Source organism: Lepisma saccharinum, chromosome 4 (assembly GCF_977018435.1).
Source record: "Lepisma saccharinum chromosome 4, izLepSacc3.1, whole genome shotgun sequence".
Lineage (NCBI taxonomy): Eukaryota > Metazoa > Arthropoda > Insecta > Zygentoma > Lepismatidae > Lepisma > Lepisma saccharinum.
Window position 1 is genome coordinate 112,409,890 of NC_139232.1, and position 51,411 is coordinate 112,461,300.

At 38.1% G+C, this 51,411-nt stretch overlaps 1 protein-coding gene across 7 annotated transcripts; it reads right to left on the minus strand.

Moving 5' to 3' along the window:
• Window positions 1-1,419: 1,419 nt before the first annotated feature.
• Window positions 1,420-29,506, minus strand: LOC145986773 (lysosomal proton-coupled steroid conjugate and bile acid symporter SLC46A3). Of its 7 annotated transcripts, none has more exons than XM_083121174.1 (8): window positions 29,428-29,506; window positions 28,844-28,953; window positions 24,397-25,294; window positions 20,983-21,084; window positions 18,841-18,978; window positions 16,438-16,521; window positions 10,732-10,888; window positions 1,420-1,766 (listed from the first exon to the last, which is right to left on the minus strand). In XM_083121174.1, the coding sequence occupies exons 2-8, from the start codon at window positions 28,853-28,855 to the stop codon at window positions 1,646-1,648; spliced, it is 1,512 nt and encodes a 503-aa protein (XP_082977300.1). In that variant the 5' UTR covers window positions 28,856-28,953; window positions 29,428-29,506; the 3' UTR covers window positions 1,420-1,645. The 7 variants fall into 7 exon arrangements, with proteins under 7 accessions (XP_082977300.1, XP_082977297.1, XP_082977298.1 ...); XM_083121171.1 differs by having other exon boundaries at window positions 28,802-28,953; XM_083121172.1 differs by lacking the exon at window positions 29,428-29,506 and adding an exon at window positions 29,246-29,411.
• Between the last annotated feature and the right edge of the window lie 21,905 nt (window positions 29,507-51,411).

The following is a 51,411-nucleotide window of genomic DNA, read 5'->3' on the forward strand; positions in this document are numbered from 1 at the left end:
AGACTGACAAACACGGTCTTTCACATTTTTAAAATTCATGTGAAAAGGTTTTGTTTCAGGTCCAGTACATATATGCTCCAGGCCCCACTCCCACTTAGGGTCATGTCTTCATGTGTTGTTGGGAGTAATCTGTTGCAAAAAGCATTCCTATTCATATAAAGAAATAATAAATATGGTTACTGTTAAAACATGGGTTCATGTTTTCCTTGAATTTATTTGATGTAAACAGATGTTAATGTATTTGTTTAGGTATAAATATTTATGTTGAGAGCCAAAGGTAGGCCAACAGTGTTTTTTTTTTTTTTTTTAATCATTTTGAGCAACATGATGTCATGACTGACTGGAAGTCTTAATGGACCCTGAAGATATACTAAAAGATGGTAGATGTGGAAGTAGGGCATATGGTGGGCCATGAAAACATTCCAGAGAAAGAAACCACCACATAAAACCATATACCTCCTCAGACAAAAGTTTATTGCAATGGGTTCCATAGCAAATGTTCCCGACTCTGGATCCCTTTACGCATCTGGCACTGATGATAAGGTAATGAAGTAAAAAATCGTGGGATTTCATGCCACGTGTCATCAACATATTAAAACTGATAAAGTTACGAAACAGATCTTCTTGTGTCATCCAAATTTTTGGATCGATCTCATTCTTTTGTCAGGGATGGAAAGGTTAAAATATGGCGAAAATAGTTTAAAATGGGTTGGAAGGTACAAAAACTTGATCTCCTGATCATGTCACTTGTGAAACTGGTTGTTTCTTGTGGCTAGCTTGGAATGATGACAGCTTCAACAATCAGGTGGCATCATCACCTTCTTTTTCAGAGTAGTCTGCATCTGTTGTCTCACTGATGTTCACTTTCAGGTAAAAATATGTATTTTTTTTACAAGGGAACAGATGTCATTTGCCATATTGTGTGGGTGTTTTTTTCATGAAGTGTTCTTGGTGTGCACTATAGCAGAAGATCTATGAAAGGTGAAGCTTCTTTACCCTCCTACAGCATCAAGCAGTACAGTCACCATAAGTCCCACCAGTTGTGTGCTCACAGCATATGCAATGCAGAAGCTCACAGTGAGGACTCATAGGTGAGGACTTCCCAACGCTGCAGCTCTGTCAATTTTGAGAAGTAACACTATTACTTCTTAATCGTTCAAAGAGAAGCCTAGACAAGGTACTTCTGATGCTACTGTTGAACTTTATACCAACTTCCCCAATTGGTAACAATTTCCACATAGGCCTGGCTTGAAGTATTTGTCGACTAATTGGCCATTCAACTTTACCTCTGCAATGGAAGGTTTATTTCAAACACATGCATTCTAAGGTGAATAATTTTCATGTAATTGCAAACAAGGTAACATTCAGTGTCTTGCACATGAAGAAAACACCACTGAGTTTGTTCATAAGGTCATTTTCATTATAATATTGTACAAAAATATATCAACATTTGCAATTCATTTTCATGATTGCTTATTGATTTGGTTTATTTCACTTCACTTTTCTGCCACTTCTGGCTAATTGCGAAGATGAGGATGAGTGAAGACATGATAAAATTTATGAAGGGACTCTCACAAAGAACACCCATTCCTGGGCGTCGCAGCACTATGTGCTAACCACTCAGCCACAGACGTCACCTTCATTTTCATGAACTTTCAATAACTGCTTCATTCCCCGTTTCTGTAGTGTTTGTGGAATTCTCCTCTTGCACTGTTCTATCTTCTTCCATTTCCAAGTCTTGGCCCCTGAGGCTCATATGGATGAGTCTGTGAAATGAAAGAAGTCTCAAGATGTGCATTTCACTAGTGGAATGGTGAGGAAGGGAACACACACAATTTAACACTCCTTTCTCTTCAGAAAAGTTGGAGACAAATGGAAACTGATATATCAAAGAACACTGCAGAAAATATGAATATTTCAGGCACTTCAATCTTGGCATGACATTCAAACAGAAATAACTCTAGACAAACTCTTTGCCATGGTGAAACATTACACACTTATGTTTTCTTTTATCAATATAGTTCTCATGTATGAACTTCTGTTGTCCTCTGAGAAGCATGTTGTTGGTCACTGTTGGTCAAAAAATTTCTTCTTGAGGCGGCATCCTTAAATACTTCATTCAGACCCAGACAAGCAATGAAGAAACATTTATGAATTTTACAGTAGATGGAGCAGCACCTCCTCCCTTCTTGTTACCATTATCCATAAAGAGAAGCAAACATGATTACGCATTGTCCAGGCAAGGCTAATATAAATCCTGCAATTTTCAGTGAGAAGTTTTGTATAACTGTCTACAATGATTATTTTTCAATGTAAAGTAAGTATTTCCAGATTATTGGCAGCAATTTCCCTTTCCTTTAACTACTAAGCATTATAGTTTACCAACTTTCACATTTTTTTTTTAAGGCTGGATCAATGGGACGATATAACACCAGAACCGCCACAAGAGATTCATTTTTGATCTTCAAGTAGATCTACATTGTTTAGACTTTTCAGCCAATACTTTTCCATGAATTTTTACTGAAGAGATTTTGGAATAGCAAAATGCTTGGAAAGATACAACAATTAAAGTGTGTGTGTTCAATGATGTTATGCAGATCATATTTGTTGTATCACCAGTTCCAACTATTATGGCAACTAGGAAAATGTATGAGAAATTCAGCAAGAAGGATACATCTGCAGTTAACTTTTGTCAATTGACTGAATGACTGATTTGCCACTTTTGGCTGATCATGACGATGAGGACGAGTGATGATGTGATAAAATTGATAAAGGGACTCTCACAAAGAGAACACATGTCTATGCTGGGATTCGAACCTAGGACCCCTGGCATTTCAAACTTTTGTCAACATTATAATGTATAAGACGTAAGCGAGTTACTAAAGATATATCCACGAAACTTACTTGTAAAGGTTCTATTAATTTCGGTGGCCTCTGCCGCCATCTACTTGGGAACTCGATGAGTTTTGCAGATATATTGTTTGTAACTCGCTTACGTCTTACATTATCAACCACGTTGTTTATTCCCCTCAACATGAATATAATGTAAATAACATATATAGTGGTTACCTATTTCAGATAGTTAAAAAATGTTTCTTTGATACACTACAAGTAAACAAGACTGCTTAATGGTTTACCAAAAGGAATGGAATTAAGAGCAATATTCCAAAAATATCAAATTCACAACACAGTTGTAAGAACATGGAAATTTTCAATATCAGTACTTGTACCCTTTAAATGAAGGTGAGCTAGAGAAGCAATTCCCAAAGTGAACGATACCACCCAAGTGGAATGGTGAAGTAACTTAAGGGGCATCAGGATGGCAGGCATGGAGTTACTCATTGTATGACATTTGTATATTCGCAGTGTGAAATTAATTCTGAGGAATGCTTATCAAAATTGAAGAAATGTTTGAACATGGTATCTTCCCCTATGATTAGTATGGAAAACATGTATACACCAAGCTAAGGTACACATTACCAGTCTATAACGTATTGTTTGACTTTTGATCTTCCCACTGAAGTTCCTAGGTTTGAGTTGGGTATGGTTGTTCATTATGAGTGTCTCTTCATCAATTTAATGTAATCATCACTCATCCTCATTGTTGCAATTAACCCAAAAATGGCATAAAAGCCATTTGTAAAAAATACAAATAAAACAAATAATACGTAGTTCACAATCAATCACCATTTTTTCATTGATTCTATCTAACCATATTTCATAGAAATTCTCCAATTAGACATATTGAAATTATTCAGTATACTATTATGAAACTTTACATGAAAATGGATCACGTTGAATCCCTCTAAGAGTGATGAAAGGTGGCAAATAGCATTGCCAAGGTTGCCACTGTCTTATGCTTGTTAAAGAGATTGATTATATGTGACATGGCTGACAGCATGTGTTGTTGCTCATTTGAGTGAGAGAGTGAGAGTGATATATATATATATATATATATATATATATATATATATATATATATATATATATATATATATATATATATCCATTCATATATATATATATATATACACTAATGATGAAGGAGACAGTAAACACTTTCCACACCAAGAGAAATTATTCTATATTGCGCGATCTATGTCGCATTTTCAAGTTGAAGAAAAAAGATCTGTTACTAGGCGAAGAGGCACAGAATACTGACCGTAGCGTCTCTACGATCAGTGTTGCCAGAAACAGTTGATAGATGACGAGAAGTACTTTCACCAGTGTTTACTGTAAGGTGGGTGGGTAATTTTGGGGAGGAGAGGAAAGGGTTACTGGTTGGCTAGGTTGAGTCTGGGGGGGTATAGTGGCGTGCGTGCCTGTTATGTAGGCCCTTTCCCAGCACCTGCGGAAAGATGTGTCAGAGCGGGGGGGGGGGGGGGTTAAAAGATGGATGATGGCAACACGGAAGCAGTTATTGAAGGTGGTGTTATGGCTGTTGGTGTGGATGGCAACAGTGAAATCGGAGTTTTGGGTGGAGGAACGGTGATTATTAATCCTTAGGTTCAAGGGGGTGGAGGTTTCGCCTATGTAGAAGTTGCCGCAGATTTGGCAGATGAGGGTGTAAATTAGGTTGGATGAGTGGCAGGTGCCCTTAGGGTGAAGGGTGAACTCGCCTGCCGCTGTGGGGATCAGGAGGGTGGGGGAGGTGATGAGCCCCATGCAGGTCTTGCATCTGGGTATGTTGCACCTGTGAGCTGGGGGGAGTGGTGTGGATGGGGTGGGAGTGTTTCGGACCAAGATGTTTTGGAGGTTGGGGGGGGGGGCGACGGAAGACGACCCTGGGTTTATCCCGAAAGATGTCCCTGGTATCAGGATCACTGTGCAGGATGGGGAGGTGGGAGTGGAGGGTATGTCTGATTTTCGTAATATGGGGGTGGTATTGGGTGATCAGGGTTGGAGGGTTGGTTTTAGGTTGTTTGGTGCGGTTGTGGGAGTTGGCTCTGGTGATTTGTTTGTTGATGAGGGTGGAGGGATAGCCACGGTTGGTTAGGGCTTGGTGCAGGCGTAGGTTGTAGTTTTGGCGGGATGAGGGGGATGAGTTGAGGTGCTGGCCTCTGAGGGCAAGGGAGAATGGGATGGCTTTTTTGGTGTGGTACACTCTGGAACCTTTCCCAGTCCATAGCCCACAACCTCAACCAGAAACACCTGCAAAAACTTTCCATTCTCTGCCCACAAGCCCTGAATGCAGGATGCACCCTCCCCCTCCCACCACAACACCACCACAAAACTGAATGTCCCTTACTTCCAGATCCACCCTTACCTCTACCCACTCCACCCCAACCTACCATCTCTAACCATGCCCCCCCCTCCCACCACATCACAGAAGAGCACCAGTCCTCGGACAAAAGATGCCCCCATCACACTGACATTCCTCACCCCCCTCCACCCACTGACTGCACCTCAGTCTTGAACCTTTCCAACCACAACCTCACAACCACCAAAATTGACGTTCTTTCCAAAGGTCTTACCTTCTCCCCAGCCGCCACCCCTAACAATTTCCGGCTACTATTTGACATACAAACCTTCGCCCGCAGACTCAGGTGGACGATTTTTGGGCCAAGAATCCCCCCTCCAATGCTAATCCCTCAGACATACATCCCAGTCTCCTCCAATTCTGCCCCCCCTATCCCCATGATCCCCCCTCCCTTCCCAACAACCACCCTCTTGAAAGATACATCACCTCTGTTGTCAACAATGTTTCTGACAGTACATACCTCCAAAACTCCTCTTCCCACCACAACCTAACCCCAGCCCAGCACCAAGCCCTTCGGTCCCTCCGCAACAACCCGGACATCAAAATCCTCCCTGCCGATAAAGGGTCCACCACAGTAGTCATGAACTCCTCTGACTACGTGGCAGAAGCCTCCCGTCAACTCTCTGATTCATCAACCTACAAGCCCACCACGGTTGATTCATCTACCACACACCTTGACAAAATTCGGGATTTTGTCCTCTCCCGAGGACCCCCTGAAGGCCTATCCAATTCCACCATCTCCTCACTCATACCTGACAACCCCCGCACCCCCACTTTCTACCTCCTCCCGAAAATTCACCAACCGAACAACCCCGGGAGACCCATTGTGTCCAGCTACAATTCACCCACTGAACGCATTTCAGCCTTTCTAGACTCTCACCTCCAACCCCTCGTCCAAGCCCTGCCCTCCTACCTCCGTGACACCAACCACTTCCTGAACATCATCCAAAACTTACCACCCCTACCACCTAACACCATCCTCACAACTGTTGACATCACATCCCTCTACACTAATATTCCCCATGCCCATGGCCTCCATGCCACAGAATCATTCCTTAACTGCCGACCTAAACCCCACAATCCCAGCACTCACTTCCTGATACAACTAGCCAACCTTGTACTTACCTGCAACAACTTCTGCTTCGGTGATCAACATTACCTGCAGATACGTGGCACAGCCATGGGTACCCGCATGGCCCCCTCTTATGCCAACCTGTTCATGGGCAGGCTGGAACAGGAATTCCTTGACTCCCAGCAACTGAAACCACTCCTCTGGCTCAGATTCATAGATGACATTTTTCTCCTCTGGACACATGGCGAACCCTCCCTCACTACATTCCTAAACCAACTTAACGACTTCACCACCCTCAAATTCACCTGGTTCCATTCAAAAGACCAAGTGACCTTCCTAGAGTAGTTTTCACGTTCAGAAGACACAATGGGCTCTTATGGGCAATGCTTTTCTTATGGGAAATACGAGCGCGCTGTTGTGAAATTTCTGGACTTACAAATTTAGCTTAAGTAAAATCGGTACCTGCAGTTTTGCAGGAAATTTTGTAGAGAATACGATGGTGAACACAAAAAACTGGTAACCTGCTTACATAATTTTAGATAAATTAAAAATGCAAATTTTCCGTGAAAACACAATTTTTACATTGTTTTCATTCCTAACGTTGAAACATGCCATAAAATTGAAGCATTCATTATTAAAAAAATTGACACTGTTTTTTAATTGTCATAGGAGATGGTGGTACTCAGAATTTATCAATACTTTAAAGCATATTCGCATTAAAAAATATTCAAATAAAGTATGTGGAGATTTTTTATATTCGTGCAGTAGAAAATGTCGTCGCTGGCCATTTTTTGTTCTGTAATTCCCAGTAAAAACTTCCAGCGACAAAGTTGTGGAGAAAATAATGACATTATTTTTTATAACCACTCAAAGGTTCCCAGAAATATTACTTCCATGCATTTGGAGTTTCTTTTTAACCCGAACCGCGCGCGAAGTAAGGAGACGTTGTCTGGCCATCTTGAGCCGACTCACCGCAGCATTCCGGCTATCACCACCAAGTTTTCGAGTTGTTACTTTATTTCCATTCAGTAAAAATATTAACTTCATTCAGGTTGTTATAATAGAATTGAAATTACTTAAATTTAATAATTGACAATTATTTCCAATGCTGCTGTTGTGAGCAACATTAAAAAAAATGAAGATCACCTTTCAGTTTCCAACGTACACATAAATTCATAGACACCATATTAACCTTTGAAAGGCTTTCAAACACGTGACAAAATATGGGACTTCAAGATAGAAATATGACATGCCTTGCTTGAGTCATTCACGTCTTATCAGTTCACGTGGGCCATAACTCATTTGTTTGTTTGGGTTGCAACGTAAATTTAACCCATGTGCCAGGTTCCCCTTACTTGAGTGAGAGATCTACTTTGGTCTGTTTAGACTTTTTCCCTCTCCCGAAAAAGTGTTTTCAGTTGTGTGAGCTCTCAGTGATTTTTACTTTTTTAAGTGATTTCTGAAGTGTCATATTCGTGCATTACACTCGCGCGTGTAGTGATCGCAATGGATCATAGTAAAAATGGTAACTGTAATGTTCACAGTATAATATTAATATTAATAATTACATATAATTATCATTATATATACAAAATATGTAACACCTTCATTGTGAAGGAAGGTCATGATTTCCCGGCGACATGAGCTAGCGCTGTATTGGCAACACTGTGCGGTTTCTCCATAAGCGCCGTTGTGTCTTCTGAACGTGAAAACGACTCTAGATGTGGACATCCACATTGCGGGAGACCACTTGGAAACCTCCATACATATTAAACCGACCAACCACCTCCAGTATCTCCACTACTCCAGCTCACACCCCTACCACACCAAAAAAGCCATCCCATTCTCCCTTGCCCTCAGAGGCCAGCACCTCAACTCATCCCCCTCATCCCGCCAAAACTACAACCTACGCCTGCACCAAGCCCTAACCAACCGTGGCTATCCCTCCACCCTCATCAACAAACAAATCACCAGAGCCAACTCCCACAACCGCACCAAACAACCTAAAACCAACCCTCCAACCCTGATCACCCAATACCACCCCCATATTACGAAAATCAGACATACCCTCCACTCCCACCTCCCCATCCTGCACAGTGATCCTGATACCAGGGACATCTTTCGGGATAAACCCAGGGTCGTCTTCCGTCGCCCCCCCCCCAACCTCCAAAACATCTTGGTCCGAAACACTCCCACCCCATCCACACCACTCCCCCCAGCTCACAGGTGCAACATACCCAGATGCAAGACCTGCATGGGGCTCATCACCTCCCCCACCCTCCTGATCCCCACAGCGGCAGGCGAGTTCACCCTTCACCCTAAGGGCACCTGCCACTCATCCAACCTAATTTACACCCTCATCTGCCAAATCTGCGGCAACTTCTACATAGGCGAAACCTCCACCCCCTTGAACCTAAGGATTAATAATCACCGTTCCTCCACCCAAAACTCCGATTTCACTGTTGCCATCCACACCAACAGCCATAACACCACCTTCAATAACTGCTTCCGTGTTGCCATCATCCATCTTTTAACCCCCCCCCCCCCCCCCCGCTTTGACACATCTTTCCGCAGGCGCTGGGAAAGGGCCTACATAACAGGCACGCACGCCACTATACCCCCCGGACTCAACCTAGCCAACCAGTAACCCTTTCCTCTCCTCCCCAAAATTACCCACCCACCTTACAGTAAACACTGGTGAAAGTACTTCTCGTCATCTATCAACTGTTTCTGGCAACACTGATCGTAGAGACGCTACGGTCAGTATTCTGTGCCTCTTCGCTTAGTAACGCCGATCTTTTTTCTTCAACTTGAAAATGCGACATAGATCGCGAAATATAGAATAATTTCACTTGGTGTGGAAAGTGTTTACTGTCTCCTTCATCATTAGTGTTTATCCGCCCTACTGGCACCTTTTCTGATCCTATTCCTGTGTTTATATATATATATATATATATATATATATATATATATATATATATATATATATATATATATATATATATATATATAAATATAGATATAGATATATAGATGTATGCAAAAATATTATCAATGTTTACTGCAAAGATTCGCTCACTTTATCTAATAAAATTCTTAGATCTTTTTCCAGTTCTTTTTTTTTTTAAAAAATTCCATCCATATCGTAGGGTGTGTTATTAAGTAAATTTTTCTATTTTGCAAGTACAAACATTAAAGTACTGGCTGCAGTTGCAAGAGACAATATTTAAAAGTATTTCTCTTTACATAGGAACACCCAGTGTAACAACTTACAAATATGTAAATAAAAAATCATATTTGTGGCATGTGCATCACCCATATTTAATAGTCCCTGACTTTCGAAGCTGGAAGTTGATTTCCCAGACCTTTCCTGTTTTGCTTTTTTTTCAAGTCAATGCAAACCCTGTCAGGAAAATACAGTCCCAGGAATTATCAGCGATTATACTTCAACAAAATGCCTTTACAACCCACGTCTCAGACACCTAAGATGATAAAGTCAACGAGCTTTGAAAATTAACAATTCAAAGAAGCAATACTGCTAGAGAGCTTTTGTGTGATTTTTAATAATATTTTCTGCACATCATGAGAACTTTACATGTCTTACTGCATGCCTGAGACTCATCTCAACAAATTTTTGTTGCATGTAGCATTTTTTTCATTGTTCCCAAAGAATTTTCAGACAACATATTTTCACTGTTCCAATATCCATTTACTACGACAGTTTTCAGTTTTCCCAAACAAAACAGGGTTACATATTACTCTTGGCAGCAAAACAAAAACATTCTTTATTAGGCAACCAACCTGAAATGTATAACATCAAGTTATTGCTGAAAACTGGAAATTGACTAAGTACTCTTAGTTGATGGATACATTGAAGCAGGTAATGTATATTCTCTGAAATGTTTTCCTAAGTCAAAAAAAAGACACACTTTCTCCTATATATTAGGCTGGTGTAAGCAGAAAGAGAGCAAGAAGATGATATATTATGCTTTTAATGCAATTATTTTAGCAGAACCTTTTATATTCATACGTTGTTGGTGTTGTGAAAATTGTATCAGTTCATTCTTTTATGATATATTCCACAAAGGTACTAGAAAAAGCATAACCGCAAAGTTTACATCAAATCCTTGGTCTTGTCCATACTGAAGATGGTGTGATCAGCACCATATTCCAAGTACCTTTATTCCCAAGGAACACATTGATCAGAAACTGGATGACCCCAAAGACTGGGAGCTTTCCAGAAAAATTCCTACCTGAGATTTCCCACCCTAGGAATTGAATCTTCATCTCTGGTAAATGCCATAATCAGAAGCACACATAGATATGCATCAGGTAATAGGATAAAGAGAACAATGAAAACAAGTGACTTACAGAATGTTAAATGTCAAAATGTACTTACGTGATGAACACCAGGACAATCAGCTGCCCGCCTAAAGTTACAAAAAAAATTGCCGCAGGAAATGTTGAAATGGATGCATTGTAAACTTGACTGTATATGGCTCCAGAAAACAAAGGCACAGCATTATCTGCTGAGGCTAAGATGGCAAACACTTTGCCTGCAAAAGACAAAAATTAAAATCTTCATTGCATCTATTTCATAATTTTAAAAAAATGTATGTTGTTATCATAAATACTACTAAAATGTATAGTGACAAAAACAAATAATTATTTTATCTCTATTTCTACATAAATGTTAGTTAATTACAGTAAAATCTTTACGTTACGTTTCCAAGCTAAAAAGAACTTAAAATGCGGGAACATTTTATAACATTTTGCTATGTTGTCACCACCAAGATTGAATATATAATACGGAAAAATGTAAAATCTGGGAACGTAAAAATGAAGATTCCATTGCATATGTTTGCACAACCAAATTGTGATTCACTCTAGTGTTTCAAGAATTTCAAATTGATCAAGTATTGAGAGCTCTTGTACATCATAATAGTTTACAAGACATCATACAATCTCCTCAAACCTTCACGTTGTTACAGTTCTCGCCTTGTAATCAAGGGATCCCAGGATCAATACTTAGTAGAGGAGCAGTTCACAGTGGTTCAGATCCCACTTTAAACTGTACCTCCAGTCCCAATTAGCCTATCTGAGCATTAAGTGGGTTCAAAACAATGACACTATCCCACAAAGGTTCACACTGCAGAATATTAAACATCATCTAACAAAGTTAATATCAACTTCTGGATATTATAAGAGAACCATTTTACTTTATGGATAAATGTGTATAAAAAGGATAATAATCATAGACTGAGAAGTCCAGAGGGATGGCAGGGGAGGTGCATGACCCCTTGCTCAAACTGTCCATCTCCTTATGGCCCCAGTGGCATAGTGGTAACGCTATCACCTTGTAATCAAGGGGTTCCAGGTTCAATACCCAGTGGAGGCACATCATTTTTCAGAACACACTTTAAACTGTAGGTCCAGTCTCGCTTAGCCTACCTGTGCATACAATGGACTTAAAGAAACTCCTTACAGCCCCCTGCCACTGCCTCCCCCAGCAAGCACGAAAAGATTGATAAATAAATGCTCTTTTAGCCTAAATACGTATTTACGCATGTATAATGCACGTGCTGTTTTTTGATAGGGAAAAGTGACAAACAATTATATCTCGTACATAATGCGCAGTACAATCCAGGTCCAAGAAATTGGTATCTTAGTTGTAGGTCATGAAGCTGTTGCTATGCCGATCAACAGTGAATGACATCATTGGTATTCAATGAGTCAACTTTTCTCTGTGGACCTAGAGGACAATATCCTCTTGTTTAAACAATAAGTCACCAACCCATGCCACTCCTGCCCTCTCACTCCACTGTGTTTAGCATCCCAAAGCTTTCACTCTTTAACCACCTTATTTATTCTGTAATAGTAGAAAACAAGATCAAAATTATGTTATGGTTTTGCAGTGCTCAGGAAGTTACTTTCCGTTATTTTTCGTCCAACAAATATCACCGATACGCATCCCATGTGACGGGAGGTGCATGCTCAAAATCCACCAGAACTTCTTTATTTATTTCATCTATTACGGGGAGAGAGGTACGTACATTCCAGAAATATCAAATCAAGATTCAAACGACACTTCAGAGAATCAGATTTTTGAGAAGATGCAAGTTAAACAATATAGTGCCAAATTTTTTGAAGTGGAAAGTTCGAACTCGTAATACCTACACCAGTGATTTTAAAGGAAAGCTACAAATGTTAATGATAGGACGCCTAATCAGGGACTCGTACTCAGAATTGGACAGCCTTTCTCGAAAGACATATGATCTCCACATAACATTGTCAAATTCTTTGCACCCACTCATATGGGATAAAGTAAACAGAGCTACAGAACAAGTTGTAGAACACTACAGCAAGCTTTCAGAAAGGAGACTTGATAGGAAATTCTACCAGCTAATTCAAGAAGAACAAGTTATATACAACAACAATGAAAGAAGGGAAGCAGTTAATGTCACTGGTAAAATAGAAACTAAGAACATTGACAACAGATTATTTATAAATCTTACGGATATTGAGGTACCTGATGAGTATATAGAAATTTTTCAATTCGGAATGAAATTTTCAGTTGGTAGTGCTTATATACACAAGGAAGATTTCGTGATTTCAATAGAGAAAGCACTGAATTTCTTAGATGATGAGGAGGAAAAAAGAAAATTACGAAGTCTCACACATGATGCTCTTGATGAACGTTTAAGTTTTGAATACAACAGAAGAACTAACAGAGGTCCAAAATACACAGAACGGGAGAAAGAGCATATAAGGTTGGGAAAAAAAGTTCATGGTTTCAAGATCTGGTTGAAAGAAAACGACATTTTCTTAATAAAATCGGACAAGGAAAATAAACCTGTCCTTATACGAATTAAGGACTATAAAGAAAAAATGGAAGAATGTTTCAAATTAAACAATTTCACAGAAACCTCTCGAAACCCTATAACTAAAATAATAAATGAGGTAAAGAAAGTAATTGAAAGCAGTATCACGATACCAAGAGAAATGAAGAAAAAACTCATTGTCAAAAATTCAACCCTGCCGATTGCCTTTGGACTACCAAAAACTCACAAACCGGGAACTCCAATACGACCCATCATTGCAACTTTCACACATCCTGCATACAAACTATCCAAATATTTAGTTGAAAGACTTGCTATAATTAAACAACAAACACCATTCAGTGTTAAAAATGCATATGAAGTGAAACAGAAACTAAAAAATATTGTTTGGAATAGTGAGTATCGTATTGCAAGTTTTGATGTAGAAAATTTATATCCTAGTGTCCCAATAGAAGGTGCCACAGATGCATTACACAGATGGCTTATTGAGATGAAGGTTAACCCAGTAGAATCATGGGAAATGGTTCGATGGTTTACTGTATGTGCAAATTACAATTACTTTATATTTGATGGCAAAATCTATCAGCAAAATAATGGTCTATCAATGGGAAACCCAGTATCCGGAATCATCTCCAGCATTTTCCTTCATTACATAGAATCTCCAATTGTTAATGCGATAGGTGCGGATATCAAACTCTACATCAGATATGTAGATGATGTGCTAATTATTGCTAAAAATGAGAACACCATCATGGACGTATTTAAATCGTTAAATGAATCACATCGTCGCATAAAATTCACTTGCGAACCCATGAATAACAATGTAATTTCTTTCCTTGATCTGCAAATTAAGACAACTGACTCAATAATTCAAACATCAGTCCATAGAAAAAAATTAGCGGGGGAAAAATACATCCATGCCAAATCAGAACATTCGCGTATAACAATGGATAACATATTTTTAAATTTTTTCCTGAGAGCACAAAGACTATGTTCTAATAATGAGGATATCAAAAATGAAGAAGAAAGGCTCTTTAATATAGCAAAAGAAAATGGCTTTCACACTAACAGAATAAACCAAATCAAAAAACAAGTTGCAAGAAAACTAAAGGAAAAGAGAAATACAGACAAAGATGAAAAATCTGTTGAAAAGAAATTTGTGTGCATTCCATTCCACAAGGGATTCTCACATAAAATTGCAAAAATTTTTAGAAGTTTTAATTTCAAAATTGTTTTTAAATCACCAAGAAGTTTGGAATGTACATTTAATGAATTCAAAATGAGAAACTCGCTACCAGATGTGGAAACCACAGGAATATATAATATAAGTTGTTCATGTTCAAAAGATTATGTGGGACAAACAGCAAGGAAAATGGCAATAAGATGGCACGAACATGATTTGGACATTATAAATCTAAACCCAAGAACAGGTTTGTCAACTCATATCATCGAAGAGAAGCATTTGATTAAAAAGAGAAGGGTTTTAAAAAGATTAACGGGAAACACAGAGTTGCATGTCTGGGAAGCCTCGTTCATTGCAGAAGAACACTGGAATAAATTAAATAATGAAAATGGTAACATAGATCCAGTGTGGAGTTTTCTTTTTCACAAATGGAGTAAGCCACCATCTTTAAAATTTAATGTAACAGAAAACATCAACACTGCTTTTTTCACAGTTAAGTTGCTATATTACAACAATGTAACATTGACAACATCCATTATATAACAGATTCTTTTTGTTTAAAAATTACTAACCATTGTTATAACTGTATCTTTAGTCAAAATGAAAATAAATGTCTGATGAAAGGAGCGTGTGTTCTCCTGAAACGTCACAAAGAAAAAACTGTTTTCTTATGCTTGTAATAACCGTAAACTACAGGAAAATAATCCACCAGAACGGTACTGATTTTCTTGATGTCCCAGAACATTACATTACAAAGTGAAAAATTGTGGGACATGACCTTTAGACTTTTATATGCAGTTTTGCTCATTGCCTCTTTAATTTTTCTAAAAAAAACTTCAAAATATATACTTTTACCATGACTAACGTAACATTTATAGGAGACACATTCAGGATCCTAAAACTAGCAGTTAGTAGCACAAGATTTCTTCCATTATGGCATTTACATATCCATATGTGTCATATTATTTGGCCAGTAATACATTTTAATTATTATTTCCTTTTTCCTCATCTTTTCTTTCATTAGTACCATAAAAATCAGAACGTTCCTTCAATTTGTGATAGCTTATTTCAACCGCATTGCACATTGAATGGAATACTGTTGCCATATTCAGAAACTACAGAATTCAAGCCTTACAACAATATATAACGGTTCCATAACATGAAAAATCAATGCAAGTGTCACAAAATCGTTTAATGACCTTGTACGGTTTCATGTTGGCTGTCTGAATTATTCCGTGCATAATACACACCACATTTTTTGGGGGCAAAAATTTTGGAAAAAAGTGTGCATTATACATGAGTAAATACGGTATGTATTTATTATAAACTAATCATGACTACCCTCTGCCTCCTGACTTATTTTTTTCGGATGCTGTCAGTGGAGAAGTCTGAACACTAAACCATAGGACTGGACATTGGTGTCACAGTTTTACCCCTCAAAAAAGTGTGACAAAAGTTGTTTCTTTGTTGTCAAGTCCACATTTTGATCAGATGAGCTAATTGGGACTGAGCCTACAGTTTAAAGTGAGATCTGAATCACTGTGCAATGTGACTTCACTGGAAAATGAATCCACGATTCCTTCTTTACAATGTGATGTTATCCACTACGCTATCACAGAGGTCCTCAAAATATGTGAATAAATCTACACTGTAGCAACCACCTCTTTCTCAATAGGTGTAATTGCATTTGTCATATTTGGCATTGCTTTTCTGACACTTCAGGTTAACCATGATGAAGATGAATGATGATTAGGTGAAATTGACGAACAGACACCCATGCCCAGGCCAGTATTCTAATCCCGAACTTTTGGCGGCGGAACTGAGTGAACACTCTCAAGGTGCTTTGGCCACTGAGGCAACTTCTTCTCACTTGACTTTTTTGCAGGATACTACAAGTGCACGTTCAACTTCACAGGCAAACACTTTGGCAGAAATATTGAATGAAACTGACACATCCCATCCTTGTCACCACTAAACATATCTTTCCTTTGCTGCTGTATTACATGCACAATTTATGCTATTTAAATCAAGTATTTGGAGACATCCACATGCAATAAAATCAACAACAGCAAGCTACACTTACCTCTCTCAGCAGTTGGGACAATTTTGGACACCATTGACCGTATAACAGGTGCTATCACAGGTCCTACAGAAGCAATTGTAGCACCTAAAAAGAAAAATGCAAAAGTTCAAATAGAAAGAAGAGAAAAACATGCTGAAGAATATGATTGATAATGAATAAACTCAAATAAACTACAATCTGTAACAAATCATAAAAAAATAACTTCAATCAAACTTATATTTTGCTTAGTTAATGTCACAGAGTAACAGTGATGTGCAACAAGTTTAGTAAAAAAGTAAAGTAAAGTGTTCCCCTGTGCTTAGCACCATGCCATGAAGGCGTATAGGGGGTGTGGGGGTAATGCCCCACACTTTCCATATCCGGTCGTGAGTGAGGGTGACGTGATCAGCATCATGCCCCTGACCGCCTTTACCCCCCAGGGTTTCCCCCAGGTACCCATGTTATTCGACTGTTATGCAACAAGTTTAGAACTTCCAATTTATATTATTAATGAAGACAATACAATAATGAAAACTGAAACTTTAGCAATACTCATTATTGAGTTCAAAGTTGGTCTGCATTGCTAATTAGCATAAAGCTCAGTAATCTTCAATGAAGTTAATAAGTATATCCCATCAAATAATGAATAATTTGAAGCATTGATTGATTGAGTTGTTGCTTTAAGTCCACGTTATGCACAGTAAGAGTAACTGGGACTGGACCTACAGTTTAAAATGGGATCTGAACCACTTGTCCCTCCACCAGGTATTGAACCCAGGATCCCATGAATTACATGGTGATGATGCTACCACTACGCCATCGGGGAGACCCAGTAATTTCAAGCAAGTTAGGCAAAATAAAACTAAAATAATAAATAGACTCATATTGTAATCTCCTTCCATATAAGAACCTCTATAGTTAATAACTATAGAGGAAATATATATAACTAACCCTGTACATAAATATTATGAAGAAATATGGTAAACATCATGTAACATACATTTCATTTAAGAACAAGCAATTTGAAATATACAATACCCCTTCCCCTCCAGTACTACCAATAGGCAGCAACAGCAGCAACTACTTAACCCTTAAACGACGGGCCGTGACATGGGTGTCACAGCAGGTATTCCCTTAAGGATGGCTTGTGCTTTTTCTTGTAGTATGTTACATTTTTAACATACTGTAACTTGGATAATGATCAGAGATACACGTTTTGAGTTCTGCATGAGTCTAGTTAATAATTAGTAAAGTTTAACTTCATTGTTACTATTTGGAGGGGGGGAGGCGATGTCCGAAAAATTGTGATTTCTTTTTCTTTTTTTGCGACTAATTTTCTCTTTCTTCTTTCTCAATTTTGGTGTTTCAAAACACACTTTTGGCAATAGAAGTACGACCTTCCAACATTCCTGGTGCCAGAAGCACAGGTGGGGGTGGTGGGAGGTGGCAGGGAAAGAAAGTCAGAAACCTCAAGCCGCCAACAAAGGGTTGGAAAACAGCCGGCTGCTCTTTGCTGTTTCACAAAACTGCGCCGTAGAATTACAAAGGAAGTATTGTTGAATGATTTGCCTTGTTTCTGAAGGTCATGCTATTTTAGCCCCTTGCCTCACCTGTTTACTTAGTTAAGTTGCCGCAGAGGGTATGACAGACTAACAAAGCGAGTTGGATGAATTGAAATTATTTGAGTTTAAACTTTTGTTCAGTGTGTGTGTTCCCCAGCACATGCTCGGTGTAAGTGCTTTGAAAAATTTTGTTTTAGCAATAGTGCGTAAATTTTTCCACATCAATGGCAAACATACCAGGTATTATGCACGTACCTTTTGGAGATTCACATCCTGGAGTAGTCTGCCTGCATGGGGGTCCGATGAATTTCAAATTTCATGTAAAAAAATAGTTACTTTTCCCTTCTTTCTTCTAACTGATTATGGATTTCCCCCCCAATCAGGATTATACCCAAAGTATACTGAGCAAAACGAGGTATCATTTGTACATCTGACGTTCTTAGTCCCGGAAATATAAAATTTCATTTAGAAGCATGCAGATTTTCAAATTTCCCACTGAAAACATGCTCGGCATTAGTGAAAATAACTGAAAAATCAGCTTCTGCATCTAAGGGTTATAGAAACTACATACTACCAAGATACAAGTCACTTGCTTAAATACAATAGTTTTTCATAACAATGTCAATCTTATACAACTAGGAAATGTTAGAATGCCTAATTTTTCTCTACGCTGTCACTTGTAGCAGAAAATATATTGCACACCCAGACACTGACCATAAATTACAGTTAATACTTGGTTTGTTTGTGGAACTCAATCTTTAATTAAGGCATTTTGCATACATGTAGCCACCCCTACATTATAAAAGAATAATTTCAAATGAAATAGGCAATTAATTATAACTATGATTAGAAATACACTTACCCACATAGAAAAGCCAGGGCACACCTGCAAAACCATACACCAGCCGAGCAATGATGTTCATTGTGGCCCCAACCATTATGATGACCGTGTCTTTAAAATGAAGAACCTTGTTCATGATCGGCAGCGCAATGAGCGTTCCTGACAAAATAAACGACACAACATTACACACTTATGTGATGGTTTTTTTCACATGCTATAAATATTGATTGAACAAAATACCCAAAAAAAATTGCATCAGACCACTTGAAGTAGTTTCTATACATTGCTGTCATACTAACAGTTCCAACTATCACTCAAATGTTGTAAAAAGAAGGTAAAACGCTCCCCTGTGCTTAGCACGTCATAAAGGCGTATAGGGGGTGTGGGGGTAATGCCCCACACTTTCTTGATCCGGTCGTGAGTGGGGGTGATGTGATCAGCATCACACCCCTGACTGCCTATACCCCCCCAGGGTTTCCCCCAGGTACCTATGTCATTCGACGCAGGGTGGACGCTGAGGCCGCACCCAATGTTAGAAAAGTTCCCGGATTTGAACCGGCCGGGGATTGAACACGGGACCTTTAGCATGGTAGTCAGATGCGTTACCGACTGAGCCACCGCGGACACACTCAAATGTTGTGACTTATGCAATTATGTCAATCTTATTTATTGTGTCCAGAGCTACTGTAATTCAGATTCATGTTTGTTGTATGTGACTGAAGTGTTAATTCATACTTTCTTGTCACAACTAATGAAGAAAAATCTGGATAGGAGAAAATGACTGATCTGTATTATTTGTACATGTCAGGTTAAAAAAACATGCCCAATGGCATTAATATTGGTAATTGTCTGTTATATCGGAGACACATTTCTATTGAATATTTTCAGTTTTAAATGGTTCGTACTTACCAATTGTGTATTGCGGAACATAGTTGAAGGTGCCATTATGCTTCTTACACGAAAATAACTTCAATTTTTCACATTACGGGTAATTCTTTTGGGTCCTTTCTTCCATTGCGGAACATACAATATGGCGCGCACAGCTGTGGATCATCGCACGTCTTCTTGTGTTTTGTCGATTTGGAGTGGGGATATGCAGTGTTTCAACATTCTTAACCGAACTCATTTCCGTAAGTAGTTTCTTCTGTAAAAATAAAGAAATGTGTCTCCGATATAACAGACATTTACCTTAATATTTTCTCAGTCAGTTCCAATTTAGATTTCATGTTGTTTTTTTTTAAAAAAAAATGTTAATCTCCACGTTGTATTGCTTGGTCTTTTAATCGCTGAACTTGGATTTTTATACACACCAACATTTCAGAGACTGGTTTGTTTCAGGCTTCAAGGTAGGTTATCTTTAGAGCAGAACCAATACCGATGCCGATGTATCGGAAAGTATTGGTAGGAATTCATCTACCGATATCAGCCGATACTTTTCCGGCATATTGGGCTTTCACGGGGTCCGAAAAAATGCAGCGGAACATTTTCGCGGAGTCTAATTATGCTGTAAAATATGCAAAATTCAAACTTTCTATGTATTTTGCACCAATTTTGCACGAAAAACTATACTTTGAGATTACATGATATCTATTTTAATATTCTGATGTAATTCTTGAATATTCAAGGCAAATTTCTTGGTAAATTGATGCATATAATTGAAGGACCATATTTACACACCAATATTGGTCAATATTTTGAACAAATTTTAATTATTCAAATTATCGAGTATCGGTATCGGTGGGAATCAGTAAGAGTATCAGCATCGGTATCGGCTCAGCCCTAGTTATCTTTGCTATGTGTTCTTATGTTGGTAGTCCCCGAACACAGGATGTGCTTGGGGAAGGTATCGATATGAGCTGTCACAGTGCAAAGTGCAAAAGAGAACAGATTGCCTGGGAGGATTATTTAATGGTGGCCGAAGCTCCACCTTGACTAGTAAGTAAGGTGGAGTCTCAGTCATCTAGCATAAGATTAATTAACAAAAGAGAGGGGGAGAGTGTGGTGTGGTGAAATAGAGCACATTTTCATTAAACTAAACAAAGTCAAATTTTAATGTCCATCATTCAACAAACCTTACCTACTTGTATTTATAGCTTTTAATATTATTTTCGCAAATTACTTTTACTCATTCCAAAAAATACTGATTAAAAAAAATAATAATACCAGCTGCAAATATTCCCGATTGATATGACCCAAACTGGCTGTAGGTTGGCATGTCCCAATCAAAACGAAGCTGCGTATACAGGAAACCCATATTTCGCTCATCTGAAAGGACAAAAAAGCAACGAGTGTGACTATTCATTTACATCATGAAAACTAAAAAAACATGCCATGAATATAATGTATTCAAATGATTTTTAAATGTGTACAGTGAAACATAATATGCTGCAGAAGGAATTGACATTTTTTTTGAAGATATTCTTTTAACTATTCAATCATTCCATCATATATTTTGATTTATCAATGGGTCAATATTACATTGGTATGGACATCATCAAAAAAATAGTTACGAGGAAATCTCAAAAAGTAATTGAGTACATTTTTTACAGCCAAATGGAAATGTATTCACAAAAACTGAAATATACATTTTGAAGGTTGAACATTACTCTAGTTTTCAACATAACACCCATTCACATTTATACATTTGTCCCACCGTGACACCAATTTTTCGATGCCCATGCGGTAGAAATCATTAGGCTGGACGTGTAACCAATGATACACGGCTGTCACAACTTCAGTGTCGCAGCTGAAGTGTTTGCCAGCAAGGTGTTCCTTCAGTGGGCCAAACAGTTGAAAATCTGAGGAGGCCAGGTCTGGACTGTATGGATGCTTGAGAATTTCCCAATGCCAGGAATTGACTTTTTGCGTCACTGATGCAGCCACATGGGGACAAGCATTGTCAAGGAGAATGATGACCTCCTCCAGAGATTTTGTTGGATGTTTACGGAGCAGAGCAGCTCGTAGACGATCCAGTGTGGCACAATATGCAGAAGCATTTATGGTTACTCCTTTTACCCCAAAATCAACAAGAATGACACCCTGGATGTCCCACAAGACAGTAAGCTGTGTGTGTGGGATGTGTGAGGCCGTCCAGAACGTGGCTCATCGAAGACATTCACACACCCTGCATTGAAGTTTGCACACCAGTTACAGACATTTCTGAATGTCATGCACGTGTCACCATACACTGCACACAACCCACTATAGATTTCAGGTTGTTTCTGTCCCTTTGACCACAGAAACCGAATCACACTCCGCAGCTCAACTGTGTCAAACGTCTCAATTGTAGCTGCCATTTTGAAACAAATGCCTCTCGGCGTGCACAAGGTGCACACACCTGCCATCTCATGGAAAGGTGGCAAAATACATATACTTCCAAATGTATATTTCAGTTTTTGTGAATACATTTCCGTTTGGCTGTAAAATATTTACTCAATTACTTTTTGATATCCTCTCATACATCTAATACAAATTAGAGAATAGATGCTTAAATTTTAAGGATTGTAAAAATATTGAAAACAATAAAAATTTACAGCATTAACACTGAAAAGTACAAGAAGCAACAGAACTACAGCTAAGTCTGAATACCCTGCAAATTATAACTAAATATTTTCATTAACTCTTTGCTAAAATTGTAGGGCAAAGCTGGATTTTGTGTTGAAATGTCAGTTGTTTTAATATTCAAATTGTTGGAAATACTCTTAAATGGCAACAATTTTAAACTAATGATAGGAATTGGCAGTGTGCCTGTATTGGTTAAATATTATACTGACTAAACACAAAACAAAATGTAATAATAATGTTACACAAAATGACATTTCTCTTTATGACATATCGGTGGAGGCACATGGCACAGTGGTTCGGATCCCACTTTAAACTGTAGGTCCAGTCCTTCCTGTGCATAAAGTGGACTTAAAACAACAAATCAATCAATCAATCTTTATGACATACAAGAAACATATTCTTAAATGTGGTTACATTATTTGTCCTCTTCATGGAATGGCCATGCAATGTAAATTAACTTTGCAAGTTTGAATTTCATCATTAATCTCGAAGATTCAGGAGCAATTTTTAAAAAATTATAAATCCTATATATTTTGAACATCACATAATTTGGATTAAGAATACTTCCCCCAGTAGGAGAAACATGGAAATTATTTGTGTCATGAGGGAATTCATTACTCTACAGCCTGGAATATAGAAAATATTGAAAAGTACATTTTCTTTTTAGAAAAAACATTCCAATTGATGCAAAGTGATGATTAAATAAATATGCAATTACAGTAATCATTAAAAAAGGACATTATTATTGATCTGAAAATGTGTCAATTTCACATTATTTGCTCACATTTCCTAGTAATATTTACAGTGAATACACTGTTTACTATTCTTTGTTTATAGTGTTCTGGTAAGCTTACTTAAAACAAAAAAATGTTTCAATTGACATCTATTTACAAAGTATCCTTCATTAACTATATATTTACAAAGTAATTGAATATGTACTAAAACACCCTAAATTAGATAAGAATTCGACCGTCCATCACCACAATACACGTCAAAAAGAGAACTTGCACATGCAAGCACGCAGACTTGCTCTTTCAGACAAATCACCTCATGGTGCAGGAATAAAATACCATAACAAACTTCCCACACACATCAAACAAATTACAGACAATCACAAGAAACTGAAAGTAATTAAACAGTATTTAACAGATATGCCTCTCCATAATCTCAATGAATTTCAATAGTTAAACTGGATTAGTAAATTGAAGCATTTAAATTCATTTGATAGTGGCCGCGGTGGCTGTCGGTAACGTGTCTGACTACCATGCTAAAGGTCCCGGGTTCGATCCCCAGCCAGTTCAAATCCGGGAACTTTTCTAACGTTGGAAGCGGCCCCGGCACCCACCCAGCATCGATTAACATGGGTACCTGGGGAAACCTGGGGGGTAAAGGTGGTCAGGGGTGTGGTGCTGATCACATCACCCACACTGACGACCGGATCAAGAAAGTGTGGGATATTACCCCCACACCCCCTATATGCCTTCATGGCATGGTGCTAAGCACAGGGGAACACTTTATTTTTACTTTACTTTTAAAATTCATTTGATATTGTATATCTCCTATATTTGGATTTTCTCTTTTCCAAGTTTAGTATGTGACACTTATAACTGTTTATGTTTAACCCATATGATTTATTTGTATTTTTGTGTTTGCATTTTGTTCTTTTCATTGTAATCCTACTCCATTTGTAATATTTGGTATTGTATGACGTTTTCCACACCCATGGTTATGGGTCTACGCAAATAAAGAATTTATTATTATTATTATCATAACTATGCCAAAGCCACCAATAGGTAAAAATTTGAGGAAAATCTCCAGAAAACAGTTTTCAGCAGTAATCTGAGCATATCTGACAAAAAAATTACCAGCTCAACAGGTAAAATGCTGAATGACCTTAGGTTCATCACATGAATACAATTTCAAGGGAATTAAAATACAATAAATGGTTTTCAAACATGATGTTAACATTTTTACCTGAATTATATATGAATGATATGATATTTTCACACATACCTCTCTGAAAGGTATAGAATGCCAAGGAGACAATTAGCAGCAACAGGTACATCCTCCTCTTCCCTGATCTTTTTCTGAAAGTTGCCTTCAAGGAGTCTACGAGGTGGTTGATGTCGATGAACTCACAAAAGCAGTTCCTTGATCTAGATTCTTCTTCAACACTTGCAATGGCCTCCATTTGCTTCCTAGAACGATCTTGTATCCTGAACACTGTGTACAAAATATTCACAACCAGAAGGCTCTGATTGATGCAAAACATTATTCCGAAGCTTTTGTTGACGGCTTGGAAGAGCACAGATCCCAACGCAATACCAACAGGAAGCGTTACTAGGTACGCAATATCCATCATGGCTACCCTGATAGTTCTTTGTTTTGGAGTTGTGATATCGGCTAGGTAACTAAATGTTGACATAAATATGGCTACGTCGGAACCTGTCATGGCACTAGGTAAAGTGGCTGTGAACAAAATGTACTCAAGAGGCCAGCTTGGACAATACGAGTTCACAATTATCATGAAAGAGTACACCATTTTCCCAAACACTCCCATAATCATTGGTATCTTCCTACCATGCTTGTCACTCCACGACCCAAGAAACAATGAGAAAATAATCGGAATTAGATGTCCGACTATGTCGTTGTACATCAAGAAGTTCGAAACCACTTTGTGGACTTCTGTTTTGTTAGAATCTGGGCTGTGTTCTATATCGTCACAAACTTCACTTGGAAATTTCAAGTTAACCCGGCAAGCTTTGTCGAGGAAGAATGACTGTTCCACCACTGAAGTCAGCATAAAAGCTAACATGTAAAGGCATAGCACTGGTTCCACAGTTATATTGTGGAAAATGCCTATTATCTTCTTCCAACATGTTTGATTGTTCCTACTTCGATTTCCAACAACCTGAAAGATAAAGTTGCATCATTCATGTGTGGTAATTCACAATCTATAGATATAATGCATTTACATTTAAAAAACATGTGGTAAATTATTTTCTCTTGCTACCTGTAACTTCAAGTAAGTTTTTACAGTATAACGTGCGCTGACTTGAATAACTCATTCTTCACGTTGAGCATGTAGAAGCACAATTTTGTATAATGCTAAGAACACAAGTCTGAACAGCCGAACTTACTTATACGAGCATACAAGCAGGATGGTAAACACAAAACAAGTGATATGTAAGCCCTGTCCAGTTCGATACACTTTTTGACACAAGTGCATCCCAGTTCCAGGCTGGTGCAAAGAAACCGTGCTCAACCAATAGATAAGTGGTGTTCAAGTAGAAAAGATTCAAAAAATGCTTTCCTGCCGCTTTCGATCATTCGTTTGATTGGTTAGCATGTACCACATGACTATACACTACACTGTACACCACTCTTGAACATAATGCAAATTGTGCAGACACCAAATCAACAAAGTAGATCACTCGCAGTGGCGTAGCGTGATTGTATGAAAGGTGTAAGACTTCCTTAGATAAACCTGACCTGAATATTGGATAAAGAAAACCCAAAGATATTTTAACTAAATAGAATCTATTTGAATCTAAGTCATGTATGGGCATACTCAATTTCAAACACAAAATGCACACACACTATGTTAACAATAATAGCATATGTATTACTTAATGAAAATTCTCATTTATTCTGTAACTCGATCCGACAAATTTCGCATTCAGCTTAGTTAAGGGCACAAACCCTTCTTCTGGAAAGGTCATGTGATATTTTTATTCTTCTTATTTTTTTCTTTCACTAAAAAAACATTTTTGCGAAATGCGTAGGATACAATTTGCAAATGCAAATGCATTCGAGAATATTACTCATTATCATGGTTACGATATTTGCGCACATTTAGAAAAGCATATCAAGCAACTTAGTGAAAGGAAAAGGTAAAAAAAATAATCTGTAAATCATAACGCTAAGTATTACGCGTATGCTTTTAACATTACGGGCAACTGGGATGCACGTGCCTAACTTTGTGGGGATCTAGGATTGCCGGACATTCCTCTTTTATCTTTAACTTCGCTTCTTCTAATGAAGGTAATATCCAACATTATACCATCTCTTTGTTAACTTAATGGTTAGTTTACACATTTAAAATGGCACCCGTTTTTGTTAGCCACACCTCCCGTCAAGCATTGTTGAAACAACACGGGAGTCGATTTTCTTGGTTCTCTTCGGACCGTGGCAAACATGAGTCAGACGCAGTGGGGACAGAAATTCTCGCCAGTTAGCACCCACTGTAATGCACCTTACAGTATGCTTACAGTGCCTGAGAATCGGGGCGCCCTGTCATTGGTTGAGAAGATACTACGTATGCAAACACACCCGCCATGGGCGAGTCCAAATCATTTCTTCCATTCACCCGCACGTAAGTCCTCTCAAGAAGTCTTACAGAGAAACAACTCGAATCAAAGCAAGTCCTCAATTGTTTCGTTAAAAGTTCTACTTGTAGTCTGATATTGCTATGTGCGTTCAAGCGATAAATATGGGAAAGAAATACATTTTTTCAATAATTTCAACTTGAAAGGTGGACTTACAAGCCTTACGTGGGTGCTACGCCGCTGATCACTCAGTGTTGCACTTTGTAACCAACTAGATGCGTGAATATCCTGAAAAATCTGCAAAATTCCAAGCTCCCATTAATTTGCACTTATATTGTGTCAAAAAAATGTATTTTGTCATTAGAATGAATGATTAATTTAACTTGGTTACAAAACTGGGGAAAACGAGAAATTTTGTCAAAAAAAAAACGGTGAACTAGACGGGTTATAATCAGGAAACCTCTTCAGTATGCACTTACATACATATATATATATATACACACATATATATATATATATATATATATATATATATATATATATATATATATATATATATATATATATATATATATATATGCCGGACCCTGTGGCCGAGTGGTTAGCACATCACGCTGCGACGCCAAGGGTCCCCAGGTTCAAATCCCGCTCGGGCTTGGTTGTTTGTGAATGTCCATTCATCAATTTCATCATTTCCTCACTCATCCGCATCTTCGCAAATTAGCCAAGAGGCACAAAACGCGAAGTAAAATAAACTAAATCAATCACTTACGTATATCTAGAATTATATTCATTCAGAAAAAAATGTACATGTGCACAAGAATCTGGGGCCTACCTACATAATAAAAGTCAAATCAAACTGACTCATTACAATAATAGTAGCAATAAGATATGCTGTTTAAGATATATTGAATAAAACACTATAAGCCCATTTTTACTTTTTAATTTATTTTTATTTGATTCATTTTACTTTGCTTTTTTGCCACTTTTGGTTAATTGCGAAGATGAGGAGGATGTGATCAAATTGATGGAAGGACAATCACAAACACATATGGACAACACACAACGTAAATCCCACTGAGCTTGACTTTTGAGTGCCTTCTGAAACGGTCACCACTTACACCCCTCTTTATTTTTTAAAAAATACATTAGTACAAGTTATAATTCCTTGGATTATGCCATGCCATGCCTATCACACAATTCTTCAATAACACTGACTATATGAAATACAAAATGGTATGGCGACCAAGTTCCAATTGTTTAATTCTGAATTTATCATGATGCACAGGGATTTTTTACACACAGTTCAATTTCTAATTACGTCTACTTCAGAATCTTAGCGATTACTTGCTGCGTGATTTCTGGACAACAATTTTTCCTTGTGATATACTCTTATGTGATTGAAAGTAGCCATTTGTGTCATCTTGGATTTGAATTGACTGTGAATGAAGTGCAAAGGGGTATTTCATTGCTTTGGTTGTTAGGTTAGGCAGGTTCTTAACATTAATAAAAAGTTTCTAAATCCTTTCACTGATATGTGGGTCAGGTTTAGGACTCTTAGCATTAAAATAACATTCCTAAATCTTTGAAACACCTTATCACACCTGGTCTTGAGCACGACACCCCCTTCAAGCTTCCCACGAAAACCCATAAAAAGCTACATTTCAAATCATAATTTCTCTGGAACTAATACTTAGTGTACCTTTTAAGTGTGCTAATTAGTTTGTCCAAGCTTGGAACTTACTTCCAAAATCGTTTCCAGTATTCTAAAGCACTTCCTAATACTGCTCTAAATCTTGCGAAAAATCATGAAACATTCGGAACCGTTACCTAGTATGGTATACAAAATACACTGTAAACAGTGTTCAAAGTTGGAGAAATATAGCTTGTTCAAAGTTGGAGAAATATAGCTAACAAAATCTGGACAACGAATGCCTCCAAACAAACAATTTCAGCTCTGAATGTTGTTTGCACATGATAAGTAAAAAAATTTGCTGCTCAAGTAACTATCTCCAAGGTAAAATAACGAAATCTGCCTTGAAATTGCATGTTCTTGGACAATGTGAAAATAAGGATTTTAAAATATTTACCATATCTATACTAAAAATTTCGACTTCCTGTGCACTACTTGCCTCTTCAGTCATCGCTAAGTACTTTCTTCCATCTGTGACTGGGAGTGCTTGACCTTAGTGGCTATGTTATCAAGTCCATCCTTATCTCTAGACAGCTGCTGGATTCACTCCTGAAAAACATGAAACAAAGTATACATTGTAAGCGATTAGAATTATCACACACTCAAGAAACGAAAAAATTCGACATAAAGCATTAAGATTTTAATAAATGCTATTATACTTTGAATAACAACGTACCTATGTTTTCGATGTGCAGATAAGCTATTGTGAGTTTGAAATTACTTTTAGCATCGTTTTATGTCGTTAGCTCAGAAAACCTTCCTCAATAACAGCGCAATGAATTTAATTAATATCTCTGTTACAGCCATTTCGATTACCCAAAGTAACTTGTCAATTACCTACATTCAAAGTTTGTCCATTTTTAATACTTATCAGCTGATAGCTGGGTATTTGAATCAGGATTTGTTCATATTTTCCAGACTGCCGTGCCATCTATCGGTGATATTCTAACTATTTTGGCCCTCTGGTAGTACCAATTGAACACAACCCGACCCCCGCTCTCAAACATGGGTAAAAATGCGTACAGTTTCTTCCCGTAGGTCTCAGTACAGCGCCTTGCATAACGTTGTGTGGAAAACGGCACGCTTCTGGGCTCTCTGGCTGGTTCCACTCGAATATGATACAGTGTTGCCACAATATGAGGACACAATTTCCCTTTCCAAGGGGCAAAATTTCCCTGTTCGGACCAATGTTTCCCTGGTGTGTATCTAACGGTCTTAAAATAAATCCAGAAAAATCCACTTTCATGATCATTGGTTCTAATTATTCAAGGTCGTTAATTAAAAATATTAAGTTCGAGCTCAAAATAAACAATTTGCCCATTGTCAGGAATAACACTGCTAAAAATCTTGGTCTGATTTTTGACGAAATTTTTGATTGGACAGAACATGTAAAGACGCAATGTAGGAAAGCTTATGGAACACTTAGGAATCTGAATCGTTTCCGTGACTTCCTCCCTGCGGAATGCAAGCTAAGACTCATCCAAGCGTTAATCTACCCATTGTTCGACTATTGTGATAATGTTTACGGCCCTCAACTCTCGCAAAAGCTCAGTAAAAAAATACAAATGGTGCAAAATGCCTGCTTCCGATACATTTTTCAAGCAAAAAGATTCGATCATATTCTTCCATTCTTAAATAATAATCAGGTTCTTACCATGGCAAACAGAAGGAAGTTGCACTATCTCTGTTTTATACGCCGCATACTGACAGAAGGTAAACCGCAGTACCTGTTTGAGAAGATGCATTCCCGTAGGGAAATCCATCAGTATGTTACCCGTAAGCGGAACAACTTCGATTTACCCCATCACTCTACCACGGCCTACAAATCCTCTTTCTCCTTTTCGGCTCCCAAAGCATGGAATGCATTGCCTGCAAATATCGCTAGTGTAAACAACCCATTATATTTTAAAGGTAAAATAAAAGATCTACTGTTAATGGAACAATGGCAGAGTCGGGGCACATACTGAAGGTATCAAGTCACTCACTATAAGGAATTGTATTATTGTATTATTATTACTATTGTCTTTTTTATTTCTAGTTACACTTTTTTTGTATGCAACTAATTCCTATGTATTTTTTTCTTTCTTCATTTTTTATTATTATTATTATTTTACGTTTAGCTTACTGCTCCATAAGTTTATAATCATCTCATATGTATTCTCATATTGACAAGGGTTAGGTGGCAGAGCAGCCCTTGGCTGAACCTCGCCCGCTGAATAAAGAAAATTTATTATTATTATTATTATTATTATTATTCACCTAAGCAAACAACATTCTGTGTACCAGTGTTGCCACAATATGACTCAATTTCCCTTTCCAAGGGGCAACATTTCCCTTTTCGGACCAATTTTTTCCTTCACCTATGCAAATCATACAATAATAATAATAAGTATTAGTACTGGTAGTAGCAGTAGCTGTAATTATTATTATTATTAGTGGTGGTGCTGGTGGTGGAAGCAGTAGTAGTAGTATTTCCGTTAGTCCATGTCCTTGTGAATAAAAAATGTTATTTTTTTTTTACATACATGTCACTTTCATCGCTTCCTGACCAGATGTCCCAGGTTTGAATACTGGTCAGGAATCCATTTAATCGTTAATCCTCATCGTTACTATTATCTGAAGGTGCAGGAAAGCGATGTACTTAACAGAAATATAAATTTATACAGGCTATGCTATATTCAAGGGAGCAGAAAAAAGAATAGCAAAATGAAAATATGAATATGAAATTGGAACTTAACATAAACTGTAATAATGTAGTCAGATTTCTTAAAATTTCCCTGAAATTGTGGTATTCTTAATCGAAATTCCCTTTTCCCTTTTGGCTAAAATGTCGGTACGAATTTCCCTGCAAAAAGGGAAATTTCCCTTCATGTGGCAACACTGATATGATACCGCTAGAGGCGCTGGCGTTGGTCTCGGTGCATAGTATTCGTCTGCTTATAATGGAAGTAAATGGAGTTTTCGCTGCAACGTCTGATTCTTTTACATGAAGCATTTCTATGAATGTGATAATTGATATGATATTTAGTACAGTGGTCGCGAAGATATTAACGAACATTCTATACAGTCGACCACGTCCTGTTATCGTCATACTTTCATTAATAATACGGGAGAAAAAATACGCGTGGAATGCTTTTGGTAACTAAATTTTTGTGTATGAATTAGGCATAATTATCATCATCATCATCATTTCTTTTAAAGATATACACACTGAAGCATTTATATTTTTTATATTTACTGTCTCTTTTCTTCCGCTTTAAACTAATCGCGGCAATGATGATAATGATGATTGCATGAAACGACAAGGGGAAACCCACAAAACGTCCTTAATGATATCGACATGAGTCTAAGGAAACTTTCAGACCAATGGGACAAGCGACACGGGATGTTCAATCTGATGTGACTAGTGACACAGACACCTTCCAGACTGTAAAATAGCATTCATTGCGCATGAGGGTCGAAACAGCAAACGACACGTTCATACAGTATGTCGTATTCGCATGCTACTTGTTACTTCGGTCGGAAAACTCCTTAAAGGTGCTCAGACCGAAGCGACGCGCTACAGGGGGAGTTCCCAACTAAGTGACAAGCGACAGCCTTGAAGCGACACTTCAGTCTATTAGCAAGCGTTTGCTGCTAACTGTTCGAACGACAGATCTAGGCGACACGATAAGCCACACGTGTCGCTTTGTCGCTTGTGTGTCGCTCAAACTGAGCCATTTCCTCAATAGCTTGCAAAGTGTTGCCGTGGTTTGTTGTTCGCGCATGCGCGAAGCAATGAGTGTCTCGCTTTAGGGAGATTTCGCACCAAAGCAGCACACGACACTTATCGTTTGAGGATTTCACCAACCGAACGCTGGCCTGTGCTGCCCGTCATGCCGCTATGTGTCGCGTCTCACTTCGGTATGAAAGTTGCCTTGGACCGAAAGACCCGTGTCGCTTTGGTGTGAAGTCCTCGTATCGTTTGTCGCGTGTCGCTTTGGTCTAAAATCTCCTTGAGGAAACGGTGCAGTCAGAGCTTGTGTCTCTACGGTTCGAAAGACTGCTCGCTTTCAAGCGACACTTGTGGTTTGTCGCTTCGGTATCAAATATCTCTCAGGATACTATTTATATTCTAATAACATAGAAAAATAAACTCTAATACACAGTCCAAGAGCTGACGTCCGGAATCACTTTGCGATGTTTCTTCTTGTGTTACGCACGCATGCTATTTATTTATTCATTTTATTTTACTTTTCTTTCCAAATTAATGCCATTTCGTGACTGCTATTCACTCCACAAATATAACTGTTTCCATCAATTCACGTACCGCTTTTCAAGACAAACAAATCTACATAATATATTCCAAAAACTAACAAAGCCGCATTACTTTCATAAGAAAATTAGCACCGATACTGATCGCACTGCCATCTATGTTCTCATCCGTCTCGGGAACCAGGATGCAGTGGCGGCGATTAGGGTCGGGGGCATTTGCCCCTCACTTTTCCCCCCGTTAAACCTTACGTACAAAGAGAAATATACTGTCTTTGCCCCCCCCCCCCCCTAGTTTTGGCAACTTGCCTCCCAACTCCCCAGTTTTGGAACCCAATCGCCGCCACCTACCAGGATGTATAGGATTTACTAATTATTCTGTATACAAAACTCGCGTGACGTAATCTCCCAAGTTTCGCGTACAGATGTGCACTTTCTACTTTGGTTATTTACGTCCCTTTTCAACCTCTTATATTAACCGCGACGATGAGGATGAATGTTAAACTGATCAAATAAATTATGGGACAAACAAACTTACACATTTGAGCAGGATTGGAACCCATAGGCGTGCGCAAGGTCAGTTGCGCCTAATATTCTCACTTAGACATTTTGTGTACAGCGATAGGATAGGATTTTGTCGTAAAACTGCAGAAGTTCATTTTTTAAATACATATGCATTCGATTCGCTAGTATGTGTGTGTAGTGAAATTTTTAGTTTAAGAAGAGCTGTGGATTTTGTTTTGATTCGGTTTTTCCCTTACTTCGAGTAGGAGTTCCATTTGCGCATTATGCATGACGTGACAATTCTTGTATAGGTAATTCCACGTAAAATTACACTATGTACACTACAGTGACGGCGCCAGGGAAAAGTGACTTGGGGCGGGGGAAGAGGAGCGACAAAATATTATTTGGGGGCAGTCACATTAAAACGTCCGATAACACTACATATAGGGTGGATCAAATGAAAACGGAACAGGGGTCACAGAATGAAATCAACAAAGTTTATTTCAAACGTAATCTCCAAAGTTACACAAGCACTTGTCCCACTGTTTCACCAAGCGGTGAATACCCTGCTCGTAGAACTCCTTTGGCTGAGATCGGAACCAGTTGCGAACATTGTCCATGATTTAATTGTCCGAGTGGAAGCGCCGACCCTTTTTCAACGGACCAAAGATGTGGAAATCGCATGGCGATAGATCAGGGCTATACGGTGGGCGTTCCAGGACTGACCACCCAAACGTCGCCAACGTGTTCTTAGTAACAGCTGACGTATGTGACTGCGCGTTGTCATGCAGCAAAACCATTCCAGAAGACAACAGACCGGGTCGTTAGGCCTTGATTGCTGCTCGGACGATACTGATGCTCGACCGCCTACGCATATCACGTGCTCACGCGTCACTATCTAGGGCGAGTCCATTATGCAGTAGGGGTTTCCTTTCTTACCTCCCGCTCTACCTCTACACAGGGTTGTCGCCACACACATACATAAATATAACCCAATACATCCACTGTTCCGTTTTCAATTGATCCACCCTAATATATAATAACAATACTTATAAAAATAATAATAACAATAATAATAATTATTATTATTATATTCATGTATGGTGTTTTTATGTTTGTCTTTTATTCAGAGTGGACGTTTACTGCCTAAATTTACTTCTTGATTACGAGTTTATCTCCATATGATTCGCTTTAATAAAGGCTTTCATCGGTAAATATAACCAGCTTCCAAAACTATTGTGATTTATTTTGATGGTTAACCGCCAAGTGTAGGCGTTTCTTTCTGTTAGCTGGATTGACTTAAATTCTATTTCTTACGAGATACACGACCATGATACCCTTCGTTCTTGCATACAGTCCTCACTGTGCTTGCAGAAACATTCACGCCTCGATTTCCAAGTTCTGTAGCTATTGTCGGAGCACTCGTTTTGTGGTTTTGTTTGATTCTACGCACTATGAAACGCTTATCGTTGTCGCTGAGCACCTGTGGTCACCCACATCTGCATTTGTTCTTCACCGTTTTACTCCCTCCAAAGCGGTGAATTATCGTCTGAATCAGTGGCGCAGGAACGTTTTTCATTTGGGGGGTACAAAATCCAGCCTCCCATAGTGTGTATATACTACATACTATATATATATATATATATATATATATATATATATATATATATATATATATATATATATGCATGTATGTATTGCTTCACAGGTATAATCTTCCTAGGTCCATTTTAGAGCAGCACACACGAATTTCTTCTTATTTAATGCAAAATTTGCACAAATCATTTTTATTTCTTTGTTTTTATTTAGATTTATGATTATTTTAAAAACAGATTTTAAGACCAGATAATAATTTCGAAACATATAAAGCTCTCAACCTTGTTCTGGACTCATTTTGAATTCAATGGAACAGAAAATCAGGAGTTCTAAATGTGAAAATTGCCAACAAAGATACATCTATTCATTTTAATGCAGGTTGCGATTTAAAGGGTGTGAGAAGAATTCCCATCCCCTCTATCTTGAGCCATCCCAACCAGGAATAATCATCTCCCACTTACTGGATATATTGAATATATCATACTTATAGAGTTCCACTTCAGTTTAGTTCATTTCTATTTTAAAATCCCATGCCTACATATAAAACAATATCTTTAAAAATTCATGGCAAAGCATTTGTATGTAATATAATTAATTATGTTTACCTAATGACGCTCTTCAAGCACCAAAACCGAAATCCTTCATCTCGGAGCAAGCAAGGAAAACCATACTCTCAAAAGTTTCTATCTTTTCAATCTTTGGTGGACAATACGAAGAGCCAGCCAAGGTTTCTTTTCGTATGTAACTAGTGGCATTAAATATAGATACATGCGTGTGTTTTAGGGTGACAAGTCAATTCCTTGTCCTCCGTGGCGGAGTGGTTAGCATAGCGAAATGGTGGCAGAAATGCGAAGTAAAATAAACCAAATCAATCAAACAAACATTCACATCTCACTCAAAGATCATGTGAATCCCATCCAAAATCAACTGAATGTGAAAGCGGGTTCAATGAAATAGTTTTAAACCTATTTTTCCTTTCAAAAAATAGACCCCCAGCGCATTATTTTCATGCAGAAAAATTTGCAAGAAGTTGGATCAAGTCTAAGGATCACAGTGCCCTTGACAAGCAAACTGGCAAACCATAGAACCTGCAGTGATTCTCATTTCTCTCGAACTTTCATCTGATTTTCTTACAGTTTGACTTTAGGGTTTAGGGTTTAACTTAAAATGGCGTTGTGTTTTTTGTTTCATTCGATATCAAATTAGATTTTAAGCAATTAGTGTCTTAATTCTAAGTATATCTAATTCATAGGTAAAAATATGTTCTCCTCCCTCTGATAAAATTATAAATCGCACTCTGTTTTAATGACTAGGAAACATTTCATTTCACCTAGGAATGATATTGCGATGAGTCAAAAATTGTCACAACCTCACCTGTGTGGTGAGGTCCTTCTAGTAGAATGACAGCATTTTGTTCCTACGCGTCAGCAAAAATTTGATGCGCCTGGTGTTACGTTACATCCGGTTGTAGCGGGCCACGAGTGATTTTATTGTTGAGTCAGCAGAACGTGTCTGATCACCTTGAAGACATCGGAAGCGGTGGGGGGGAGGGGGTCAATGGGTTTGTCACGTTGTTTCTTGATGTATGCTAAACTAACACGTGCGTATGTTTGTGTGTGTGTGGAGGAAATGCGCGCGCAACCATTGCGTATGATTCAAAGACATGAAGAAATGATTTAAAGATGGCGCCGAAGGTGCTTTACCCCCGAAAGTTTAGCGGCTAAGGTTATTGCTCTGTAAAACAAGAGGCGTCGAGGGTTCGATTCCTGGTAGAGTCAATATTGATTGGTTGATAGATTGAGTTAGTTTTTTTAAGTCTGTTTTATGCACGGCAAAACTAATCAGGATTGGAGCTACAGTTGAAAAGTGGTGATTCGGACCACTATGTGCCTCCACCGAGTATCGAACCTGGGACCCGTTGATTACAAGGCGACGATGTCAATATTGAATGGTCTCGATTAGCCTGTGTGTAAATAAAGGCAACAAAATGGTTGAGTTCGAAAATCGAGTTGGGTTAGTGATTAATGTTGTCACCTGGCAATGAAGAGGTCGCGGGTTCGATTCTCTAGGTAGTTAAATTAGGCCAATTGTTTTGCCCCGCCATTATAGGTCCCGATTAGTCCATCTGTGCATAAATAGTATTTGAATAAAATCAAAATGGCGGCCGCGTTTTGTGTTTAGCGGCGGCGGCGACCGGGGCGCGGCGCGGCGCGGGGCGGGGCGGCGCGGGGCGGCGCGGCGCGGGGGGTGTTTTTTATTCCGCGAGATGTTTTAACCAAGTGGTTGAGGGTTCGATTCCCAATGTTGGTGAAAATTGGATATTCAATTGTATTTGTTTAAAAGTTCCGATTAGCTTTTTGTGCACAAAGAGAAAATGAACTAATTGGAAATAGGATGTTTATGCTGTAATGAAAAGGTCCCCGGGTTCGATTCACAATGTCAAATTGGCAGATAATGATGTTGTTTAAAAAAAAAAAAAAAGAAGTGTGTTGAGTCCCCATTAGTATTTAGGCAGGAACAGATATTAAAAATCAAAACAAAATGCCTTTTGATTACAACGCAAAGACTTTACCGCTAATGTATAAAGATAAATTAGAATCTGTTGTTTTGCCGTGTGGGGCCCCAGTACCGATTAGCTTAAATGCATAAAGAGTAGGTAAAATAACCAAGATGGCCGTCACTATTGTTTTGTGATCAAAGAGGAGTCACAGGTTCGATTCAATCAAAGGAGGCAAGATTCTATGTTTCAATTCCATGTAAAAGTCTAAAGTTATGTTTCGATTAACCTCAATGCATAAAGAGGAATTAAACAAAAACAAGCAAAATGGCGACAGATGTGATAAAAGAAAAATTGAATTAGTTTTTTATAGTGACAAGAAAAAATAGCGAATCATTGTTAGAAATAGAATGAAAATAAAGATACTTGCCTTTGCGTGTCCAGCGCTGTGCAGAAAAGCTCTCATGCTTTATCTCCGACAAGTCCACAATACACATTTTTTTTATTGTATAGTTAATTATTAATGTTGTTATTAACACAGATTCTTACCAGTGTGAAGAAAAGCTCTCATGCTTTATCTCCGACAAATCCACAATACACACTTTTTCATTATATAGTTAATTATTAATGTTGTTATTAACACCGAGTTTTACCAGTGTGAAGAAAAGCTCTCATGCTTTATCTTCGACAAGTCCACAATACACACTTTTTCATTATATAGTTAATTATTAATGTTGTTATTAACGATTGTTACCAGTAAAAATATAAACCATGAGGATTTTTAAAGGGGGTGCTAAGTGAAAAAAAAGCCAAGACATATATTTTATCCCTGTTTATTACCAATATTTACAAAATTCAAAAGAGCCGCACACACACACACACACACATACATATGTAAAATGTTTATATTGTGTCACCAGTTTATCAGCATGTTATTTAACAAGTTTTTATTCTTCAAGTTTGTTCACTCACCCACATAAGGAATTGTGTCACTATCATATCCATTTTCTGCTGCAACCACTGAATTAAAATGTTTCACTATTTTTTCCACAAGCATGTTCTCGCAAAAAACAAACACTTCTTTGGAAAGTCTTTTTCCGTCGATGTTTTGTATAGACAAAGGCTCAGGTTTTGTACATCCATGTAGATGGGAAAGCACAAACTTCTCCTTATGACATGCATGGACAGGGGAAATATCTGTGCAACCGAAACATTGTTCGCGAAGGTCGAGAATGCAAGATTCCACACAGTTTCCAAAATATGATTTCAGATACGGCGACACTGTTTCACACATAACTTTCGCATGCTCGATGCACACAAATATCTTCATAAAGTTCCGCCACGAACTTTCTGCGATGAACACTATCTCCAGGGAACCGTAAGCTGGTTTCTTCCTTATAATGATCTGACGGCGATTGTACAGTGTGGTTATCAGCAATTCATGTTGCTCACTTAGTGGGTAGGAAACACGAGGCTGCTCACCTGGAATAGCGATGTAATTGTCGATTACTGGAAACAATTCCTGAAGAGCGTGCCACTCCTGCAACTGTAGTTCAACACCGGCCGCCCCGCTTCTGTGTAGCCTGACCACAGGTTGGAAATCCAGATGAGAGGAAAGTCCGATTGAGATAACTTTTGTTTTCGAAGCATTCAAATAGTAGACGTGATCAAATAATAGCGACTGGCGTATAAGACTAGTTACTTGTTTTTGTTCTTCAGGTAAATGCTGATCGCTCTCTTTCTGAAGAACCCCCTTGAAATTAGTGTACGGTTGAAATCTTTTTTTCAGCGGCATCGAAATAGAGGATTCCATGACTAAGAACTGCGAGATACTGCATGTCGCAGCGTGCAGGTATACATTTGAAGAAATGCGTGGGTGTGTTTTTGAGACGCATGCGCGCGTAGCAAACCAAGCATGTGCTGGACAAAAAAGGTGGAGGGGGCGGGGCATTACAAAGATCAATGGTGAGAGAAAAATCAGCAGAATATCATAAACGTCATATTGAGAAAATATTGGATAACAAATATTAATTAATTTAATTAAAACATCAACCGCATTGTCGATCTGAAATTAGGTTTATAGACAGGGGGCAAAATGGAAAATATCGACGATGTTCTAGTATTGGATTGTTTCTGTATTTCCATCGGTATAATCCTCCACCACATTTGAAGCATACTGTTTTATCCTCTTTTTGAATGTAAAATAATCCTGCTTCGGACAGAGCTTCTACAAACGGGAATTCTTTTGATTGCCAGTTTCTGAAAGAGGACAATCTAGCATTGAAAGATCCCATCTCTGGATATTGCGTCATTGTTCTGTAAAGACACAAAACAAGATAAATATTATAAGTAAGCTGTTGTAAACTGTAACGCTACAAAATTATTAATATACTATTAGGACTATATGTAACTTGTATAAAATTTCAAACAGTATTTACTGTCAATATTTTCTAGTATACGTACCGAGTATTATAAATTTAATTTACGAGTCAGCAAATAAGTTGATATAATATTGTCGTTTTTTATCGGTACTGGGAATAAAATTTGAAATTTATGCATGGGTTTACCAGAGGCTCTATGGAATAAATACAGAAAACAGTAATGCCCACAGTACACAGACCCGTAACTTTGTATCTGATGAGTGTTGTACGTATAGAATTTAGAGTTATTTTCCAAAAATCGCAAATGGTTATGCACATGTGGAGGTTTTCCGTAACTATCAAAAAATTCCCCCCGGGAGTTACTGTCTATGTAAATTGCTACCCAGTGCTTCCCGGGGCTATCTTTGGGATCTGTATTTACAATCAACGCTGCTGGTAGTTCCACATGTACAGGTAATTCATTAGCTGCGAAAACACCAACATGATGATTGTCAAAGGCTCTATTTGATATTAACCCGTGAAGCAAATTTAAAGTCGACAGCATTGCTGGACACTAAATAGTAATATTGTGCAACTCACCTTGTTATACAATTAATCCAGATGAATATCTCTTTGATTATTAATTTCCATGAGAGCGTCAAATTCAGAGTAGATAACACAAGTCACAGTAGATTCCAAAGCCGATTTGAAGTGGACTTCCAAGCTAACAGCCCCTTGCCGTTGAAGACTGCAGTGGGATATGGCACTTGCAGCTGCGTCTGGTGTTATATCGAAAACAAGTAATGCGTATCCCTGGGGGTATTCCTCACGCGATATATTGTTTCCTTCATCCATATAGTGTATCCCTGTTCCAGAGAATAATGTGTGATATGCTGTTATGTACTTGTTGTTTTCAAAGTCTGGTTGAAGTGTTTTGCCGGGAATTTGGACTCCATCAACATATGAAGTAAAGAAGTTGTAATTGAAATGTTGAAAATTGAATGGGTTTGTAGACAGAGTGCCGTTGAATGCATCGTTGGTAACAAACCCCACAACTAATCGTTTCGGAAGACGTCCAAGTATCACATTGTCAATTGTTTTTGAAACAATATCTTTTGGAATAGTTACAGCTTTAAGTTGTACTCTTGTTAGAGGGTATTTTGCTGTATGTTTTTGCAATATGCGATTGTGACTAAGTTTGATGGATGAACTGACCGATACTTTTCTCACATATAGTGTAGCATCCAGAATTTCCACTTTGCCTTCACTGTCATCTAATCCCATCAAGCAGAAAGTGTTTTTCGAAGGAATCAGTTTTATTCGCATTTCCACTCCATTGATCAAACATTTCTCTTGATTGAAAATATCAGAATGCAAGTAACCAAACATATCAAATGTTTTACTCTGTTTTGTTAGTTGGTTACGTTTTGTAAAGCCTTTGTTGTCTTCCGAAACGTTATCAAAAGCGCCTGCTGTATCTTTGTACCACAATGCACTTTGGAGATGAGATGATTTTGCAGATATGTCATAGTTCAGTGCTTTTTCAAAATAAGACCTGTATGGGTGCATGTGAGATGGAAACGAGATGAGTTTGTTATTTAAGTAGATTTGTACTTCGCTGAACATTGCATTGAGAAAATCATTGACAGGTCCAATTGTTTTATCTGTGGGTAGCAATAACTGACCATTCGCTTTTACAATTCTGGCATCTATATTCAACATTGTGTGTGCTAAATCCATATAATCATCACCATGTCCAGGTATTACAAACTCGGTGGGGGCATTATCTGCCAGAGAACTAACAGGTTTGTATCCGATGGTGTGGTGTTCTAAGATGCTTGTCTGAGTAGGTTTTACCGAGAAAATATCCAATTCACTTTTAAAACACTCACATGATTTCTCCCTAATTAGCGCCATATCTAATCAAAAATATCTGATGTTATTTGAATTTTTTTACGGTTGCGCTTGGTTGTTTTCTTGGTGTTTGTATTGGCACTGGATCTCTTCTTTCTCTGAGCGATGCTTCCAGTTCGCTGTCCCGAAGCAGAGTGATTCCTTTTGAAATGTTTATGCCCCTGATAACCTGAACCAATCATTTCCTTTAGCTTTGTTTCAGCTTTTCTTTTAAGATTTGATCTGGCATCCGAAATTCTGGATTGTAGTGACTGTTTAGGGGTGTTTTGTCTACAACATCACCTAACACATTTACCCCTGTTTTTAACATTTCTTTCCCTACAGCTTTCGCTCCTTTTTTGATAAGAGGCAAAGCTGACCGAAAAAGTCCTCCAAGAAAACTTCCAATGCCATGTCCTTTTTGATAGGCAGCACCGTAATATATGTTACCCACACCAGATCCAGCTTGTTGATGGTAGTATTAAAAATATGGGTCATTCATAATCAGAGCTTTTCACCACAACGTCTAAAATGAAGTTTCAAACACACTAGTCCGAAGGAGAATGGGATGTGTGCACCAGTGCTATCCCTTAAGTCAATTTCTATTTGTTCGAAATTATGTTTCTGCACTGGGATGTAATGTGGTGAATCGAAAATTTGCACACCATCACTTCCAAAAGTATGTTCCATAGGATTAATGTTTATAATACGTAATAGAGGGGCGACAGCATCTCCCACCATATGTGATTCCGCAATATCTGTGTAAATATACATCTGGGAAGGAATTTCTCTCACAACATTTGGAGGCGAGCGTCCAATTTTTACTTCTGATAGATCATCGGTCGGTTTAAAACCTAATATCCGAGCCAGTTGAGGTGACAATCGTACATTTATGTTTCTCTGCTTGGTAGATATATCAACAGTCACATGTTTGTACGCAGGATGATTTCGGAGACTAAAATTTAATGTTTCAGAATATTTATTGATTTCTGCAACAATGCTGTTTATAGATGCGTAATAGCCTTCGGATATTCGAAGTTCGTTCCATTTGACATCATCCATAGATTTATATTGAATATAGTTGTTAAATCTTGTAATGTTTAGTATTGAATAAGGATAATGCACTTCTACCAATGCCATCTCCCATTTGTTGGTGTCCAACTCCACACGGTTCTGAAGCTTTGTGGTGTAATTAGTTAGAGGATTACTTGGGAAATATTTCATGGAACTGTTACTAGGCAAAGTAAGGTAGAAAGCGTTTGCTTTTCTCATGATGTGTTATGAAGGTTATTTGTACCACTGATGAGAATACCTACAAAAAATTATGCCTCTCTCTCTCTTTTTTTGACTCCAAAAACGATGCGCTAATCCAACTGTCAAATAATCTGGAGTAACCTTTCCAATGAACTAACAACTTTTTACTGGCTCCTTTACCTTTGGTCGCAAGGATTTTATCAATTTCATGCATATCCGGTAAGCGGACCAATTGCAACTCTTCCGTATAAAATGTTCCATCGATTTTATGTCCTTGTAGATCTTTTAATTCATACACTTGAGGATTTCTTTTCAAAATACGTTCCACCACAAATATTTCTCTTGTCCAATTTTCCATGTAACCTTTGTCAAAGCGTTTTTTGGTTTTTGTTATTCTCACTGTATCTCCTATTTTGAATGGCATCTTCAATGACAATAGTGGAGATGAATCAGATTTGAGTTTTTTGTCATACATATTGTGCCATACTTTCAAAACCTTCTCAGGAGTAACATCTGCTGGTGCCATTTTAATACTCGAGTGAATTTTATGATTATAAGCTTTCAAAAGCTTTGGGAGTACATTAACATAACAGCTGGTTCTTTGCTTAGTAAAATACTTCCACATGCGTTCCTTTAAAATTCTGTTGAATCTTTCAACAATACTAGCTTTAATATCAGGATTCTTTGTTGTAAAATAAATTACATTTTGTTTTTTGAGATATTCCTGCACAATACTGTTGGTAAACTCACGGCCTTTGTCAGTTTGTAATTGCAAAGGTTTTCTTTTGCTTTGTTTGAAAATTTGCTGGAAAGCCTTTTTTATACATACACCAGTTTTATTTTTTACAGGGACAGCCCAAGCATGCCTGCTAAAAATATCGATAACTGTGAGTATATATCTGTACCCTTTGTTGTGATTCCGCAAACTCTGCATGTCATTCAAGTCAGCCTGCCATTGGTCATCGATATTATGCACAAAATAAAAGTTTCTCGGAAATCGACGCTTTACAGGTCTATGCAAAGTGTATGCAGTTTGCTTTGTCAACCAATGTTTGATTGTTGACAATGGTATGGATTTTTTTACAGCTTTCCATAGTGTTGAAGCTGTAGAATAGGATGCTGGATGAGATGGATTGTACCAGATATTCTCTAATATTTTTTCGCTCATGGTTTGTATCTTGACCAAACTGGAACAGTACGTTTACGTTTGTGCCCTGGAAATGATGATACAAAAGAAATTGGTTCCTTTTCTTCTTCTTCTTCTTCTGCTTCTGTTAATTCTTGTGCCTCTTCTTGGTTAGCTCCGGACAGCGGAACATGGCGTCCGGGGTTGCCAAAAACAATCTGTTGAATAAACTCCTGTCTCCGGGGGTTTCCAATATATTCTTGAGGGATATTAGATAACGCCAGAGCTCTATTGAATAGTTGCCACCCAACAGGATTGCTTGTTTTTCGTGGTCGAATTATATCCGATACTAGATCGACAATATTTGAGCCTTCAATTTTATTATTGTTAATAAAAACTGCCCCATATTTATCCCAATCAATATTACTATTATGTAAAAGACGTTCATACAACAGTTCGGCTTTTCTACGATACATGCTAGGTGTAGCAGCTAGAATTTCTTCTTTCATATCAGTCAACTTCTCAGTAGATTCTGTAATCGGTAGCGACACAGGTTCTCTTTGTTTTCGAGTAATAGACAGAAATTTTTGGAGCACAATACTGTAACGATTCCATTTTTCATCATCCGAAAGACCTTTGAGATTCAAAATTACTTGCATATCCTGATCCAATTGCGATAAGGATGTAGACGGTGCAGACATAACAGGATGTCTCATGTTATCCATAAATTCTTGAGGTATTATAACCATTTTTTTGGCATGCTCCATGTTCAGATTTTTTTTTCACTTAAATAAACTTGATAACACACCTCCTATTAAAGGGGCTAATAACGCAGGTAGAAATCCTCCGTGTTGCACTAGTATCTGTTTCTTCTGCTTTGTAGAGTGTCCTTTGGCAGAGAGATTACGTATCACCTTCTTGTACCGGCTCAATCTTGTTTTCTGAGGTGTTGAAAGAGGAACATTCCCTTTTAGAACATTGTAACAACACTCACAGATTGAATTAACTAAGGAAGAATCAGCAGCTTGTAATATAGCTGTGCGAAGAGCTGGTTTAGCATCCGACAAAACTTGGAGCACTTTAGCGTGTTTCACTCTTGGAGCCATGATGACAGAATAAAGGACTAGTGATTATGCTTGCTTTTTTTGTAGGAATATATACATAATTGATATCATCGTCGGGAAATATCCGCGACCGAAAACGTACTTCTTCCGGAGTGTTCTGCTTCAGATCAAACAGCAAATATCCATGGGGTTCAGCGGTGGCATTGTAATATGCATCTTTTATAAAATTTGGATTCTCCGGGTATACTTGTCTAGATAAATAATTAATTTGGGCTCTGTCTCTTGGATTTTTGAAGCATACAATATAATGACTATTTAAAGATATATCCCTATTCCCTTTTCCCTGATGGAATAGATTTTGAGTGATAAAGAAAAGACTAATATCACGATGATGACACCCTTTTGTAAATAAATCTCTGACTCTTTGATCGCATTCCCTCATCTGATCATCGATAATAATAAGATGAGGTCCAGAATTTGGCACAAATTGGTCAATATTAGGCATTCCTTCCCGAAATTGTACAAAACCAGGGAAATCATTGTATGCAGATTGCCATTCCCCGTAGCACACCAAAATATTGTTGAATTTTACATTTACCATTTGGGGTAAACACTGGAGAAAATGCTTCACAAAATATGTCTTTCCACATCCTGATGGACCAGCCAATATTGCAGAGAACGGGTGTTTCCACAAGCACTCCATTTCTCAAACTGTGAAGAATGTTTTAAATTACATATAATATAAAAGTCGAATGTTATGAATATTTTGCTAGTTGTTAGATTTTACTGATATGTTGTATCTTCAAATTACATATATATATTATATTGTATTGTATTATATATATATATATATATATATATATACACACTTCATCAATAAATAAATATGCGTGTGTGTCTGTATATATATATATATATATATATATATATATATATTTATATATATATACACACACACACACATACAGACAATTTTCTTATAGTACAAAATTCATTTTACAACAGCACATCAAATGCCAGATAGCATTGTACGCATGCGCGTTTGTAAACCCCGCCTACATATTCCGAGCATCTGCGTTGTGTTAGATAGCTCTCCATTGTTTCAACAACGATAAACAGCTTGGTGACCCAGATCAAATTGGGTCTGGAATCTACTGTGACGTGTACCATCTACTTTGAAGTATAAAAAGGTGAGTTGCACAATATTACTATTTAGTGTCCAGCAATGCTGTCGACTTTAAATTTGCTTCACGGGTTAATATCAAATAGAGCCTTTGACAATCATCATGTTGGTGTTTTCGCAGCTAATGAATTACCTGTACATGTGGAACTACCAGCAGCGTTGATTGTAAATACAGATCCCAAAGATAGCCCCGGGAAGCACTGGGTAGCAATTTACATAGACAGTAACTCCCGGGGGGAATTTTTTGATAGTTACGGAAAACCTCCACATGTGCATAACCATTTGCGATTTTTGGAAAATAACTCTAAATTCTATACGTACAACACTCATCAGATACAAAGTTACGGGTCTGTGTACTGTGGGCATTACTGTTTTCTGTATTTATTCCATAGAGCCTCTGGTAAACCCATGCATAAATTTCAAATTTTATTCCCAGTACCGATAAAAAACGACAATATTATATCAACTTATTTGCTGACTCGTAAATTAAATTTATAATACTCGGTACGTATACTAGAAAATATTGACAGTAAATACTGTTTGAAATTTTATACAAGTTACATATAGTCCTAATAGTATATTAATAATTTTGTAGCGTTACAGTTTACAACAGCTTACTTATAATATTTATCTTGTTTTGTGTCTTTACAGAACAATGACGCAATATCCAGAGATGGGATCTTTCAATGCTAGATTGTCCTCTTTCAGAAACTGGCAATCAAAAGAATTCCCGTTTGTAGAAGCTCTGTCCGAAGCAGGATTATTTTACATTCAAAAAGAGGATAAAACAGTATGCTTCAAATGTGGTGGAGGATTATACCGATGGAAATACAGAAACAATCCAATACTAGAACATCGTCGATATTTTCCATTTTGCCCCCTGTCTATAAACCTAATTTCAGATCGACAATGCGGTTGATGTTTTAATTAAATTAATTAATATTTGTTATCCAATATTTTCTCAATATGACGTTTATGATATTCTGCTGATTTTTCTCTCACCATTGATCTTTGTAATGCCCCGCCCCCTCCACCTTTTTTGTCCAGCACATGCTTGGTTTGCTACGCGCGCATGCGTCTCAAAAACACACCCACGCATTTCTTCAAATGTATACCTGCACGCTGCGACATGCAGTATCTCGCAGTTCTTAGTCATGGAATCCTCTATTTCGATGCCGCTGAAAAAAAGATTTCAACCGTACACTAATTTCAAGGGGGTTCTTCAGAAAGAGAGCGATCAGCATTTACCTGAAGAACAAAAACAAGTAACTAGTCTTATACGCCAGTCGCTATTATTTGATCACGTCTACTATTTGAATGCTTCGAAAACAAAAGTTATCTCAATCGGACTTTCCTCTCATCTGGATTTCCAACCTGTGGTCAGGCTACACAGAAGCGGGGCGGCCGGTGTTGAACTACAGTTGCAGGAGTGGCACGCTCTTCAGGAATTGTTTCCAGTAATCGACAATTACATCGCTATTCCAGGTGAGCAGCCTCGTGTTTCCTACCCACTAAGTGAGCAACATGAATTGCTGATAACCACACTGTACAATCGCCGTCAGATCATTATAAGGAAGAAACCAGCTTACGGTTCCCTGGAGATAGTGTTCATCGCAGAAAGTTCGTGGCGGAACTTTATGAAGATATTTGTGTGCATCGAGCATGCGAAAGTTATGTGTGAAACAGTGTCGCCGTATCTGAAATCATATTTTGGAAACTGTGTGGAATCTTGCATTCTCGACCTTCGCGAACAATGTTTCGGTTGCACAGATATTTCCCCTGTCCATGCATGTCATAAGGAGAAGTTTGTGCTTTCCCATCTACATGGATGTACAAAACCTGAGCCTTTGTCTATACAAAACATCGACGGAAAAAGACTTTCCAAAGAAGTGTTTGTTTTTTGCGAGAACATGCTTGTGGAAAAAATAGTGAAACATTTTAATTCAGTGGTTGCAGCAGAAAATGGATATGATAGTGACACAATTCCTTATGTGGGTGAGTGAACAAACTTGAAGAATAAAAACTTGTTAAATAACATGCTGATAAACTGGTGACACAATATAAACATTTTACATATGTATGTGTGTGTGTGTGTGTGTGCGGCTCTTTTGAATTTTGTAAATATTGGTAATAAACAGGGATAAAATATATGTCTTGGCTTTTTTTTCACTTAGCACCCCCTTTAAAAATCCTCATGGTTTATATTTTTACTGGTAACAATCGTTAATAACAACATTAATAATTAACTATATAATGAAAAAGTGTGTATTGTGGACTTGTCGAAGATAAAGCATGAGAGCTTTTCTTCACACTGGTAAAACTCGGTGTTAATAACAACATTAATAATTAACTATATAATGAAAAAGTGTGTATTGTGGATTTGTCGGAGATAAAGCATGAGAGCTTTTCTTCACACTGGTAAGAATCTGTGTTAATAACAACATTAATAATTAACTATACAATAAAAAAAATGTGTATTGTGGACTTGTCGGAGATAAAGCATGAGAGCTTTTCTGCACAGCGCTGGACACGCAAAGGCAAGTATCTTTATTTTCATTCTATTTCTAACAATGATTCGCTATTTTTTCTTGTCACTATAAAAAACTAATTCAATTTTTCTTTTATCACATCTGTCGCCATTTTGCTTGTTTTTGTTTAATTCCTCTTTATGCATTGAGGTTAATCGAAACATAACTTTAGACTTTTACATGGAATTGAAACATAGAATCTTGCCTCCTTTGATTGAATCGAACCTGTGACTCCTCTTTGATCACAAAACAATAGTGACGGCCATCTTGGTTATTTTACCTACTCTTTATGCATTTAAGCTAATCGGTACTGGGGCCCCACACGGCAAAACAACAGATTCTAATTTATCTTTATACATTAGCGGTAAAGTCTTTGCGTTGTAATCAAAAGGCATTTTGTTTTGATTTTTAATATCTGTTCCTGCCTAAATACTAATGGGGACTCAACACACTTCTTTTTTTTTTTTTTAAACAACATCATTATCTGCCAATTTGACATTGTGAATCGAACCCGGGGACCTTTTCATTACAGCATAAACATCCTATTTCCAATTAGTTCATTTTCTCTTTGTGCACAAAAAGCTAATCGGAACTTTTAAACAAATACAATTGAATATCCAATTTTCACCAACATTGGGAATCGAACCCTCAACCACTTGGTTAAAACATCTCGCGGAATAAAAAACACCCCCCGCGCCGCGCCGCCCCGCGCCGCGCCGCGCCCCGGTCGCCGCCGCCGCTAAACACAAAACGCGGCCGCCATTTTGATTTTATTCAAATACTATTTATGCACAGATGGACTAATCGGGACCTATAATGGCGGGACAAAACAATTGGCCTAATTTAACTACCTAGAGAATCGAACCCGCGACCTCTTCATTGCCAGGTGACAACATTAACCACTAACCCAACTCGATTTTCGAACTCAACCATTTTGTTGCCTTTATTTACACACAGGCTAATCGAGACCATTCAATATTGACATCGTCGCCTTGTAATCAAAGGGTCCCAGGTTCGATACTCGGTGGAGGCACATAGTGGTCCGAATCACCACTTTTCAACTGTAGCTCCAATCCTGATTAGTTTTGCCGTGCATAAAACAGACTTAAAAAATCTAACTCAATCTATCAATCAATCTATATTGACTCTACCAGGAATCGAACCCTCGACGCCTCTTGTTTTACAGAGCAATAACCTTAGCCGCTAAGCTTTCGGGGGGTACAGCACCTTCGGCGCCATCTTTAAATCATTTCTTCATGTCTTTCCATCATACGCAATGGTTGCGCGCGCATTTCCTCCACACACACACACACACAAACATATGCACGTGTTAGGTTAGCATACATCAAGAAACAACGTGACAAATCCATTGACCCCCTCCCCCCACCGCTTCCGATGTCTTCAAGGTGATCAGACACGTTCTGCTGACTCAACAATAAAATCACTCGTGGCCCGCTACGACCGGATGTAACGTAACACCAGGCGCATCAAATTTTTGCTGACGCGTAGGAACAAAATGCTGTCATTCTACTCTTCTCCTTCTTGTTTGTGCTTATTCGCGACTCTGTTTCGGATCTGAAGTTATTAAAACTTTTTCTAGATTCACTTCATGCTCAGATAGGCTAATCGGGACTGGATCTACAGTTTAAAGTTGAATACAAAGCACTGTGCATGTGGGACTCCTCAATTACAAGGCGATATATCTCGTCCTGATTGATTGATTGATTTGCTTTATTTTACTTCGATTTTAGTGCCACTTTTGGCTAATTTTGCAAAGATGGGGATGAGTGATGATATGATGAAATTGATAAGTGGACACTCACAAACATCCATGCCCAGGCCGGGATTCGAACCCGGGAACATAGCGTCGTAGCGCGATGTGCTAACCACTCCGGCACGGGGGCGGCATATCTCGTCCTGACCCACGAAATGTTTAGTATAAGCAACATTTACATTGTGTCACCACTCTCACAACGTACAATATGTAATTATTCTTAATAACGTTTGTCTGCAGACCGTCGAAATGCGGAATTTTATCCTGAATAGATGAAATCGGGCAGCACAGGTTCGTAATTGTCACTACTGGATTTAGTTTGCAATTACAATAAAAAAAATTATGCGGCTAATTTGAAAATCAATGAGATACCAATTCTATATATCTTCACACAAAAATGGGGGGACAAAATTGTATACCAATTCTATATATCTTCACACAAAAATGGGGGGACACAATTGTATACCAATTCTATCTTCACACAAAAATGGGGGGATTGTATCGTTTGATTGGCTTGTTATTGATTTTTAGTATTGGTTATTATGTATAGTTTTTCTACCTACCTGTGAGTGATCGCGGCAATAGGGTTGAAATGAACCACACCTCTTATGCCTTTAGAATCGGTTTGGATGAAGGGGGGCGTGGTTTTCACATTAATACAAGGTTAGTTGAGCAAACAAACTGTGCACTATAAGGTTGACTAACAATGGCAGTGAGCCTAAAGTATCTAAAGTAAACATATATTGCTTAAATATGTCTGTATTATACAGTGGCGCAACCACAGGGGGGTACGTGCTCATTGCCCCCCCCCCCCAAACCTTTGACGGAAGTAAATTCTAGGGGGCAAGGGAGGACAAACATTGACCTCCAAGGGCACCTGCAGGGGGAGGGGCACAGAGGAGCAATTACCCCCTTCGATTTCAAATTTTATGCAAATAAAAATACATTTTATAAAATTTTCTTGCTTGCTTCGCTCG

Excerpts from the sequence above, each read along its gene's own strand:
- LOC145986773 (XM_083121171.1), bottom strand. The coding sequence starts at position 28,855 with ATGACTGAAGAGGCAAGTAGTGCACAGGAAGTCGAAATTTTTAGTATA. Across the intron at positions 21,085-24,396 it reads ATTCTATACCTTTCAGAGAG|ATGAGCGAAATATGGGTTTC; the intron begins GTATGTGTGAAA and ends TTGTCCTTTCAG. Across the intron at positions 10,889-16,437 it reads TGTCCCAACTGCTGAGAGAG|GCAAAGTGTTTGCCATCTTA; the intron begins GTAAGTGTAGCT and ends TGTCTTTTGCAG.